Source organism: Solanum tuberosum, unplaced genomic scaffold, assembly GCF_000226075.1.
Source record: "Solanum tuberosum cultivar DM 1-3 516 R44 unplaced genomic scaffold, SolTub_3.0 scf00123, whole genome shotgun sequence".
NCBI lineage: Eukaryota > Viridiplantae > Streptophyta > Magnoliopsida > Solanales > Solanaceae > Solanum > Solanum tuberosum.
In genome coordinates this window covers 163,645-235,733 of record NW_006239048.1, presented here as the reverse complement: position 1 = coordinate 235,733, position 72,089 = coordinate 163,645, and the positions used below count along the sequence as shown (strand labels likewise).

At 36.2% G+C, this 72,089-nt stretch overlaps 2 protein-coding genes across 3 annotated transcripts in view; one reads left to right on the top strand and one right to left on the bottom strand.

Moving 5' to 3' along the window:
- Nucleotides 1-39,789: 39,789 nt before the first annotated feature.
- On the top strand, nucleotides 39,790-44,272 carry LOC102582977 (UPF0481 protein At3g47200-like). The gene is made up of 3 exons (XM_006350354.2): nucleotides 39,790-39,860; nucleotides 41,766-41,861; nucleotides 42,789-44,272. Exons 2-3 carry the CDS (start codon nucleotides 41,790-41,792, stop codon nucleotides 44,220-44,222), a joined length of 1,506 nt encoding a protein of 501 aa, XP_006350416.1. The 5' UTR covers nucleotides 39,790-39,860; nucleotides 41,766-41,789; the 3' UTR covers nucleotides 44,223-44,272.
- Nucleotides 44,273-65,839: 21,567 nt separating this feature from the next.
- Nucleotides 65,840-72,089, bottom strand: part of LOC102600366 (uncharacterized) — a 15,732-nt gene continuing 9,482 nt past the window's right edge. The window contains exons 4-9 of one of the 2 annotated variants that reach the window (XM_006350325.2): nucleotides 70,546-70,667; nucleotides 69,088-69,177; nucleotides 68,771-68,962; nucleotides 68,563-68,661; nucleotides 67,596-67,734; nucleotides 65,840-66,511 (exon numbers count right to left, since the gene is read on the bottom strand). In XM_006350325.2, coding sequence (XP_006350387.1) covers nucleotides 66,333-66,511; nucleotides 67,596-67,734; nucleotides 68,563-68,661; nucleotides 68,771-68,962; nucleotides 69,088-69,177; nucleotides 70,546-70,667 — 821 coding nt within the window. In that variant the 3' untranslated portion in view covers nucleotides 65,840-66,332. The remainder of the gene's footprint in view (nucleotides 66,512-67,595; nucleotides 67,735-68,562; nucleotides 68,662-68,770; nucleotides 68,963-69,087; nucleotides 69,178-70,545; nucleotides 70,668-72,089) is intronic. The other variant, XM_006350326.2, reaches the window with a different exon arrangement.

Below are 72,089 nucleotides of genomic sequence, written 5' to 3'. Positions count from 1 at the left end.
CATGAACGACTCATCTCGAGGGTCTAACTAAAAATATGGAACTCATATTTACAAATCTTCTCATTCTCATACTTACTTCCTCAAAACTTAACTCAAATCAATAGTTGATCTCAAAGGATCTACAATTGAACTCAAAGACTTTCTTGAACTCTACTCTTAATTACTCTCCTTTGAATGTGAATTATGAATTATGAATTCAAGAATTATGGTTCATGATATGAAGGATCTCGGTGATAGTAAAGTAGACTCATGAATTCATTCTCCTCATTCTTATGCTCACTTGCTCGAGTCTTGAAACAAGTTATTTGAATTTGTAGAAGACTCCTCAAAAGATTCAAATGGACTTTCTTGAAAGACTCAAAAGAAATCTCAAGACTTGACTCTTAACTCTACCTTGAATTTGAATTATGAATTCAAGTTATGATTTATGATAGGAAAGGTATCATTATGATTAGGAGTTCTTTTAGATAGTTAAACCTGAGAAACGATCAAGAAATCACTATCTAGAAGCAAGTCCGCGAAACGGAGATGCATTTTATTATTTGGTCGTGAAATAAATTTTGAGGCAGAGGGGTTCGTGACCTATCCTCGACGCAGAGAAAGATTCTGGGCATAGGGAGGGCAGGTCCGCGACGCGGAGTGGAGTGCCAAATTCTGCCAGACTTTTTCCTTCTTCGTTTTCTAACCCAATTCGCCTAAATTCGATTCATTTTTCTCAATTTTTCTTTAGATTCAGATACCCAAGATATGTACACAATAATCTAATTAAACAAAACTCTAAAATCGACACGATTTCCTCAAGAACTCATCAATCTCATCTAAACTCAAGAACGAAAAAGCAAATTTCCAGAACACAATTCAAGAACATCAAACCTTCAACTTTCTAGAATGAATTTAATGTTTAAATTAACATGATTGGCATGTGGGTGAGTAAACCCAACATTATGAGAGCTTACATACCTCTTAGGGATCAAACCCATGATGAAAATCCGTTACAAAACTCAAGAACCTCGATGAACGCTTTGATCCTCTCCTCTTTTCTCTTCTTGAACTCGCAACTAAAACCCTAGGCGTATATTAGGATTATAAAACTGAACCTAATAGGATTAGACCCTTAAACCCTTACTAAAAATGAATTAAATCTGATTGGGTAAGGAAAAGACCAAAATACCCCTTACTATTTTTGCGTAACTTTCCTTAACCGGACAACTTGACTTCAAAAGGGCATATCTCACTTATCTGACCTCGAAACTTAGCAAACGCGGTGGCGTTGGAAAGATAATTCAATGACCTTTCATTAGATATCTTGTAGCCCACCTAACGCATCCTGTAATAAGAGTTATGGTCGTTTGAAGTTGATCCAAAACTCATAACTTAAGCATAACTTGCAAAATTTAAGATTTTGGTATTTCTAGTTTTTAGTTTTTTTGGAACTCAAGGTCCTACATCTAGTGACCTTAACACTTCAGAAATTTTAAATTCCTTGGTAAAAACTTACTGACTACGAAGGATGGTTCGAGTCTTAGTTCAAAAAATATCTGGGGTGTTACATCACATTCATTCCGAAGCATTGACAAAAACATGTTTTTGTTAGGTATTCGAAGCAAGCTAGGGGTAATCGTTCCTCCAATCTCTAGCTTGAGGGGAAGTGTTGAAGATAATGAAAACTGAAGATATGGAACAAGTTAAAGAACCTGATCCAATCATCGCGTACGACAGAGTAAGAGTCACTCTAGGATTAGGTCACTTATATCGACTAGGTTGCTACTTCTTGTACTGGCTAAAGTCGGCTAGGATTATATTACGACTAGGATTAAATTATTTATAATTGCATTATTATTTTATAGCAGTAATAGGTATTGTAGTAGGACTATAAGTATAGTTAACTTAGGACTCTACAATTCTCTCCTTATATAAGGAGCATGTACTCAACAATTTTAATCATCAATACAATCCTTGATTTCTCTAATCCTAGACGTGAGAATTCTACAAAACCATGGAACAAAATGAAGGCAAATTTGATGCACAATTATTTTAGTAGTCCTTGGATAGGATCATACTCCTCATACTCACAACTTTACAAACTATTCTAGGTGATGTTAAGTAGTAATGATCTCAATTGTAGTGTTGATAAGCTTAATTGTGAGTGTTTCATCAATTCTACTGGCATTATAAGTTTTTCATTAATTCAAGAAATGGTTGCTTGAACACACACTTGGTACCAGTGGCGGAGGGAGGATTTTCATCAAGGGGGTTCAAAAAAAATTAATCACGTAAATAATATCCACAAATAAACGGGTCGAATCGGATATAAACGGGTCGGATTAAACAGTCGAATCAAGAAGAAACAGATTTTTAAATATTTGACTTTATAATTTAGGAATAAACTAATAAATCCTAAATTCCCAATCAGCGTTTTAATTTTTTGGAACTAAACATCATTTTCTGATTGCATTATTATTTATTTTAAAAAAATAAAACGCCTGAAATAAGCTGATAAAACAAAATGCCTCTGCCCGGATTCGAACACGCGACCTCGCGTGCAGTAGAGCAAATTCCTGAACCCCCAACGCCACTGAGCTACGCCTATGGTGTATGTTCAGGGGGTTCAATAGTATATATATACACATATATTCAAAATTTAATCTTATATATATAGTGTAATTTTTCGACGAAGGGGGTTCGGATGAACCCCTTCGTTGAACGTAGATCCGCCCCTGCTTGGTACTGCCAAACAGAAGCGCTCCAATATGTTCTACGCTGTTGTTCAATATTGCATGACACACTATATAAAAAATGATCTTTAGTATAATAATTAATGATAATAGCTTAGTTTCTGTTAAATATATTCTTAGAGGAAACTACTAGCCATAATTACATTTTAGCACACTTTGTAAATGTCACTAAAGCCTATAGAGACATTGGATCCAATTAGCTAATGTCGATAAAGAATTTCTCAACGACGCTAGAAATTGTTTTTATTGTTGTGACATGAAAGTCATATGTTAAATTGGTTGCAGTTCTGTTTGCAATCTGGGCAGCATCTCCACAATGTGCGAATAAAATTGCAAACGTGCTTCTTTCTAATCAAATTAAGTTATTTTTTAAAAACTAGTGAAGTAAATTATTAATGGTGTACAGCTTGTAAAATTAATTTTTTTTTCACCCACCATTCTATTTGCACGGAAAGGGGAAGCTTTAATATTCAGTTGACCACTTATAATTCTAAGTCGTCTTGGACTACAATATTATACTATTCCCTCATCTTATATTAATTGCTATATATTTTCTTACATGTCCTTTAAAAATTATAATTATAAATATTTTTTAATTAATTTATCCTTAGTTTTCTCAACTATAATCAATATTAATTTTTTTTATTTCAAAGACAATTAATTATTTTTTTTAAAAGGAAAAACAGAAAAAGTTATTCTCCTTCATATATTTTTACTTGTCCACTATATTAAAAATAGACATAATACATAAATGTGTCCTTTTAACTTAGCTTCAAATCACATTTTGGTGTGCACAAATAGACATTTAAACTTGTATAAAGTTAACCAAATAAACGCACATGCCCTGCATGACATCCTACATGTCATATTTTATCGTCCTACGTGTATTGTGTCACATAGAACTCATGTGTACTATAAGAGTTAGTAACTTCGTGAAGTTATATTTACTTATCGTATTTGATAGTACATTCGGTGTATATATATATATATATTCCTAACATGGTTCATTTTGGGATGATATAAAGCGCCCTCTCACGCTGTTACCATACGATAGGAAAATTAAATTATTTATTTTATTAACTTTAGTCATTTTAACTAAATAACTAAGTTAATATTATTTCAAGAACATATAACATTAAGGGTTAAATGGGACACAAATAACTAATTTAATTTTGATTTTACAAAATAACAAGTAAATTGAAACAAGTGTTTTCAATTATAATGACAGTTGATATAAGATGGTGGAAGTAACGGTAAACAACTTGTAAAATGAATTCTCCACACAACTTCTATTTAAAATATCTAGGAAAGTAAAATACTTTTTCTTATTACTTAAACTTTGAATTTCAACACATTACTTTGATAGTTAAAAAGAACACATGCTTATAGGACTATCCTTTTTTTCTTTTTAATTTATTATGAAATTAAAAATCAAGTCAATTATATAGTTCTATATATTAAATAATTTAAATTATGTTAATGAAAAAAGGCTTAAACCTCATCTATGAGATTTGATATAATATTGCCCTCCATCCACCTTTATCAGCGTGGACCGTTAGAAATAAGAGTGGTTTTTAGCTAAAGGGTTGACATCAAGAGTATTTGGGGGTTGAAATGTGGATGAATTATAATTTTGTACCAATTCAAATAGTTAAGAGACAGTTTAGGCCCTTCTCTGTATTTAAAATTTCTGTGTAAATGCATAATATATATTATTGACATAATATAATATTGAAAAACGAGTATGTTTACACCCATTACGGTTGACCCTGTTAATTATTAGACTGATCAATAGTGTCGTTTGGTGGGAATATGGGGACGTAAGTGATTATTCCCTCGATATTTATATTATTTGATTTATATTGAATTTACATTTTCTTGAAGATTATTAAGGATAGTATGAGAAAAAATATTATTATTTTTAGATTTATTAAAATAAATAATTTATTTTTAATAAATATATACAGATAAATAAAAAAATAAGAGAACAACCAAAGAAGACGTAAGAATTTAAAAACGTTACTTTCTTCCTGGCATGTCGTGCATGAATGGTAAGAGTAATAAATAGTATTAATGATGGACAGCTTGTAAAATTAATTTTTGTACCTAACTTTCTATTTGCTCTGAAAGTAAAATATCTAGAAATATAATACTCCATCCGTTTTATTTTATTGGCATTCTTTGACTTGATATGATATTTAAGAAAAAAAAAACTTTAAATGTGTTCCAAAATAACCATTAGCTATTGTGTGGTTGAGAATAATTTCACTAAGGGTAATTGTTTCGAATTATGGTAAAGTGATTTGTTTAGGACTAAATAGAAAAGGGTGTCAAATAAAATGGGACGAAGAGAGTACTTACTATATAGAGAAACTTTCAAAATGACTATAGTTTGGGCTTAATTAGAGATCTATAACTATAGTTTACTTAATTACAAAATATAGCTACATATTAAGGGGAGAAGAGGGGCGAGAGAGCTAGGAGAAGAAGGAGAGAGGCGAGTGAGATCTAGGAGAGAGGAGAGAAATGACCTAGATGATCATTACAACATCCACTACGAAAAAGGACTTTCGTCCGCGAAGGTAAGAGTCAAGAAGTACCTGAAGGCTCAAACAAGCGAGAAAAATGTTCATGCATCTCGTGTTCGGTCTCTCAAATAGCCTTCTTGACTGGACGATGCGTCCAATGGACCTTAATCATAGAAATGGCTCTTGAACACTACCACTGCACATTAGCAACTAGCTCTTCCACAAAGGTTAGACGGTTATCCAACTCAACTAAATCATACCAGTGCACATAAAACTCATCAGGAACATACCAACGAAGCATTGACATATGGAAAATCAAATGGATAGTTGAAAATGCAGGAGGTAGGGCCAACTCATAAGCAATATCATTAAGAATCGCAAATGGCCTTATATACATGAGGCTAAACTTGCCCTGGCTCCCAAAACGCATCACACCCTTCATGGGCGACATTCAAAGGAATACCCGGTCACCAACCCAAATCTCAAAGGTCGGCGCCTGCGGTTAGCATAACTCTTATGCCTACTTTAAGATGCCTTAATCATATCCAGAATTACCCGCACATGATCTAAGGCCTCCTAAATCAAATCGCTACCACGCGGTCTAGGATCTGAAGACTCAAACTAACCAATTAGAGAGCGACAATGCCTACCATATAAGGCCTCAAACGGGATCATCTAAATACTCGAGTGGTAGCTGTTGTTATACACAAACTCTGTCAAAGACAAAAACTAGCTTTACTAACCTTCAAAGTTTAAAACACAAGCCCACAGCATATCCTCCAAAACCTAAATAGTACACTCCGACTACTCATCATTCTGTGGGTGAAAAGTTGTGTTGAGATCAACACAGTTACCCTACACCTCCTGAAAAGTCCTTCAAAAGTTGGAATTGAATTGAGAACCCCTATATGAAATAATGGATACCGGCACCCCGAGAAGACGAACTACCTCCCGACACTAAAAAAATATTGAACGGATAGAAAGTGTGTTGACTACATCAATAGATCAACAATGACCCAAATGCTCTCAATAGCTCTAGAAGTCCAAGACAACCCCATAACAAAGTCCATAGTGATGCACTTCCATTTCCACTCCGGAATGGGCAATTTCTGAAGCTCACCACCAGGCCTCAAATGTTTGATCTTCACCTATTGGCAACACTAGCAATGTGACATATGACCCGAAGTATCTCTTCTTATGCCACTCCACTAGTAATGCTGCCTAAAATCATGATACATCTTCGTGGTGTCCAATGAACAAAATATCTAGAATCATGGATCTCACAAAGAATCAACGGAATAAAATCTCCAAATCTCAAAACACAAATGCAGCCGTCAAACCTCAAAACCCCATCAACATCTAACATATCATACTCGACGTCACCTCACGAAATAGATCTCAGATGGCCAGCAAGGCCTCAGCCTCAAAATGACGATCATGGATCCGCTCTAACAGAGACAGATGAACTCACACATAGACTAATATTAGCCTATAGTTTGAAATATAAAAAAAGATTCATCATATTGGTTAAAGATTGAATGTCTAAAGCCATTTGTCGCTCCACGGTAGTAAGAAAGGATAGACTACCCATCTCACCGCTTTTCGATTCAAAGTGTCTGCTACTACATTTGCCTTTCTTGAATGGTATATAATAGAGAGGTCATAGTCCTTCAGAAGCTGAATCCACCGGTGTTGCCTTGAATTAAGGTCCTTCTAGCTCATAATGTACTATTGACTCCTATGATCATAGTATATCTCACATCGGACCCCATACAAGTAATGCCTCCAAATTATAAGCATGAAAATTACTACAACCAACTTCAAATCATGTGTGGTGTAGTTTCACTCATGCACCTTAAGCTGCACTAACACATAAGCTATAACACAGCCATACTACATCATGAAACAACCCAAGCCAACATCGGATATGTCACAATACACTATGAAGCCTTCGCCCTCAACTGGAAGAGTCAAAATAGAAGTGCTACTGTCACAACTTGAGTCTACGACCCAGCTGAGTTGTGATACTCAAAACCACGAGTGGCCCCAAGCTAACCCTTAGCATAACATATCAAAACTGTAACACCTCATATTCGAAATCACGTCAAATGATAGATTTTCAGAAGTTGCAGGTGCCACCTATGAACCGTAGGGTGACCTACGGATCGTAGGTGGGGTCCGTGGTTGGCCACCTACATCCCTCTCCCAGAATCCCCAGAAAACTTCAGTCAAGGGTCGACCAACGACAGGACCCACGGACCGTAGGTGGGACCATGCCCGTGATCCAGGGCTGTAGTTCAGACCCCCAGGTAGGAGCCCTCTGAAGCCAAATGATGTCTTGCCAGGACGGACCGTCGGTCTGGCCTGTCGTTGGCCCTAATAGTTTTTAAGTTGGGGTCGTTTTGGTCTTTTCCCTATGTGTTGGACCCCTAAACTACGTCGTTTAACCACTAAACTACATGGTTTTTGTCAGTTTAAGCCTAGTAACTTAATTTGAACTTACCCAAATCAATCATTCACCAAAACTCCTAAGACTTAGAATGCAGAAAGGATCAGAGAAACAATCGACCAAACCCTCTCCAAGAACGCAACAAGGGTTCTTCAGTTCCAGCCCCGAAATTGAAAGTTTTCTTCATGAAATTCGTCACAAGGTATGTGGGATTTCACTAATGGGTTCCTTTCACCCATTTGGTCCTTAGAATTCAATCAAATTCTTGATTCCCTTCATATTACCTAGACTTATGGTTTTCTTGAATGTTAGAAATTGTTGGGTTTTAGCTGTTAGAATGATCAAAATCAAATTATTATATTGTTTCTTAGTTCCTTGCATGATATTTAGAACCCTAGTTATGTAGATTCGTTTAGTTCATTAATTACACTTGCTAGGTCAATTTACACAGATATACATGCACCAGTTTTTAAATGTTTCACTATCAGTACTAAATGTTGCATTTTTAGTTAGCATGTAAGAATCTCGAGTTATCCAGTTTATTTATATTATATTGTAATTTATACATTCTATTGGGAGTATGCTTAACACCAAGTTGGACTAGGGTCAGTCACCCTCATAGTCCCAGAACTACGTGCCCCCGTAGGTTTTATAAGTTCCCTCCGTGGGCATTACATCTAGTGATCACGCCATTCATGTCACTATACCCTTGGCAAGGAATATTAGGTCATCTCGATGGGGTGTATACATCGTACTCCACGTTTAGCTCACGTGGTTTTATGTCGATTATTAGTAGCTCCCACAGTCAGATTCTAGTGCATATGACCAGGTTCCAGTTTCATTCCAATATTCAGTTTCAGCATGTTATGTACTTGGTCATTGCATTCAGTTTAGTTCATGCTTAGTGTATTCTTTATGTTCATCCTATATCATTGATCAGTATGCTTTATTCAGTTATTTGTCTATTATTTAGCTTTATCCTATCCTGCATGCCCAATACCTTTCAAGTACTAACGCATACTCTGCGCTACATCTTCTCGTGATGTAAGTTCATGTACTCAGTATTCAGATCACACATAGATCGACTCTCGATCTCCAGTTCAGCAGCTTCAGTGGTGAGTCCTTATTCTTCGAGGACAATAAACATGTTTTCTTATTCAGTCTTTTACTTTAGTTTCAATTTTTGCTAGAGCTAGCTAGGGACATATCTCAGCATCTCTAGTCAGTTAGAGGCTTATTTCAGACATAGTTTAGATTCAGCTACAGTTTTGAGTTTGATCTTCCAGTATTTATATATTTAGACTTAGATTGGGTATTCCCCATCATCTAGTTTATCTCATATCTTATGCTTCCGCATAGTATTTCTTTTAAGTATGCTTATGATATGTCAGCTCAGGGTTAGCTTGGGGTCACTCGTGATCCTAGGTCTCAAGTTTATGTCAAGGGGGTAGCCTCGGGGCATGAAAAAAATATATCATATGAAAACTGAAGTGAAAGTTATAAACTAAAAGCATAAATAAATTAAAGTTCAAGAATAAGTTCATTACAACTGAATAATAATGTCTGAAGCCTCTAAATTAAATAAAATGATTTGCTGAGATAAGACTCAGGACTGCTTGAAAGATAATGCAAGTGAAGTGAATAAAATCCAGTGACTCATAATTGAAGTCCTTTGAATGAGAGGAGGACTTACCACAATGTTGAAAGTAGAAGACTTAATGGGGCGTCTGGTTGCTAATCTGAATCGTGGTGATGATATCTACATCATAAAATTATTGAGATCAACAATAATACAAGCAACTGAAATCACTATAAATCTGAGCATGAGTTATATACATACAATAAAGGAAGAACCGAGAGGCAAAAATATGACATATGACATAATATTACGGAAAAAATGCTTATATGTGACCATGTTTTTTGAAATTATATTGAAAGAATGCATACCTGAAAAACATGTTATATGAAAATCTTATACTGATAATATCAAGGAAACATAAAATAAATGAAGTAAACATCTTAGGTGGGAGTTTCTCATAATCAGCATACATCGTGTGAGCTCATGATAAACCAACCTACAATCCTAGTTGAGGAGGGCTTCCCTATACCTTGCTAGGGTATATAACTTGTCTGACTAATGTGGATCAACTAATGTGAGCCTCTCAGGGCTAGATGGTCAACCGATAAAGTGGTGAAACATAATCCTATGGTGGCATGTAATTCTAGATGAGCTATCTAAAACACGCATTCACTCAGTGCTAAATACTTCTCCCAAAACATATTATCCATATAGCTCATAACATATCAACTAAGCTTATTTAGAAGGTTATAATGAGTCTTGCTCAAAAATCTTTTTTCTAAAACATATTTTGTGGTGATACTATGCTGTAATCTGTGAGACGAAGCTCAAATCCTTCTTTTAAAAATCGTATGTTGAAATCTCTTTCTAAAACACATCTCTCAAATCATGAGAAAATTTTCTAGAACATGCATAACTTTTAGATTCTCAAAATAGCATTCATCATAACATAAAGACTCTAAAATCATGCCTTGAAATATAAGCTTAAGGAAACATAAATAAAATCATGTCAAGAACTAATAAGGATGACCATGAAAAATCATGCTAAAAATAAAAAGCAAGTACAATAGTCAAAATCCACAAGAGTAAGTAAATTCAAGAAATCATGCAATTGGATCATAAAAATGGTGAATTTGAAATTGAACTTATAAACCCTAACCATAGAACTAAATTCACAAAAATCGAGGAATTTTAGACATGAGTATGAAAGGAATCCCTCAATAGATTCCTACATACCTTGAATCGCTCCGATTGAAACTCTAACTTTGAAGAAGAATCCCAAAAGTCCCTTCTTGAAATTTAGGATGAGTTCTTAGTTTTGCTAGATATGGGTAAAAGATTGATTTTAGAATCTTGTTAAGAATATGTGATTAGAGATTGAGATTGTTTAGAAATACTCTACATGGGAGGAACATAGTTTGATGTTAGACATGGAGAAGAAGAGAGAATTTGAGAGAAAATATGCCCTAATTCATTAAACATGAATTTTATAGTAACCTATACCAACTTAACTTAATATAGAGGCTACTTGAAAAATTGTCAGGCGCGGTGCACCCACGCTACCAGGTGCGTGGAACGCACGACCAAATTTGATAACACTAAAGCTACTAGAAAAATGATATGTGATAATGCTCAAAATACTCACAAAGTAATTAAATGAGTAAACTACGGCTAGCAATATAAATACCCAATAATTGAGTCGGGGTCGAATCCCACAGAGAGTCATCTAATTCAAAGAATTCAATAAGAAAATTAAGATACAAACCAATTTATTATAGCAGTTAGGACAAATGAGTGGACAATTCCACCAAATTTCAAGTAAGATTTTCAAATCAATCATCACAATTCAACTAAAATAGGGTTTAAACTAGTAGAAGAAGATCTAAGGGTGTGGGAGTCGATGTTAACACTAAATATGGGGTATATTAATATATTTCAATCGTTAATAAACGATCTAAATTAGGACTAAGTTTGCAACTGGAAACCCTAGTTTCATTTGCAAAGGAGGGAATATTTCAAAAATGAATTATTTTGGCTAAAATTAATACTCCGTTGTTCAAGAATAAATTAGTAGCTATTAACTTATTGCCATTAAATAATTATCACTAAACATTATTTTTGTTGTAGCGATTCTTCTTATAGTGACTAGCATCATCATTTTCATTTACAGTCATATTTCCACCTTCAAATTGAGCACAACAACAACACCAAGCGAAAATATATTATAGTATAAACAAATAAGTTCACAAATTTACTTCACAGATGGAATTTTTAGCCTCCACTACCTAGCAACAGTGCCATTTTTTATACCACTTAAATTACTGACAAAACAGTTAAATGAGTAAGCGTTCTCTTGCAATATAAATATCTAATAATTGAGTTGAGGTAGAATCTCACAAGGAATGATCTAATTCAAAGACTTCAATAAGGAAATTAAGATGCAAACCAATTCATTGTACTAATTAGGACAAATGGGTGGATGATTCCACCAAATTCCAAATAAGAGTTTGGAATCAATTATCATGAATCAACTAAAACATGGTTTAAAAAAGTAGAAGATGATTTTAGGGGTGTGGGAGTAGGTGTCAACGTCAAAAAGGGGGGTACAAGTTTTTCCTCGAAAATGCTAGATAATCATGGATAGGTTGGGTAATCATAAACGATACAAATCTTCTTTCAATTTTGATGTATCATATCACGAAATCTCCTTTCACTCTTATCCATATGAAAATTCAAATCAACCCAATACCTTACTAAATATCTCTTTCAAGCAGATTTAGCAATTAGAAATGAAACTACAATTTCTCTTTCGAGCAAACTACAACAATCAAATTTAATTTACAAGTATTAAGTTATTTACCCACATTGGCTAAGTTAATTGCTAAATTTGATTGTTGTAGTTAAGTTAAAACAATCAAAGATCTAAAGCAGGACTAAGTTTGCAACCTTAGCTCAAAAAATGAACCTATGATAAATATTTCAAATCCATGAATAAATAGTAGAAAACTGAAACAAGATGCTAGACCCACTAAATTAGTTAACACTCAACTCCATAATCACCGCCTCGAAATGGAGTTTTAGTCAAGCATCATAAAAGTGAAAGAAATTATACCAATTATGCTTTCAACCATCAAAGTGTTGATAATCAACAATAATCTTAAACACCCACTTTGAATTGAAACATCAATTGTTAAATACAAAATTGTTCAAAACCCCAAAACTATAAAGATAAGAAAAAATGAAGTTTCAAGAAAACATATTCAAAAGTATGTTTTCAAATCTAAATTTTTTTTTTTTTTCTCTCTTCTTTCGGATATTTATAATTTCCCCAAAATTTAATCTGAAATCTCATGTACAACCTGGTCTGTGACATTAGTCAGGCTTGCTTACATGATCTGTGGATCGCCATCTTGTTCTTCAGCTCACCCTTTCTTAGCTTCAGGCTTCAGGTATTTAAACATTAGTTGCGAACTCAATTGAGTCAGCCTTTCATGTTCGGTGAAACATCAATGACCACATTGAAAATGAAATGACTCAAGAGTTACTGTCTATCTATCTATGAAGCCTCTACTAACTGAGATGGATGTCGGGACAATACCCACAACATCCTAATAAAAAAACTAGAATTATAAAACATAAATGAGGGATCTCCTGGAAGCAAGGAGACTCACCAAATAACTTTGGAACTCAACTAGATCAACGAAGCGCTGGTTGATGACTCAAGTTACTTGTATCTGCATCATGAAAGATGCAGGTCAAATGGCGTGAGTACATAGAATGTACGAGCATGCAAGGGGAAATCTAAAGCATGACATAAGCTTGAACTGGAACTGAAAAAACAGTTTACCTCGTCTCAAATCAATTAAATATAAAGCAATAACAATAATGTAATATAAAGAAAAGTTTTTAAAACAATAGATAACAACTCAATGTATTGGAAAATACAATATAACTTAGTTTTTATGCAAAAATACAAAATAAACACTATTTGGGAGATTTTCTAACCGACAACCATCACTATGAGTTATGTGATGATACAACGTCTTGCCCACGCTGTCATAATTGGCATATACTTTGTCAAGGTATAGAACTCCTCAACTAAGTGGATCCACTAGTCTATGCTAAAAAGCAATATTTTCTACCCACATTGGCTACATGGTTTATGGGGGCTGTGAGTTGTTAGAACTCTCCCCCATATCGGTGATCAATACTACTCCCAAAATATAACTTAGCTCATATGTTTTAAAGAAAACATTTCCTCATCCTCAATATTGAGATTATTACTCAAAAGGTTTCTCTAAAAAGAGATAGTACTCAAAACTGCTCATGAACTCTTTTGAAAGTCGATGTTTCTTCTCATCATAAATGTAATAACATTTTCTCTTGGGATTACTTAGTTCCCATATATCATTTTAAAGAAAATGAACTCAATTCTACTCTTCCTCAACTCAAGTACTCAAGTCTTAAGACATGTTTTAAAAATGTTTGCAAAAGACTCGAAAGAACTCTCAAGACTTGACTTTTAACTCTACCTTGAATTTGAATTATGAATTCAAGGTTATGATTCATGTTATGAATGATTTCTAGATGTTCAGAAGTAGTTTAGAGTAGTTAGAATCAGTAGGGAGTAAAGGTACCCTTTGAAAGAACTCAGACGGAGCAAAGGACTGAAAACATGTTGGGGCAGGCAACCCTGGCACACAGAGTGGCGCAAGGCGCCATCCCCTGAACTATAGAGTAAAGTTCCTGGCACACTACTGGGGCAGCGCGCCAGCCCCAGGCTCAGAAAACTTCAACAAACTTTCTTTCTCGTTTTCTGACCCTAACTGGCCTAGAATTGAATGGTTTCTTCCCCAATCACTTAGATTTGAATACCCAACATAAGTACCCAATAATCTACTCAAAACAGCCCTCAAATCACTAACATTCATCTCAAGAACTCATCAAAACCCAACAATCAAGATTATAAATGGAATTTAAAGAAAACTCATCAAGAACTTAAATCCTTCAACATGGAGAATGAAATTTCATTTAAAATAGCATGATTGGCGTGTGGGTGAATGAAGCCAACACTATGGAAACTCACATACCTCTTAGGGATCAAAACCACCTTCGATCCACATTAAATTTCGATGAACGCTTTGAATCTTCCCTTTTTTCTCACCCAAAACCCTAAAACGTAATTAGGATTTGTAAAACTGACCCAAATCAGATTTGACCCCAAAGTAAAACTAAAAATTGTTTTAATCTGATTCGTTAAGGAAAAGACCAAAATACTCCTCACTAATTCGGGTAACTTTCCTTAACTGGATAGGCTAACTTCAAATGGGCATATCTCCCTCATACAAGTTATAAATTAAGCGAACTCAGTGGCGTTGGAAGAGGATTCCAAGACCTTTCATTTGAAATCTTATAGGCCACCTAACTCATCCTTTACTGAAAGTTATGATTGTTTGAAGTTGACCCAAAATTCACAACTTAAGCATATCTTGTAAAATTTCAGATTTGGCACTTTCCAAATTAGTTCTTTCTAAATTTAGCTCTTATAAATACTGAGGTGTTACAATATCTCCCCCTTAGGAACATTCGTCCTCGAATGAGATTATTCTAAGTAGACTAATGGTGGAAACATCTAACACCCAGCTCAAACACTCAATATGCAAAGTAACACAACATTTCAACTTAAGAAGTACCAAGTAAAGAATTAGTACCTTGGTTTGGTTCTCCGGACACAAAGAGATGTGGGTATCACTTCTTCATATCCTCCTCGGCCACCCAAGTAGCTTCCTCAACAAACTAATTCCTCCATAACACCTTGACTAATGCTACCTTCTTGGTTCTCAACTTCCGAACCTGACGATCCAGAATCAGAACGGGAATCTCCTCATAAGATAGGTTATCCTTAATACCAATATCTTCAGTAGGTATGATAAGCGAAAGATCGCCCATACACTTCTTCAACATTGAAATATGAAACACCGAATAGACTGTTGTTAACTCTGACGGTAGCTCCAACTCATAGCTACATTGTCAATCCTCTTGGATATCCTGTAAGGACCAATATACTGGGGACTAAGCTTCCCCTTCTTGACAAACCTCATAACACCCTTCATGGGTGAAACCTTCAAGTAAAACCAATCATCCATCTCAAATTCCAAGTCTCTTCTCCTAACATTTGTATAGGATTTCTGATGACTCTACGTTGTTTTCAACCTCTATTGAATAGTCTTCACTTTCTTCATAGCTTCATGAACCAAGTCTGGTCCAATCAACCCAGCTTCACCAACCTCAAGCCATCTAATATGAGATCTACATCTTCTCCCATGAAGGGCCTCATAAGGAGCAATCTGGATGCTAGAGTGATAACTGTTGTTGAAAGCAAACTCAATGAGAGGTAAGTGATCATCCCAATTACCCTTGAAATCAATCACACACGCCCTCAACATATCCTCTAAAGTCTAAATCGTACGCTCTGCTTGACCATCGGTCTATGGAAGAAAAGTATTACTAAGGTTCACTTCCGAACCCAAACCCTTTTGGAAAGACTTCCAAAATTGTGCGGTGAATTGCACACCTCTATCTGAAATAATGGACACTGGAACTCCATGAAGTTTGACTACCTCTTGAATAAATATAACTTGTCATAATCCACTACAGGAAAGGTAGTCTTTACCGGTAAGAAATGGGTTAATTTAGTCATTCGATCTACAATCACCCAAATCAAACCATTTTGTCTGTGGGACCGTGGTAAACCAGTAATAAAATTGATATTGATCATCTCCCACTTCTATTCCGAAAGTTCTATGTTCTTGAGCCATACCACCGGGCCTCTGGTGCTCTACCATGACTTGTTGGCAATTCGAGCACTTAGAAACGAACTCTGTAATGCCCTTTTTATACTACTCCACCAATAGATTTCTCTCAAGTCACGATACATCTTTGTGGAACAATGATGGATAGAATATCTTGAGCTATAAGCATCCTCCATGATCCTCTCTTGGAGTTCATCCACCTTTGGTACACACAATCTACCTTGATAACTCAACACTTCATCTCCCCCTTGTTCAAAAGCCATCACTTTCTGCTTATGAACATTTATCTTTAATTCAAGAAAAATAGGATCTTGGTCTTGTTTATCTTTCACTTCGGACGCTAGTGACGATTCAACCCCATTCAACACCACTACTACTCCTTCATTGGAATCCATTAACTGGACTCCCAATCGTGCAAGTCTGTGCACATCTTTGCCTAAATCTTTCTTGTCTTCCTCAACATGGGAAGTCCTAGTCATAGACAACCTACTCAAGGAATTAGCAACAATATTATCCTTACCTAGGTGATAGAGAATACTCATGTCATAATCCTTGAGTAACTCCAACCACCTCCTCTGTCTGAGATTAAGCACTTTCTGACTGAATACATACTGAAGACTCTTGTGATCGGTGAACACATCAACATGAACACCATAAAGATAGTGACGCCATATTCTTAATGCGAACATTACAGCAGCCAACTCTAGATCATGGGCTGGGTAATTCCTCTCGGGAATCTTAACTTGTCTGGAGGCATAACCTATAATTTTTCCATTCTTCATTAATACAAAACCTAGTCCAACTCTGGACACATCACAATACACAACAAAGCCTTGTGTACCTTCTGGTAAGGTCAATACTAGGGAGTAGTCAACCTAGTTTTCAATTATAGAAAGATTTTCTTACAAGTTTCAAACCATCAAAAATTTGTTGTCTTCTGAGTCAACTTAGCCAAAGGGAATGAAATAGATGAGAACCTCTCGACAAACCTTCTATAATAACCACCCAATCCCAAGAAACTCCTAATATCAGTTGAAGATATAGGTCTAGGCCAGTTCTGCACCACCTCAATCTTTTAACTGTCAACTCGAATCCCATCACTAGAAACAATGTGGCCTAAGAATACCATAGACTCAAGTCAAAACTCACACTTAGAAAATTTGACATACAACTCCTTATCCTTTAAAGTTTGGAGAACAACTCTGAGATGACTAGCATGATCCTCCTCATTCCTCGAATAAATCAGAATGTCATCAATGAAAATGATAACAAACATATCAAGATAAAGCTTAAACACTCTGTTCATAAAGTCCATGAAGGTTGCAGGAGCATTAGTCAAACCAAATGACATGACTAGAAACTCGTAATGACCATAGCGCGTCATGAATGCAATCTTTGGAATATCACTTTCTCTTACTCTCAACTGATGATAGCCAGATCTGAGGTCAAGTGGCACCCTGAAATTTATCGAAGAGATCATCAATTCTTGAAAGAGGATACTTATTCTTAATAGTAACCTTATTAAACTAACGGTAGTCTATACACATTCTAAGAGAACAATCTTTCTTCCTTACAAATAAGACCGGGGGGGCCCAAGGTGAGACACAGGGTAGAATAAAGCCTTTCTCAAGAAGGTCTTTCAACGGGTCTTGTAACTCTTTCAACTCAGCTGGAGCCATTCTATATGGCAGAATAAAGATAAGACGAGTATTAGGAAGAATATCTATACGGAAGTCTATTTCTCTCTCAAGAGGGACTCTAGGAAGATCATCTGGAAAGACCTATGGAAACTCACTCACACCTGGAACTGACTAAATAGATGGTGTCTCAACACTAGAGCATTAACTCTGACTAAGTGATAGATGCATCCCTTGGAAACTAACTTTCTCACCTTAAGGTACGAACTAAAACAACCCTTAGGCACTGCTAAACTACTCCTCCACTCTATAACTGGCTCATTCGGAAAATGAAACTTTACAACTCGAGTTCTAAAATCAACTAGGCTATAATAGGCATGAAGCCAATCCATACCTAGAATAACATCAAAATCTACCATGTCTAACTCGATTAAGTCAGCCATGGTGTCCTTGTGATTGATAGAAATGGTACAATAACTATAAACTCTCTTGTAGAATAAACTCACCAACAGGTGTGGAAACACTGAAGGGCTCAAAAAGTTTCTCAGGAAGGATATCAAAATTTATAGCAACATAAGGAGTCACAAAAGATAGACTCACACTTGGATCTAGCAATGCATATACATAAAAACTTAACACTTTGATCATACTTGTGACAACATCTGGCGAATCCTCTTTTTCTTGGCGACTAATGATAGCATACAGACGATTTTCTCCTCCGCTTGTCCCTGAAGTAGCTCCTCTAGGTGTAGCTCTGTGTGGCCGATCCACTTAAGAAGATTGGGCTTTATTACCCATATTGCCATTACCCTGCGTGCTCTTTGGGCACTCTCTCATGAAATGACCATTCTGACCACACTTGAAGCAACTAGTGGAGACATCATGACACACTCCTAGGTGATTCCTACCACACTTAGAACATGCAGGAGTCTCATTACCTCCTAGTGCCACACTTTCTTAAGATTGTGCAGGTCTAGCTCTGAAGTTCTGAGAGTTCTGACTCTTGAACTCACCTCTCTTTCTTGGTGCAGGTGCACTAGCAAATGATTGAGCACGTCTATTTTGATTTTGTTGAAAAGATGATCGGTTCGCATTGCTCTTTTTCTGCCCGAACTCATTTTATGTTGTCTTTGCCTTCTTATTTCGGAATTCTTCTCTATCTCTCAGCTTATCTTCCTCGACCTACTGCACATGGATCATAAGTCTTGCTATGTCTATGTCTCCTATAAACATAGTTGACTTACCTTTTTTGCTTGACAGACAAGACAACCTAGAAACAAACAAGCTTATCCTGCTCCTCATATTAGCAACTATCTCTGAAGCATAATGGGAAAGTTGGGTGAACTTAAGGCTATACTCATGAACACTCATGGATTCCTGCTTAAGAGTGAGGAATTCCCTTACCTTTTCCTCTCTCAGTTCACGGGGAAAGAAATGCCCCATGAAGGAACCTTCGAACACAACCTAGCTCACAATTGGTGCACCCTCAACTCTATTCTTCTTCCATTGATCGTACCATACTCTAGCAACACCCTTTATTTGGTATGCAGCTAGTTCCACTCGCTCAGCATCCACAACATGCATAATCTCAAACACCTTATGTAGCTCTTCCATAACTTTTTGGATCCTCAGTGACACTTGAACCAATGAAGTATGAAGGATTCATCCTTAAGAACTCACGGATTCTGTACATATCAGCCACATCCTCTTGATTCCCTCTTTGTTGCCCAACTTGGTTGGTCACAATTTGACTCAACATTCGGATACCATCCCAGAACTCAGCATTAATGACCTATCCTTGGGGTTGCACTTCTAGTGCATGGGGTACCCCTTGATCCTGAGGATCAACATTTCTCTAAGCAGGACGACCTCGAACAACTCTTCGTAGAGGCATGATCTGAAAGATACATGAAAGCACAAATTAGAAAGAAACTGTATAGAGTTAAACTTTATCACACGAAAAGAGTATGAAAGAAGTGAGATAGTTCCTAAATGTCGCAGCCTCCTAATTATAGATGTGGTTCACTTCACACTGATAACTAGGACTATACAGACACAGCTTCATAGACACCCTAGGACTCTTGCACTTTGTGCTCTGATACCAAGTTTGTCACACCCTGGGCCTACACCCTGGGCGTGGCCGGTACTCGAGAACCATTGTTGGCCCCAAGCAAATCATTGGCCTAGCTCAACTTTCAGCGGAAGATTTACTCAACATAGAATAATATTAAAAGATAAACTCAAATAATAAACTCAGAATATAATAGAATATTCAACTATCCTTAATAGGCAACTCAAGTTTAGAACATTAAAATCTAAAAATGAAATGACATAAGAACTACTGTCTATCTATCTATGAAGCCTCTACTAACTCAGATGGATGTCGAGACAAGACCCATGACATCCTAATAACAAAACTTGAATGATAAAGCATAAATGAAGGATCCTTCAGAAGCAAAAAGGCTCACCAAATAACTCTAGAACTCAATTCAATCAACGAAGCGTTGATTGATAATCCTAGTTACCTGTATCTACATCATGAAAGATGCAGGTCAAATTGTGTCAGTACACAGAATGTACGAGCATGCAATGGGAAATCTAAAGCATGACATAAGCTTGAACTGGAACTGAAGAAACAACCTAACTTGTCTCAAATAGACTCAACTCAATTCAATATAAAGCAATAACAATAATGCAATATAAAGAAAAGCTATTAAAATAGTAGATAACAACTCAATGTATTGGAAAATACTATATAACTCAGTTTGTATGTAAAAAAAATACAAAATAGACTCTTTGGGAGATTTTTAAACCGACAACAATTACTATGAGCTATGTGATGATACAACATCTCGCCGACACTGCCAAAACTTTCCTATAATTTGTCGGGGAATAAAACACCTCAACTAAGTGGATCCACTAGTCTATGCTAAAAAGCAATATGGAATCATCTAAAAAGTATGACCCTTTCTACCCACGTTGGCTCCATGGTTTATTGGGGCTGTGAGTTGTTAAAACTCTCCCCCATATCGGTGCTCAATACTACTCCCAAAATATAACTTAGCTTATATGTTTTAAAGAAAACATTTCATCATCCTCAACTTTGAGAATATTACTCAAAAGGTTTCTTTAAAAAGAGATAGTACTCAAAACTACTCATGGACTCTATTAGAAAATGGTCTTTCCTCTCATCGTAAATGTAAAAACATTTTCTCTTGGGAATACTTAGTTCACATATATCATTTTAAAGAAAATGAACTCAACTCTACTCTTCCTCAAGTCTTAAGAAAAGTTTTAAATTTTTTTGCAAAAGACTCGAAAGAACACTCAAGACTTGACTCTTAACTCTACCTTGAATTTGAATTATAAATTCAAGGTTATGATTCATGATATGAATGATTTCTAGATGTATAGAAGTAGTTTAAAGTAGTTAGAATCAATAGGGAGTAAAGGTACCCTTTGAAAGAACACAAATAGAGCAAAGGAGTGAAAACAGGTCGGGGCAGGCAACCCTGGCACACTGAGTGGCGCATGGCGCCAGCCCCTGAACTACAAGGGAACGTTTCTGGCGCACTGCTGGGGCGGCACGCTAGCCCCCAACCAAGAAAACCCCGACGAATTTTGTTTTTCTCGTTTTCTGACTCTAACTCGCCTAGAATTGAATGGTTTCTTCCCCAATCACTTAGATTCGAATACCCAACATAAGTACCCTATAATTTACTCAAAAAAACACTCAAATCACTAACATTCCTCGCAAGAACTCCTAAAAATCCCAACAATCAAGATTAGAAATGGAATTTCAAGAAAACTCATCCAGAACTCAAATCTTTCGACTTTGAGAATGAAATTGCATTTAAAATAGCATGACTGGCATGTTGGTGAACGAAGACAACACTATGGGAACTCAAATACCTCTTAGGGATCAAACCCTTGGTGAAACCACCTTCGATCCGCAAGAAATTTCAATGAACACCTTGAATATTCACTCATTTCTCCTCTTTTCTCTTCTTGAACTCTCTTCTAAAACCCTAAGCATAATTAGGATTTGTAAAACTGAACCAAATCATATTTGACCCCAAAGTAATACTAAAAATCATTTTAATCTGATTGGGTTAGGAAAATACCAAAATACCCCTCACTAATTCGGGTAACTTTGCTTAACTGGACAAGCTAACTTCAAATAGGCATATCTCTCTCATACGAGCTCGAAACTTAGCAAACTCGGTGGCGTTGGAAAGAGGATTTCAAGACTTTCATTTGATATCTTATAGTCACCTAATCCATTATGTACTGAAAGTTATTGTCGTTTGAAGTTGACCCAAAATTCACAACTTAAGCATAACTTGTAAAATTTCATATTTGACTCTTTCCAAATTAGTTTGTTCTAAATTTAGCTCTTTCAAATACTGAGGTGTAACAATACTTCTCTCAAGTCATGATACATCTTTGTGGAACCCGGATGAATAGAGTATCTAGAGCTATGAACTTCCTCCATGATCCTCTATTGTAGTTCATCCACCTTTGGTATACAAAATCTACCTTGATACATCAATACACCATCTCCCCCTTGTTCAAAAGCCATCACTTTCTGCTTATGATCATTTGCCTTCAATTCAAGCAAAACAGGGTGTTGGTCTAGTTTCTATTTCACTTCAAACACTAATGAGGATTCAACCCCATTCATCATTACTACTTCTCCTTCATTGGAATCCATTTACCAGACACTCAATCGTGCAAGTTTGTGCATGTTTTTGGCTAACTCTTTCTTGCCTTCCTCAATATTGGAAGTACTTCCCATAGACAACATGCTCAAGGAATCAACAACAACATTAGCCTTATCTAGGTGATATAGAATACTTATGTCATAATCCTTGAGTAACTCCAACCACCTCATCAGTCTGAGATTAAGCTCTTTCTAACCGAATACATACTAAAAACTCTTGTGATCTGTGAACACATCTACATGAACACCATAAAGATAGTGACGCCATATTTTTAAAGTGAATACTACACCAGCCAACTCTAGATAATGGGTTGGGTAAATTTTCTCATGAATCTTAAGTTGTCTGGAGGCATAAGCTATAACTATGTCATTTTGCATCAATACATAACCTAGTCCAGCTCTGGACGCATCACAATACATAACAAAGCCTTGTGTACCCTCCGTTAAGGTCAACACTGAGGCAGTAGTCAACCACAATTTCAATTTCTGAAAGCTTTTCTCCAAAGCTTTAGACTAATTTGAGGTAACGTTCCAAAGACACTTCATCTAATTCTAAGCATCAACTATCGTTAATCAGTATATAACCCAACTAAATGAGTTGGGGACGAAATCCACGACGTGTTTCAGATTCAATTGGCAAGTATGAACATGGTCAATTCAGCCATAGGAATAAAAATTATCGAACAAAGATATCATTCAAATCAAAGGGTCACATGAAAGTTAAGTGGGGGTTTTGGTTTTGATTAACAGCTACAAACAGTCACAAATAACACGAATTAACAATAATGAGACGGGTTCCTAGGATGTGATCGATTATAGGCTAATATAGACATATGGGTAATTGAAACTATTAGAAAAGAGCTAGATATTAGTGAGTAGGCTAGGCAATAGAGGAGGTAAATTTTCTCTCGAACAATAAACCCTGAATCAAGTTGATTTCTCTTGAATATCAACAAGCATGCAAAATAAGAGCAGCCCACACCTTACTCCATTCACTCTCTCGAGCTGAATGTGTGGGATTGAGTTTAGGATTCACTTTCTCGAGCTGAACCCAGGTCAACCCAATACCCACAGACCATCAATCAAAAACCTTAGTCCTAAAACCTCTCTCTCGAGCAAGTCAAGAACACAAAGGTAGAAGTGCATTTGCAACTACAATTCTTAAATTAAACCACAATTAATGATTAAACGCACTTCTAAAGAACAGTTAAACTAACAATTAGCAATATCCATAAGTAAATCAACCCATAATCACATAATCACACCCCAAGAATTGGGGTTTTAGCTAGACATCATAAAAAGTAAAAACCATTACCAAATTGATTATCCATCAACTAGGTAAGAGATATTTCGTCTTTACAATGCTCTAATTCGAAGATTCTCAAAGACCCACTTTCTATTTCTCAAAAGTGAATTTCTTCAAGCCTCCAAAGCTAAGGAAAAACTTAGTAAGATATTGTTCTGAAGAGTAATTAATCTAAAAAAACTAAGATTCAATATACTAATCTAGATGTTTAAAAACGTATTTAAAGTCACCAAAAATGTGGTGCGAAGAGTCACTCGGCGAAGTAAATCGAGCTCGCTGAACCACTCGGCGAGCCACCCTTTTGTTCTTTTCCCTCCCCCTTTTGCCTTGGTACTCAACATCCTAAAGGTCTGTAACTTCGAGCGATCTATCTTAGCTTCGCGGAATCACTCGGCGATCCGCCCATTGCTCATTTTTATTGCCAACTTGGTTCTTTCCTTCAGGGCTTGGCACACTGAAACTTTAGGCGGTCAAATGAGCCACTTGGCGACACGTCAAGTGCTCTTGGATATCCTCAGGCTCACACTTCTTCATTTCTTCGGCTTGTTTTGTTACTTTTTGCCTGCTAGTGTCCTTGCTTAGTTCCTCAATCCATATACCTAAAAATCAAGGATTTACATCAGTTATTCGCACAAATTAAACATTTGAGGACACCAAATCTATGTAAACAAATCCCTAAATGAGCCCAAATCTTGGACTCATCAACACCCCCAACTTAAACTTTTGTTTGTCCTCAAGTAAAACTCAAGTTCAGTAGTTCAAAAAAGATGTCTCAAACAGTGCTACATAAGACTCAATCATGAATACACACAACAAGAGTCAACTTACTCATGCAAGGATCAATTGTGCACTCGAAGATTCAAATTGTGACTCACCATTATCAAAGATACTCAAGTTCACAATACTTGCTTCAAATGCAAGTTCAAGATCAACAAACGTACCCAAATACCCTCAGAACAAAGATGATTCCATATTCACACACTATTCTTCAACAATTCATAGCTCCGAAATCACACAAGATTTTCACACTCACAAAGATGAACACATGCATGACTCCACCCATAGATTTGCCCTTATTTTCCAATCAACAATCGTTTCAACTCACTCAAGATCAAAAAAGTCTTTCCAAGGCTTGTAACGGGGCTAAGTGTAAAGGTATGGTAATTTATGCTCAATGGCTGCTACCCTCATGAAATGTGGTCTGAACATCACTTTTCTTCTTTTTCTTCAGTATTTTCATTCACGCTCAAAATTCACCCCATTATTCAACTTTCTGGCTGCCCCATTTCATTTGCAACTTTCAAAACTTTATTTCACAACTTTTCCATTCTTTTTCTTTCTTATTTTTTTTTAATATGGAGGGATTCCATTTTCATTCATAATAAAGAGTCACAAGCTCAAACATCCACAAGATAGAAACCAAAACATAATTTAAATACAAAAACCCAATATATAAATACAAAATATAGTCACAAGAGGTAGGTATGGAAATTCCTAACCCCACTACAAATGAAAATTTTAGTTGTCCTCAAATGCAACAAAATAATAAACAGTCAATAAAAATGACAGAGAAGGAGGTAAAGAAAAGTCATGTCTACACAGTCGCTCCATCAGTCGGGGCATTAATGCCCGAGGTCACATCTGCACTAGCTCCACTAGACCTAGCCATGGTAGTGTCTCTTAAGGAGGTCTGTCAAGCAGTCTCGAACATCGCATCCTCCAAGTCGGCCAGATCATCATATACAGCGGCATCTCGCTCCCCAAGCTGCTCCTCATCGGTATCAACCTCAGACTCGGCAGCAGCAACATCCTCCATAGGCACATCTTCGATGGTGCCCGGAGGCATCTCAGATTTGGCCGGGGAATCCCTATCCTTAGCTGACTCAAGAGGGAAGTGATGTTTGTGAACTTCAAATAGTCTACGTCGTTTCTAAAATCTACAACTTCAGCTTTCAAAGTCCTCACCTCTGAAGTAACCGAATGTCCTCTCTCACATATCTCAACTCTCACTGTGAGATCACCAATCGACGTCTAGAGAGGTGTCAAAGTAGCTAATATGGCTCGCTCAATCATCCAAGGTACCTTGGCCTCGAATTGGGTAGCCCGCACATCGGTAAAATTGGCTAGGTGCCCATCTTGAGGAGCATGGCCTGAGTGATCCTAGTAGGCTGGAAAGCAGAAGAAGAACCAAGAACCTGAGAAAAATTGGAGACGGGTGTACTTGTAGGCCCGGAGGCCAGAGTAGGCAAAGATGCCTCTGCAGGTATGTACTCGACATCAACCTCCGGGAATGCATCCACCGGAGCCGCTCTCCTCCTATCAGCCTCGTCCCGAGTGTACTCTACCTCAATGCATAGAAGATCTGTGGAAGATTTGGGGGTGACCTTTATGTCCCTCTTCTCATCACGAGGGACTCCAGCACGTCGATATAGCTCTGTAATCAGGACCGGGAAGGGGAGGGATGTTTGTTGTTGTTTGTCCCTCATGGTCATCTCCTGCTTAATAATGAGTCCCAAGTTGAGCCGCTTCTTTGCGATGATGGATCCTAGATAGACCGCCTTTGGATGGCGAAGGGTGGACTCGTTCTACGAAGGCATGATAGAGCTGCTGATGAATCCAAACCAGTACCACGCAGCTATATTCAAATCCTTTTTCTCGATCGGAGCCCCTGCCTCAATAGACCTCGGGGTGCTATCAAAAATTAGGGGAGCAAGCTAGCCCTTCAAATCATCTAGGGCATGTGTTGTAGCTAGCCCCGCATACTCATGCTCATACCCCGTGGCTCTGTCAAGTGTAGCATTGATGTGATCGCTATTGCACCCCAATTCTTTCCCACTGACCAATATGGACTTCACCGATTTGAAGGCACTAGTCTTGTTCTTCCTCTGGGGAACTAGCTCACCAAACGTAGCGTAGAACTCATGAACCCAGGTGGGGATATACGGGCCTCGGTGCCTGGTGAAGATGTCAAAGCGATGGTACCGGAGTGTGTCCCTCACCCCAGAATATCTGCCTTCTAGGTCCTTTGTGGACAACAGTTTCTCCTCGATAATCGTCCTCAATCCCTCGACCTTTAGCCTGTTTGGTAGCCGAGGAGGAGGACCCTGAACTGGTGGCACTGGAACCATCGTCTGTGCCGGGGCTAGCACTGTGTCAGCAGTAGGAGGGGTGGCTTGTGGGATTTTAGACATACCTTGGCAAACTCGAGCACATATCTCAGCCCACCTGGTCTGAAGTGGCTGATCATCCTCAAACTCTGAGAATGAGCAGATTCCCCATCACTGCCGGAGTTGTGCTCCGGTCTTTCTGCCTCAGGCGCAGGTTGCAGAAAGACTCGCCTACCAAATCGGCGAATCGCCAAATCACTTTGGCAAGCTAGATTGGGATCGCCGAAAGGATTGCCTAAAAATTTCCCAGAATAGTGGCATGTCGGTAATGTTCAGGGCCCTTCAGTGAATCGCCGACACCGTTCGGCGAGCTTAGACTAGCCCGCCAAAAGTTACAGTATGTCCTAGGGGTTAGGGCGCAGAAAAGGTGATCAAGAGAGACTTTCGGTGAGTCTCCGAGTGAACTCAGTAATCCCAGGCTTCTCGCCCAAAGTTAGGGAACCAAACTCAACCAATTCATGAAATTAAAGGCGATCTAGGGGGATTTCGGCGAACTGCCGAGTGGTTCGGTGAGCTCGACCCAGCTCGCCAAACTGCCCAACTTGCCCATTTTCAACCCTGACTCCCAAAATCAAACCCGCAGCCCCCGTAAACAAAATCAAATAACGTACATACTTAATTATGCCCAGATCCTTATGACCCATGCCACTGGGGTACTCAGACTTCCCCTGGTTTGGCCAAAAATGGCCATTTGATGACTTTAGCCCTTAAGAATGACGTCCAACGCTCCATGATTGGGCAAAGAACATCATTTAACACACTTGGGGTTACTCGAACTTCACCTGACTAGCCTCAACAACAATTTAACACAACCCACAAGCTTACAATCAATTTTAAAGCATGAAATTCGGGAAATCAACCATTTAGGCAATTTTAGCAAAGTTACGAGAATACGAAAGGCAACTAGCACACATTTATGGTTTCAGAGAGGCCCAGCACACATTAATGAGAATTGAACAATAGAATTGGAGTTTAACCGCTAATTACGAGTTTAGGGTTCGAAAAACCAAACTTTATGCCAAAAAATGAATTTGTAATGCTAGGCGGCAAAGAATTCCCACTCCGAACACAAGATTGATGACCAAAAAGTAATAGAATTCAAAAATATTGAAAAACTAAAGTGCGGGTATGATTGTATGAAGTTAAAAATGAGATAATATGAAAGAGTTTGAAATTTTAAACCTTTGGCCTTTTAAAAACCGTCCAGTTTGCGCCCTTTCGGCGATGTTAGTTGTCCTCGCCAATCCACTCGGTGACACGCCGAGTGGTTACTTACCTCACCGAGTTTTACAGGACCTCTAGTAAATTTGGGGGTCCAAAAGGCGGACAAAGGTGGGATCGCTTACCTGTTCGGCGAGTTACCGACTGGACATTTTGCTCGCCAACCTGCATTTTTTCAAACACATTCCACTTTTCACCTGCACAAACAACACCCGCTATTCAAAATCAAAACACAAAGCAATAAAAACTTGGGTTTCCTCCCAAGAAGCATCTTAGTTAACGTCGTGGCACGATGCAAGTACCCATTTCAAGTTTCATTCTTAGGGTTTGCCATCGTATCACTAGGCAACCCTCTTGTTGTCTTGGGTTAAGATGCGAAGAAATTTGACCCATTTGGGTCTCCAAATGCTTGATAGAGACAGAATGAGAGGTCACTGTCTGGTTGAGAGTCGATACATCTTTCTTCATTTCCTTCAAAATTTTATCGGACCCTTAAATCTTGTTGAGAATATGCAAGAGCATATCCTCAGCCTGGCCACCTTCAGAATCTTTGGGCTTTTGACACTCATGAGAAGGAACATACCTATCTTTCTCCCCTTCTCATTCCTTCCAAGTGACATTACGATCAAGCCACTCTCTATCACGATTTCTCCAGCCCCCGTCTCTATTCCAACCTTAGTTACCACCCGGCCTTTGGTAGTTTGGACGATAACCTCCTCCTTGGTTGGCTAGAAAATTCACTTCCTCATTGTACAATGCTTCAAACTTGGCTTCATCGGGGTTTACGCACCCAACACCCACAGCATTGACAATTCTCGTACCAAAACCCATGATGTTCTTGGCCAAGATCTCCAGCTAGGTCATTCCCTTTGCCATATTTTGGCCTCTCTATTGATCTTTTACAATCTGTTCTTTCGTCAACTTGTAAGTGAGAGGAGAGACCTGATCTTCACGGGTGTACCATGCTCGGTTAATTTTGGTCATGCCATCCAAGAGTTGGGTTGCTATAATGTAAGGTTGTTTCATTAAACCTCCCGGAGAAAGTTGATCAGCCACTCCCTTGTTCACTGAATCAAGGCTTCTATAAAAGTATTACAGCAAAATGTTGTCGGGCAATCCATGAGTTGGGCATTGCAGCACCAACTTCTTAAATCTTAGCCAAGTCTCATGAATTGGCTCACTCTCCAAACATTTGAAGCTTTGAATGTTGTTCTGAAAAGTAATCATCTTCGAAGGAAGAAAGAATCGTACTTGAAATGTAGTAATAAGCTCATCCCATGAAGTGATAGATCTTTTGGCAACTCAGCTAACTACTTACACGCTTCTCCTATTAGATAAAATAGGAACAACCTCAACCGGACCGACTCTTGAGATATGTTCTTAAAGGAGAATGGTCCGCAAACATCAATAAAGTTCCTTATATACTCATGGGGATCCTCATGAGCCAACCCACCAAATAAGCCCTTCAATTGTAAGAGTTACAACATGGTGCTGGAGGCAAGCGAATGGCACCAACTCCACCCACTAGATTTGGGTCATTGACATTCGGTTCATTGACATTATTGAGATTGTCGATGTCATCTTGGTGGCCCACTTGGCTACCATTGCTTCTGTTGACACTCATTTCCTTTGTTTTAGAACAACAACACAAAAACCAAAACTAAAAAATAAGTGGATTCAACTATGACTAAAAAGAACACAATTCAACTTCACCAAAAGAATTACAAACAACACCACTCCCCAGCAACGACACCATTTTGGTTTGAGGTAACGTTCCAAAGGCACTTCATCCAATTCTAAGTGTCAACGGTCATTAATCAGTATATAACCCAACTAATTGAGTTGGGGTCAAATCCCACAAGGAGTGGTACGTATTTCAGATTCAATAGGGAAGTATGAACATGGTCAATTCAGCCATAGGAATAAATATTAACGAACAAAGACATTATTCAAATCAAGGGGTGACACGAATGTCAAATGGGGGTTTTGGTTTTGATTATCAGCTACAAACAGTCACAAATAACACGAATTAACAATAATGAGACGAGTTCTTGGGATGTGATCGATTATAGGCTGATATAGATATATGGGTAATTTCAACTATTAGAAAAGAGCTAGATATTAGTGAGTAGGCTAGGCTATAGATGAGGTAAATTTTCTCTCGAACAATAAACCCCGAATCAACTTGATTTCTCTCGAACATCAACAAGCATGCAAAATAAAAGCAACCCACACCTTACTCCATTCACTCTCTCGAGCTGAATGTGTGGGATTGACTAAGGATTCACTCAATCGAGCTGAACCCAGGTCAACCCAAGACCCACAGACCCATCAATCAAAAACCTTAGTCCTAAAACCTCTCTCTCGAGCAAGTCAAGAACACAAAGGTAGAACTGCATTTGCAACTACAATTCTTAAATTAAACCACGATTAATGATTAAACTCACTTCTAAATAGCAGTTAAACTAACAATTAGCAATACTCATAAGCTAAATCAGCCCATAATCACATAATCATACCCCCAAGAATTGGAGTTTTAGCTAGACATCATAAAAAGGTAAAAACCATTACCAAATTGATTATCCATCAACTAGGTAAGAGAGATTTCTTCTTTACAATGCTCCAATTCGAAGATTCTCAAAGACCCACTTTCAATTTCTCAAAAGTGAATTTCTTCAAGCCTCTAAATCTAAGAAAAAGCCTAGTTAAATATTGTTCTGAAGAGTAATTAATCTAAACAAATAATATTCAAGCTACTAATCTATATGTTCATAAACGTATTTATAGTTGCCAAAAATGTCCTGCGAAGAGTCACTCGTCGAAGTAAGTCGGGCTCGTCGAACCACTCGGCGAGCCGCCCTTTTGTTCTTTTCCCTCACCCTTTTACCTTGGTACTCAGGATCCTCAAGGTCTGTAACTTTGGGCGATATATCTTGGCTTCGCAATATCACTCAGCGATATGCCGACTGATCTTTTTCATTGCAACTTGGTTCTTTCCTCCAGGGCTTGGCACACTGGAACTTTAGGTGGTCTAATGAGCCACTCGGCGACACACTGAGTGCTCTTGGCAATCCTCAGGCTCGCACTTCTTCATTTCTTCGGCTTGTTTTGTTCCTTTTTGCCTGCTAGTGTCCTTTCTTTGTTCCTCAATCCTTATACCTAAAAATTAAGGATTTAACTCAGTTAATATCACTAATTAAGCATTTGAGTACACCAAATCTATGTAAATAAAGCCCTAAATGATCCCAAATATTGGACTCATCATAGACCATTGAAACTTTGTTATCTTCTGAGTTAATTTTGTCAAATGGGATAAAATATATGAGAACCCCTCGACAAACCTTCTATAATAACGAGTCAATCCCAAGAAACTCCTAATATCCGTTGGAGATGTAGGTTTAGGCCAGTTATGTACTGCCTCAATCATTTAAGTGTCAACTCGAATCCCATCACCAGAAACAATGTGACCTAAGAATTCCACAGACTCAAGCCAAAACTCACTCTTGGAAATTTTGGCATACAACTCTCTATATCTGAGAGTTATGAGAACTACTCTGAGATTACTAGCATGATCGTCCTCATTCTTTGAATAAATTAGAATGTCATCAACGAATACGATAACAAACATATCAAGATAAGGCTTAAACATTATGTTCATAAGATCCATGAACATTGCAGGAGCATTAGTCAAGCCAAAAGACATACCAGAAACTCATAGTGACTATAACGGTTCCCGAATACTGTGTTTGGGAAATCACATTCTCCTACTCTCAACTGATGGTAGCCAGATCTAAGGCCTATCTATGTAGTACCCTGAAGTTGATCGAAAAGATCATCAATTTTCAGAAGGGGACACCTATTCTTTATAGTAATCGTGTTCAATTGCGGTAATCAATACACATCCTAAGAGAACCATCTTTCTTCCTCATAAATAAGATCAGAGTGCCCTAAGGTGAGACACTAGGTTGAATAAAACCCTTATCAAGGAGATCCTTCAACTAATCTTTTAACTCTTTCAACTCATTGGGAGCCATTCTATATGGCGGAATAGAAATAGGTCGAGTATCAGGAAGAATATCTATACTGAAGTTTATTTCTCTCTCAGGAGGGACTCCGGAAAGATCATATGGAAAGACCTCTGGAAACTCACTCACAACTGGAATTGACTAAATAGGTGGTGTCTCAATACTAAGTGATAGATGCACCCCTTGGAAACTAAATTCCTGGCCTTAAGGTACAGAATAAAACGACCATTGGGCACTGCTAAACTACTCCTCCACTTTATAACTGGCTCATTAGGAAACTGAAACTTAACTACTCGAGTCCTATAATCAATTGAGGCATAACAAGCATGAAGCCAGTCCATACCTAGAATAACATCAAAGTCCACCATATCTAACTCGACTAAGTCAGCCATAGTGTCCTTGTGATTGACAGAAATGGTACAATCACGATAAACTCTCTCAGCGAGAATAGACTCATCAATAGGTGTAGAAACACCGAAGGGCTCAAGAAGTTGCATAGGAAGAATATCAAAACTCATGGCAATATATGGAGTCACAAAAGATAGACTCATACCTAGATCAAACAATGCATATACATCAAAGTAAAGACTTAGATCATACTAGTGATAACATCAGGTGAATGTTCTTGCTCTTGGTGACTAATAATAGCGTACAGATGGTTTGTTCCTCCACATGTCCCTGAAGTAGCTCCTCTAGGTGCAGCTCTGTCTAGCGGATCCACTAAAGAAAATTGGGATTTATTGCACCCATTACCAATTCCCTGTATGTTCTTAGGGCACTCTCTCATAAAGTGACATGTCTGACCACACTTGAAACAACCAGTGGATCCATCACGACACGCCACTTAGCACATGCAGTAGTCCAGTTGGCCCATTATGCCACACTACCTTGAGAATGAGAAGGTCTAACTCTAAAGTTCTGCGAATTCTGATTCCTAAACTCACCTTTATTCTTTGGTGTTGGTGCACTAGCAGATGATGGAGCAGGTCTAGTTGACTTTTGTTGAAAAGATGACCCTCTTGCATTGCTCTTCTACTGCACGGACTCATTACCTGATGTCTTAGCCTTCTTGTTGCGGAACTCTTCGTATCTCTCAGCTTGTCCTCATCAACCTATTGCACATAGATCATAAGTCTTGCTATGTCCATGTCTCCAATCAACATAGCTGCCTTAACCTCTTTGCTTGATAGAAGAGACGACCCATACACAAACAAGCTCATCCTGCTCCTCATATCAGCAACCATCTCCGGAGCATAGCGGGACAGTTGAGTGAACTTGAGGTTGTACTCATGCACACTCATGGATTCCTGCTTAAGAGTGAGAAACTCTCTTACCTTTGCCTCTCTCAATTCACGGGGAAAGAAATGCCCCATGAAGGCACTTTCGAACTCAACCCAGCTCACAATTGGCGCCCTTCATCTCTACTCTTCTTCTATTGGTCGTACCAGATCCTAGCGACACCCTTGAGTTGGTATGCAGCTAGTTCCACACGCTCAGCATCTGCAACATGCATCACCTCAAATATTTTCAACAACTCTTCCACAAAATTTTACAGATCCTCAGTGACACTTGAACCAGTGAAGTCTGGAGAATTCATCCTTAAGAACTCACAAATCCTGGATGTATCAGCCACATCCTGTCGAACCGCTCTTTGTTGACCAGCTTGATTGGCCACAGCTTGACTCAACATTCGAATAGCATCCCAAAATTCAGCGTTAGTGACCTCTTCTTGGGGTTGCGCTTCTAGTGCATTGGGGACCCCTTGATCCTGGGGATCCACATTTCTCCTAACAAGATGACCTCGAATAGCTCTTCGTGGAGGCATGATCTGAAAGATACGTGCAAGCACGAATTAGAAAGAAACTTTTATAGAGTTGAACTCTATCGCACAAAAAGAGTATGAAAGAAGTGAGATAGTTTCTAAATGTCGCAGCCTCCTAATTTAAGATGTGGCACTCTTCACACCGATAACTAAGACTCTACAGATACGACTTCATAAACACTCTATGACTCTTGAACTATGTGCTCTGATACCAAGTTTGTCATGCCCCGAGCCTACACCCTAGATATGGTCGACACTCAAGAAACATTGTTAGCCCCAAGCGAACCCTTGGCCTCACTCAACTCTCAGCGAAAGACCTATTCAACATCAGAAATCTCAAAACAAGCTCAACTCATAAGATGTCATAAATAAAATAGTTTACTCAGTATACTCAAATGAACATAAGTGTTCAACTCTCAGTCTTTAAAACATCAATAAGGAATGAGAAAAAGACTCTTCAACTACTATTGTCTATCTATGAAGCCTTTAACAACAATGATTGAAGTCAGGACAAGACCCATGACATCCTAACAAAACTGAAAAGTAAAGGTGGGATCCTCCGGAAGCAATGAGGCTCACCAAAACTAACTCGAACTGCAAGTGGTATCAACAAAGCGCCTGTTGATGACACTGATCGATCTCATGTATCTGCATCATGAAACGATGCAAGCCAAATGGCATCAGTACATGGAATGTACAACCATGCAAGGGGAACTCTAAAGCACAGACATAAGCTTGAACTTGATGAAAAGGAAGAACTTACTCACCTCATCTACACTTAACTCAAATCAACTCAACTCAAGGATACTCAATGATACTCAAAGATACTCAAAATACTCAACTCAGAAATACTCAACTCGGTTCAATATAAAAGAAACAATAAAGATACATTATAAAGAAAGCTTTTAAAACAACAGATAATAACTCAATGTATTTAAAAATATAATAATAACTCTTTTACTCTTATTTGAGAGATTCTCTAACCGACAACCATCACTATGAGCTATGTTTTGATACAGTGTCTCGCCCACGCTACCAGAACTGTCATATACCTTGCCGGAGTATAGGACATCCTCAACTAAGTGGATCCACTAAGCTATGCTAAAAATCAATAAGGAATCATCTAAAAAAATATGACATTTTACCCACGTTGGCATACATGGTTTATGAGGACTTTGAGTTGTCTCAACTCGTCCCCATATCGGTGCTCAATACTACTCCCAATAGTATAACTCATGCTCATATATGCTTAAAAACATTACCTCATCCTCAAACTTTTAGATTATTACTCAAAAGGTCCTCTTAAAAGAGATAGTGCTCCAAATTCCTCATAAACTCATTTGGAAATCGAAGCTTCCTCTCATTTTAAATGTAAAAACATTTACCCTTGAGATAACTTAGTTCTCATATATTCATTTTGAAAAGAAAAAAACTCAACTCTCCCCATTCTCATACTCAAGTACTCAAGTCTTAAAACAAGTTTTAAAAGTTTGTAAAAGACTTCTCAGAAAGACTCGAAAGGCTCTCTCAAACTTGACTCTTAATGTTTTCTTGAAATTGAAATGTCAATTCAAGAGTTATGATTCATGATATAAAGGATCTCTTGATGATTAGATATGTTTAGAATAGTTATAATCAGGAAGAGAGTGAAGACATTTTTTAAAAGAACTCAAGCGGGACGAACAACGGAAAAGGATGGGGGCAGGCAACCCTAGCGCATTGAGTGGCGTGGGGTGCCAACCCCTAAACTACAGAGAACCATTTCTGGTGTACTGTTGGCACGGTGCGCCAACCCCCTGGCGCATCGATGAAGTGTCGCCCCAGGCCCCACTCAGAAAACCCGAAGAATTTTCCTCTTCAATTTTTGGCCCTAATTCACTTAGAATCGAATGGTTTCTTCCAAACTCTCTTAGATTAGAATACCCCACATAAGTACACAAAATCTACTAAAACCAACCCTTAAACTCATAACATTCATCTCAAGAACTCATCAAAACCCATTATTAAAGATTTAAGAACGAAACTTCAAGAAACTCATCAAGAACTTCAATACATGGATTGTCATGGACGAAATTAACTCAAGAAACTCATGATTGGAGTGAAGCTGAACGAACTCATCACTTGAAAGCTTACATACCTCGTAAGGATCAAATCCTTGGCGAAATCCCTCGACGATTGCAAGAAAATCTTGAATGCTTGAATATTTTCTCCTTTTTTCTCTCCTTGAACTTCTCTCTAAAACCCTAAGTGTGTTTTAGAATTGTGAAAACTGATCTATGTCAGTTTAGACCCCTAAAATATTACTAAACATGAATTAGGCTAGTGGGGTAAGGAAAATACCAAAATACCCCTCCTCAATTCTAATGAAATTTCTTAATCAGACAGGTTGAACTCAAATGGGCATATCTTCCTCATCTGAACTCGAAATTTAGCAAATTCAATGGTGTTGGAAAGAGGAATCAACGATCTTTCATTTGATACCTTATGGGCCACCCAAATCATCCTGTACTGAAAGTTATGATCGTTTGAAGTTGGCCCAAAACTCACAATTTAAAGCTAACTTGCACAATTCTCAATTTGGCTCTTACCGATTTCGTTCTTGCTAAAATTAGTTCTTTCTAAGACCGAGGTGTTACAGTATGGGTTGGATGAGGTAAGAAAATCTTAAAATTTGAAACATTTTCAAAAATAATTTTTAAATTTTGTTTGAGGGGGTGGTGGTTTCGAGGTAGGGATAAAATATATTTGAAATTAAAAAAAAATAAGAAGATTAAAAAAAATAGAATGAGGAGGGTCAGGTACGGGATATGGATAGGGTAAGAAAAAAGATTAATGGATGAATTAGAGTTTGGAAAATGTTTTCTTTAATTTTGGAAGGGAAGTCATTTTTCTTAGATTTGAGGAAAATGTGTTGATTTGGAAAACATTTTCCAAACATTTAAGTCAACCAAACATGGAAAAATTGGAAAACATTTTCAAGAAAATGATTTCCTCCATACCAAACACACCCTAAGTTCCTTTGGTAATTGTGTGTGACCAAGTAGTGCATTGATTTACCCAAGAGAAGACATAAAAATATTAAATAATACTTCCTCCGTCCAACGTTGTTCACTATACTATTTTGGAATGTCCAACAATAATTGTCCACTTTATAAAATCAATAGATAATTTTGCACTTAGTTCCTAATTTACCGTTATCATTAATTACAGTCACTTTCTTATTACATTTTACAAGACATTGTATTTATTATATTCAAATGACGATATAGTAAAATTATCCTTCTATTTATAGTTTCTTAAATGGGGTAAAAAGTCAATATTGGATAACTATTATTGGACAGATGGAGTATATTTGTACTCTGTTGTGATATTAAAGAACTTACTAAACTACTCCCGTTGTCCCTAATTACTTGTCCACTTTTCCTTTTTTAGTTGTTGCTAATTACTTGTCCATTTTAACATATCAAGAAATGACAAAAAAAATTACCTGTTATATCCTCAATTAATTACTTTGAAAAATGTATAACTTCTTGATAATCGTAAGTTTTTAATTCATTCACTTTATATTTAATAGAGGTAAAATGATAAACTTACTAAGTCAATTATTATTTTCTTAATATGTGTGTTAATTTAAAAGTGGACAAGTAATTAGAGACAAAGAGTGCCTATTTTTGTGATTTTTGTGATATTAAATTTGCGCCTAACTTTCTATTGGTACTCAAAGTAAAATAGTCATTGACTTGACCCAACGGGATTTCTAAAAGAAGTGCTCTGGTCGGCCAATAACATTTTTTTGTTGAAACGACACAAAAAGGACACAAAAGTAAAGCGAATTGTATTCAATAAGTTTGTGTAAAATATGTTTTATATATTAAATTTTAAAATAATAAAATATTATTTATTTTGCGTTGATCTGAGGTGATAAAAATGACTACAAATCGATTGGTAATTAATTTATACCTAAAGTTCAATTTCAAAAAAAAAATTATGCTACTTTTATTAAAACGAAATGAATTCTAATATCTTGAGTTGCAAGGTATTCCATCGATTTGAGTAGTAAGCTACTCCTTCCGTCTAATAATAGTTGTCAACTATATTTCATCTGTTCCTAATTACTTGTCCATTTTTCCTTTTATAGTTGTCCTTAATTACTTGTCCATTTTTCCATTTATAGTTGTCCCTAATTACTTGTCCATTTTGACAAATCAAGAAAAGACAAAAAAAAAATTACTTATTATACCCTCAATTAATTACTTTGAAAAAAGAAGAACTTTTTGAAAATCTTAAATTTTTAATTCATCCACTTCATAATTAATAGGGGTAAGATGGTAAACTGACTATGTCAATAATTGTTTTCTTTAATAAGTGTGTCAATTCAAAAGTGGACAAGTAATTAGGGACAAATGGAGTATTATTTAAGGTTGTCCAACAATCTACTTTATAAAATCAATGAATAATTTTACATTTAGTTTCTAAATAACTTTTATCATTAATTTCAATCATTTTCCTATTTTATTTTTCAAGAGTTATATTTAATATATATAATGGGTGATATAGTATTGTTGGACAGAGAGTACAAGATATTAAATGTCTTTTTTTTTTTTTGCATGATTAATTTTTTTATTAATTTTATCTCAAAAGTGCTTATTATTTTATTTTTAAAAAGTGCTAATAATTTTTAAATGAGGCGTTTTCTCAATTATTTTAGAGAAAATAAATGTTATGGGGGGAGTATCAAGAGTTTATTTACAGAAGCTAAACAAATATATTTCTATTGAAAGTGACGCTTAAAAAACACTTTTTCAAAAGTTCAGTCAAAATACTAATTATTAGTTAAAAGTGTGTTTTATATTTATTGATTGAAAACAAATATTTTCTTATCAAAAATACTTTTAGAAAAACATTTCTAGGAAAAACACTTTTCGAAATAAATTAATTTTAGAAGTTTGGTCGAATATGATATTGATTTTTGAGCTCCATCTTGATTAATATATTTTCGCTCGTGTTTAATATAGATTTATTTTTGTCTTTGTTTAACTTCATTTTACATTACTATAAAATAGTGGAATGAATCTTTATTCTTGTTGTCTTTTCTATTCTTTTTATTCATCACTTTTTAAACAGTAAAGCATCTGGAGAGTTTTTATCCAAATCGTATGAAAGCATGTTTAGTATCATGTTCTAACTTATACTTCCGACTCTTACATAATGTTTTGACAAAAAATATTAAAAGTTAACTAAATCATATCAATATAAAAAAAATTGAGATGCTAGAACGATTTCAAAATATTAATTAATTTGATTATATAAATAAAATAATCAAAAATTAATATGATAGAAATTTTATAAAATAATCAATTAAATCGTAACATGAACACCCAATACCCTACACGTAAGAGTGACAAACGAGCGAATCGAATCAAATATGAGTCAATCGAAAATAAGTTCAATAGAAATGGATAAAATATTCGACCGATTCATATTTTAAATGGATAAAAACAAGTTACCCCATGAATAATATGAGCAAATATATCCATATTATTATTGGGATCATGATAAAAGCTTCAAAACCAAAATTCCTTACCCTACTCTTACCCCCCTCCCATTCCCACCACCACAAAGGTATAATATTTTTAAAATTTGACCTGCCCACCCCACCCACAAACCCCTAACCCCAAATGCCTCAAAATTAATTACTTTTCTTACTACTCTGACCCCACATACTATTTTCAATTATCTATATTTATTCTCTTTTTTTTTTCTTCTTCTATATAATAGATACTTCGTAGCAATGACAAATGCAAAAGCAAGAGTTGCAATAGACACAAAAGAAGAAGAAACAGTCAAACCAAATAGGTAATTTTCTGCATTTCTCGTTCTATAATATCAATTTATTATATTATTTTTCCTTAAAGTCACTTGAGAAACTAACAGCACAATGAAAAGAAACAGCCAAACCAAAGACACAAAGTAACACTACTTCCATTTAAATTTACTTGTCAAATACTTCTTAATTCTGTTTCTATTTAGTTGTCACCATTTTAGATTTTATATCCCTTAAAAACTATGTAAGTTTAATATTTATCTTTATTTAGTGCTCTTAAAATCAAGTTTTCAATCAATAAACATGAATTAATTTATTTTGATTAATTAATTTTACCAATATAATGAACATGAATTAATAACTTAATTTTTATATGTTGGTCAAATACATACTTTCAAGACTAATAACTCTCAAAGATAAAATAGGAAGAATAATGTATTTATGCATTGATTTTGTGAAATAACAAGTATTAAGGAATATCTATTTTTAATAAGGACGACATGTAAATAGGAACAGAGGAAATATTTCCTAATTTGATTTTTATCTTTACTGGTTATTTTTCACAAATCAAAGGAGGACATTTTTATTTTTTTCTATTATATTCTCAATTTATTAATATTGAGTTAATATCTTTAAATAATATAGTAAGTAAATATGTTTGGAACCCTATCAAATAATAAAAATAAAATGATAAACTCACTGTACTAATCATTATATTCTTAATTAGTGTGTTAAGTCAAAATTTAATAAGTAAATTTGAAGTGATGGAGTATCAATTAATTATATTATTTTACGCCTCAAGTAGAAAGACATGACTCAAATGGCTAATACTTTAGCTAAAAGATTCTTCTTACTTTTTTTTTTTTTACTGTCATCAGTGTTTAATTTGATAATTATTCTAAGATTAAATTAATTTAAATTCGTGATATAAAAATCTCATTTTGGAAGGTGAGTCTGTTTTAGGACTTAAATTTGAAGCCTTTAATCAACTAGGAAGTAGTAATTACCACTTAATTAACTACAACTTTTGCCGGTTGCTTATGGTTAATTAGTTGTGTGTTCTTTTTGAAATGGTGTACCACTACAATTTTTAAATATTTTTACGCAATAACTATAGCCACTTTGTAGAAATGATTTCTGTTGTAATTTCTCTAGTAATTTTAAGGAAAATATAAAACTTATAAGGATGTGAAATATTAGGGTATACAATATCCATTTTCTTAAAGAGCGTCTCTTTTCTTCTTGTTTTTTTTATAAAAAATAAATAAAATAAAACTGGCAAAGAAGTGTACAATGCTCCCTCAAATTGCCATTAATTTGGTATGATATAAAAAGCTCATAATACATAAATATACTTTTTAACTTGGTTTAATTTCACATATATGTCCTCCAATTTTTGGTGTGCACAAGTAGACACTTAAACTTGTACAAAATGAAATAAATACACACACGTCCTACGTAACATGCTACATTTATGAGAATTTGTGTCCTACGTGGTGTTCTACGTGTATTATGTCACATAGGACTTATGTGTCTACTTGTTCAACTTTATATAAGTTTAAGTATCTATTTGTGTACACCCAAAATTGAAGAACATAAATGTGAAATAAATGACTAAGTTAAATGACATTTATGTATTGTGACTATTAAAAAAAAGGCAGAATACATACGCAAACCCTTTAAATTTGTCAGTTTGTTTCATTTAAATACTTATACTAATGATTATACCTATTGAATATTTGAATTGTGTCTAAATATTCCTTTTAAACATGTTTTTGACAATCTTTTTATTTTAAAGTTCGATTTCATTATTTTGTGATATTTTATTACTTTATTTTTTCTTTTGAAATCAAATTCCAATGAATATATTGCTTTGGATTAATAATAATAGTCATGATATTTATGAATTAAAATTAAAAAGAATATGTCTTTTGTAGGAATTACAGTTGAAGAAAAAAGGAATGGCACACTCTATTGAGATAACCGTGATAGACGATCAAATTCCACTGCTTCTTAAAACTGCAAAAGATGAGGTTTCTCTCATAAATTTGTTTTTCATTACATTAGCCCACTTTTCTTTTGGAAATTATATATAGAATTTTTTAGACTATTTCCTTTCATATAATTTTAGGCCTACCTCATGCATGGTCCTAACTTATTCACTAACTATGGTTACACATTTTTTAGTCGGGTTTGGTGAGGTAGAAAAAGTGGGCCAGGTGAGATAAATATTTAAAGTCATGTGACATTTCTAAAATTAAAAAACCAGATTGAAGTGTTTTTTTTAAATTAATCTTGTTAAAAGAAATGGTAAATATACATAGTTTGTTAAACAACTAGGGGTGTCAAGATGAACCTAGATATAGGTAATCCGCCTAACCTGTTCAGAATTTTATGGGTTGAGCTCAATATAATTTGAATTGGTCAATCTCAATTCATTCAAGCCTTAACTCATTTAAAAAGAATTTTCAATTGAGTCCAATTTAATCCTCAATTTCAACCCATTTTAATACTCTTTATTTGCATTAGTGTAATGTATGTTCTCATATTAAGTGTATGCATTACTATCTATTTTATATCTTCTAGGATTTATCTATCCATTTATAACTTTTTAAAAAAAAATTATTTTCTTGAGTTGAAATTCAAATTATGGTTATAAAAGGTAAAATTACAATATATTAAGATTAAGCGGCTGATGATCAAACCCTATTTTTAGCCCATTTGTAACCCAAATTAAATTTGAGTACCCGATTTCTATTTCAACCCATTTTAATATTTATAATTTCAGCCGCCCATTTGACACCCTCCTAAAGAAAGAAAGAAAGAAAGAAAGAAGGTATATATACAGCACTATATTTAACGACATAGATAAACTTGATTGTATATAAAAATATGTAATTGCTTGCTTATTAAGTAGTACTACTTGTAATAAACATTCTAAAATTTGTTACTCTTTTTAGTTACGGAAGGAAGAAGGCAAACTAAGCTCATGCCAAATGCAACAGAGTCAAACAACGGAATCAAATGATGAAGATCCACCATCGGGGTCGCAAACAACGGAATGTGTAAATCAAATCTTTCATAAAAAGTTTGAAGATTTGGACAAGTTGTCTATTAAATCGTCTACCATATTCAAAGTAAATGTGGGGCTACGTGAATCAAATCCAGCTGCTTATGTACCAAAGATGGTCTCTATTGGTCCTTATCATAAGGGAAATTCTCAACTGTCTTCAATGGAAAAGTACAAACTATTGTATCTACGACGGTTTCTTGAACGGAATAACCAGCTTGATGTGAAAAGTTGCATCAGTGAATTGGATAAATGGATGGAGAAAGCACTAAACTGTTACGGCGATATAGAAGGCTTTGATACTGATAATGATAGTCATGAATTTTGCCAAATGTTGTTGCTTGATGGTTGTTTTGTGGTTGAGTTTATTCGAGAGCGTTGTCAAATATATCCACAAGGAAAAAGAGAAGGAGAAGGAGAAGACAAAATTATCAATTTTGTTGGTTCCAAATATAATCAAATAGTCCGAGACTTGTTGTTACTAGAAAATCAACTTCCTTTCTTTGTCCTCAACAAGCTTCATTACATGACAAAGCAAGATGATGAATTACCACTAGTAATACTGGTGATGATTTCGTTTACCCATTTTCTTGGTTTGGGATGTGAATTTACCCCTATATTCATTATAGAGACAATATGTAATGAAGAAAATATCAAACATATACTTCAAGCAGTACACATACATTCATGTCATGGGAATCCTATAAAAGACTCAAAACATGGCGGAATGGAAACTAAGGTCATGCCAAATGCAACAGAGCTTTCCGAAGCTGGAATAAGCTTTATTAAAGTTGGACATTTTGATAGATTGTTGGGTGGAGGAGACCTTGAGGATGACATAAGTTTATTTGATATAAAGTTCGAGAAGGGAGTGATGAAAATCCCTTGTTTTGGAGTCGGAGATGGTACGGAAATCCTCCTACGAAATCTCATTGCTTACGAGCAACAATCATCTGATGTAAAACCTAAATATTTTAGTGATTTTGCATTTTTCATGGATCATCTTATCGACTCAGAAAAAGATGTGAATTTGCTTCGCCAGAAAGAAATCATAAAGAATTGGATAGGAGAGGACAAAGAAGTGGCTAGCCTCTTCAACAAAATCGGAAATGGGGTCACCGTTTATTCCGACTTTTATTACGGAGAAGAATTCAAAAAAGCAGTTGAACATTGTGATAAAACATGGAATAAAATGAAGACAAATTTGATGCGCAATTATTTTAGTAGTCCTTGGGCAGGAGCTTCAACTGTGGCAGCCATCATACTCCTCTTACTCACAACTTTACAGACTATTCTAGCTGTCACAGGATCATTACATAAGTAGTGTGTTTACTTACAACTCCATGCATGTAATTTGCTTATGAGTTTTTTTTATTAAATTTTATCTCCCTCTTTTGTATTTGGTTTTACAGTTGAATGATAATTAGGTTATTTCAAGCATCTATATATGTCACATTTCATCAACAACATGTATTAGATAATTCTATCCATTAGGCAAGCCAACACATTAATATCTAAGTAAACAAAGTAATCCCCAAACAATAAGCAATATTTTCAACAAAGCACAAAAACTTGCATAAAATTATAACATTCTCTTCCAATTGATTCATTTTCTGCAATGGCAAGATACGCCAACATTGGATAGTGTATCCAACATAGGATGCATAGCTGTTAAAATATGTCAATGATAAGTCTTAATGCTCCCAGATGTTTTTATGATCTCCTCACAAGTGCAGGGACCCGGTCCTCTGCAGAGTATGCTCGTCCAGGACCTTATGCTATACAGCTGGCAAGCTGTCGCGTCAGAGTTTGGTGAGGTTGTCAGTGTACCACACCAATCAGAAAGGATGAGGTTGTTTGTACATCGGTCAATAACTCTTAATGGTTGATAAATTCAACATTACAAACAACAAATCATTTATTCATGCAAAGAGAGAGATTCAAGCTTCAAAACAGTAATGGACCTAATAGATTGCTTTATTGCTTCCTGAACTAGATGTTACTTTGATTGATTGTATTTGTGCTTATATTGTAAGAATCGTTTTGCTTGTGATAGAAACGTTTCAACCTTGGGTGAATCATTGTAAGAACTTAGTTGAGGACAACTTAGTGTCTTACGTCAAAATCTATATTAATCAGTTGGGTTAGTATAGTGGGCAATGCAGACATTGCTTTGTCTCATTGAGTGATAGTTTATTACTCAGAATAGAGATTAGTAGGTTAATCTCGTGTGTGTTGTAAACTGGGTTTTACTTTGGCTTGTGAAGTTTAGTAGCAGTTTGAAAAATCCTATGAGACAGGTCTTGGTTGTACTCCCTTGAGCAAGGAGGTTTCCACGTAAAGTTGTGTGTGCCATCTTTACTTTCAGTACTTATTTACTTTTCATTATAGTAATCGTGCTAAGGACCTGGTCCTATCGTAACTCGTGGACGCATATATTCCAACAAGTGGTATCAGAGCTTGACTTTTCTAATTGGGTAACACCAAGAAAAGAAAAGATCCTGAAGGAATGGGTGCTCCACCCAACATGGGAGAAGGTTAGTCAACCACCAAACCACCTCGTTTCAACGGACAGTTTTATGGTTGGTGGAAGAATCGAATGCATGACTACATCAATGTTGAAGACACTGAGCTGTGGGATGTGATTCTTGATGGACCGTACATTCCCACAAGAAAGGCAACAAATGGTGAGCTTACTAAGATGGTTCCAAAAACTAGAAAGGAATACAATGAAACGGACAGGAAGAAGACAGAGAAAAACTATAAAGCGAAGAAGATTCTAGTATATGGAATCGGCTCAGACGAGTACAACAAAATTTCTACTTTCGAGACAGCCAAAGAGATATGGGACTGTCTCAAAATAGCCCATGAGGGAACGACACAAGTGAAGGAGTCTAAGGTCGATATGCTTACGACTCAATATGAGAACTTCTGTATAAAGGAAGGTGAAACCATTCACGAGATGAATTCAAGATTCACTTCCATAACCAACAAATTGAGATGTCATGGTGAGCCTATTCCACTAAGCAAACAAGTTCGAAAGATTCTTAAAGTACTTCCCAAGTCATGGGAGAATAAAGTGAATGGCATAACTGAAGCAAAATATCTGAAGGTGCTCACCATGGATGAACTGATTGGAAATCTCCAAACCTACGAGCTGAACAAATAGCATGGGTCAACCATAAATGAGGGAAAGAAGGAGAAATCAGTGGCCTTGAAAACATCTTCAAACGATGGGACTGAGGAGGATGATGAAATGGCATACGTCACTAGAAAGTTCCAGAAGATTATCAAGAAGCACGGAGTCTTTCAAAAGAAGGGCTCGAACAGCAGAGCACCAAATGCAAATGATCTTTGTCATAAATGTGGCAAACCTGGTTATTTTATGAGGGACTGTCTAAGTCAGAAGCAGGAAACTCAAGACTTCAGACCTCGAAGAAGGGACCAGGTCCTAGACCATGCCAAGATAAAGGCTCATGTTGATAAACTAGTGAAGAAAGCCTTGACTATATGGGGAAATACAACCAGCGAATCTGAGAAAGAGGCAGACAACCATGAAGATGTTTCGATGATGGCTATCAAAAATGATGAAACTATGTTCAATTCCATTTTCTCACTCATGGAAAAATCTGACGATGAAGAGGATCTGGATGAGGTAACCCTTTTTGAACTCAAAAATGACCTAGACACTCTTTCCATTAAAAGATTGAGAAAACTTGATGTTGTATTAATTGATTCAGTTGATGAATTAACTTCTGAAAATTTGATGATAAGTGAAAAACTGAGTTTGTGCGAGGATGAAAACTCAGCTCTTAACTCTCAAATGTCTGAAATGAGTGTTAGGATAGGTATCCTAGAGACTAGTAGTTTGCAACCCAACGAGGAACCTGGTACCTCTGAGGGTGGGAAGCGAAAACTCAGTAACTTTGAGTTTGAGCTAGAAGAGAAACTGAAGACCTCTGAGTCTAAGTTAGTTGCCTCTCTTGAAAGGAACTCTTAACTAGTGAAGGATATATGTATGATCAAAGAAGAGTTAAACCACTCCCTCAAATGGACTGATTCGTTTAAGATACTATCCAACTTAGCAAATCAGAAGTTCAACAACAAAAAGGGGTTAGGTTGTAGACATATAGAGCCTCCCTACAATCCCCACAGTAAATATGTGTCTGTCTCTGATAATCTTTTGTGTACCCATTGTGGAAAAAATGATCATCTGAAAGAAAAATGTGAGATTCTGAGAGGAGTAAAAGAAAGGCATGAGAAGTTTCTTAAATCGAGAAAAGTTTTTGTAAAAATGAAAAGGGTACCTGGTCCCAGTTACCATTTTAGCAAGAACACTTTACCCCCCATGGACAAGAAGGTTTCTCATTAAGCCTTTTGACAGTTTTTGGGAACTCCATCTGAAGTGGGTTCCTAAGTCTAATAAGTGATTCTTATGCAGAAGAGAGGAAACAGTCAGTGCTGGTACATGGATAGTGGATGCTCAAGGCAGATGACCGGAGACACTCTAAACTTCCTCTCTTTGGAAGCACACTAGGGCGGTGGTGTGTCATTTGGTGGTGGAAAGAAGGGTTTCATTCTCGGAATTGGCAAGATAGGAAGAATAACTGATCATTTCATAGACAATGTACATTATGTGAATGGTTTGAAATACAATCTTTTGAGTGTATCCCAAATTTTCGACAAGGGAAATGAAGTTAAGTTCATATATGATAGGTGTTTGGTTACAAACTGTGTAACTACCAAGGTTTTTATGTCTGCCAAAAGAGTAAAAAATATGTATGTTGCAGATCTTGACTCGGTAGAAGGGGACAATCTTTCATGCCTAAGTGCTCAAACTGACAATGCAAATCTATGGCATAGGCGAATAGGTTATGTGAGTACATCCTTGCTGAACAAGCTTGCTGCAGGGGACCTGGTCCATGGATTGCCAAAGCTGAAGTTTTCTGATGATAAAGTCTGTGATGCCTGTGTAAAAGGGAAACAGACAAGATCATCTTTTAAAACTAAGAAAGGTGTGAGCACAACCAGACCATTAGAACTTCTCCACATGGATCTATGTGGACCTATTAGAGTTCAAAGCAGAGAAGGTAAGAAGTATATTCTGGTAGTTGTTGATGATTTCTCTAGGTTTACCTGGAACATGTTTCTGTGGACTAAGGACGAGACAACCAGACTTCTGATCACATTTGCCAAAGTAATTCAACTAAAGGTAAACTGCAAGATAGCTAGCATCAGATCTGACCATGGCACAGAGTTTGAAAACTCTCAAATTGAAGGCTTTTGTGCTGAATATAGAATCCATCACAACTTCTTTGCGCCAAGAACTCCCCAGCAAAATGGAGTTGTTGAAAGGAAGAACAAAACATTGGTGGATATTGCTAAAACCATGTTGATTGACTCAGGGCTGGCAATGAATTTTTGGGTAGAAGCAGTCAACAAAGCCTGCTATGTTACAAATAGGTGTCTTATCAAGACCATGATCAAGAAAACACCTTATGAGTTGCTGAATGACAGAAAACCTTCAATTGCTCATCTGAAGCCATTTGGTTGCAAATGTTTTGTATTGAATATTGGAAAGGATGACCTTGGCAAGTTTGATGCCAGGAGTGATGAATGGGTGTTTGTCGGGTACTCTTCTACCAGCAAGGCACACAAAGCTTTTAACAAAAGAACTCTATGTGTTGAAGAGAGCATGCATGTGATATTTGATGAGTCTGATGATAAGGGCAATGATGAACACAAAGAAGACACTGAATTGGAGGAGCTGATTAAGGGAAAACAGGACAAGGCAATCCAAAATTATGGAAGCAAATAGGTTGCAAGGGAAGACGGTGTAGAATTCACAGAAGAACCTGGTCCCTCTGGTTTAGCTCAGGAGGTATTATCTCAAAATCTAGAGTGTGAAGAAGGTGAATCCGTTGTTGATGCTGAAGAAGAGATATCTAGAAAGTCCGAATGGAAACATCAATCTTCACATCCGCTGGACAATCTCATCTCTCCACTTAACTCCGGAATACAAACTAGATCCAAAACAAGAAATCTAGTTGCATATTCAGCTTTCATATCAACCATTGAGCCTAAGAATATCAAAGAGGCCTTACAGGATACAGATTGGGTGACATCAATGCAGGAAGAACTTCATCAGTTTGAGAGAAGCAAAGTATGGCACTTGGTCCCCAGACCACTCAACACAGCCATTATTGGGACTAGGTGGGTCTTTAGAAACAAACTTGATGAGCATGGGATCATTACCAAAAATAAGTCAAGACTTTTGGTACAAGGATATAATTAAGAGGAAGGGATTGACTATGACGAGACCTTTGCTTTTATAGCCAGAATGGAAGCCATTAGAATCTTGATAGCCTTTGCTGCCCACATGAAGTTTAAACTGTTTCAAACGGATGTCAAGAGTACCTTCTTAAATGGGCATTTGAAAGAAGAGGTGTATGTTAAACAACCTCCAGGTTTTGAAGATGTTGATCTCTCAAACCATGTGCTGAAGTTGGATAAAGTTATGTATGGTCTAAAGCAAGTTCCTAGAGCTTGGTATGAGCACCTGTCAAATTTCATCCTTGCAAACGGGTTCAAAAGAGGTAAAATTGATAATACTTTGTTCCTAAAATCCAGAAGTAAGGAGATGTTGATTGTGCATGTATACGTAGATGACATCATCTTTGGATTTAATTCAGAATCTCTATGCAAAGAGTTTGCTGATTTGATGAGTAGTGAATTCGAAATGAGCATAATGGGGGAGCTCACTTTCTTCTTAGGACTGCAGATCAAACAGTCATCTCAGGGCACATCAGTATGTCAAGAAAAGTACATAAAAGAATTGCTCAAGAAGTTCAGCCTGCTTGAGGCAAAAGTCCTTGATACTCTTATGAGCACGAGTGTGAAACTTGACTTGGATAACAAAGGGATTGATGTTAATCAGACCATGTACATGGGAATTATTGGGTCACTTTTGTACCTCACTGCAAGCAGGTCTTCAGTGTAGGGATATGTGCAAGGTTTCAAGCAGCACCAAAGGAATCACACTTGAAGGCAGCCAAGCAAATTCTGAGATATTTGAAGGGAACTCAGGACCTGGTCCTCTTCTATCCTACTGGTGATTCTTTTGATCTAATTGGTTATGCTGACGCTGATTATGCATGTTTTCTTGTTGATCGAAAAAGCACATCAGGCATGGCACACTTCCTAGGATTAGGGCTGGCAAGGAGACAGGGACGGGGACTGGGGGATGGGACGGGGGACGGCGCTGGCGGGATTTGGCCGGGACCGGGATTGGAAGGACAAAAATACGTCCCATCCCATCCCACTATATATACGGGATGGGGGTTTGGCGGGACGGGACGGGACGTGGGAATTTTTATTTTTTATGTACTTATTTATTTATATTGAAATTATATGTTATTGAATAACATTTTTAGTTTATTTGGTTTTCAATAACATTTTTAGCTAATAAATAATGCTTAAGTTTTCAAATTTCAAATTCAACTTTCAAATTTCAAACTTCAAATTTCAAATTTGAGAAGTTCAAATTTGTATTTTAAATATTTTAAAGTAATTTAAACTTGAAATTTCAAATGTCAAATTTCGATTTTTAAATTAAGTATTTTAAAGTTAGTTTAGTATATATGTAAATATGTATGTATCTATTAAAATTAAAATGCAAGACAATAGTTGTATAAAAAAGACTTGAATAAAGCCTTCAAATTTATTCAATAAAATTTAATTGCAACTTAGAACTTAAAAGTTAACAATTTACAAATATTAGTGGAGTAACTAATCTACGCAGCCACCTTCTAGGAAGGGTTCAGTTTTAATAAGTTCTCAAATATTAGATGAGTAGCTAATCTACGCAGCTACCTTCTAGGAAGGGTTCTGTTTCAATTAGTTCTCGGATGTAATCTAATATATGTGTTCTCCTTTAAAATCCAATTATAATTGTCGAATCATATCGATGGTGACATCCTCCGGTGTTGGCAAACTTGCTAGAAACTCTTGTGACTCTAATTCATCGTCACTAGATTCAATTACCACTTTAACCCAAGATTCTTGTCTGGAACTTAACTTTGGCAAATTATAATTCCTCCTCTCGACGTTAACCCAGTCTCTAAATAAAACTGATGTTTCCAAACTTTCTTCCGCCAATGAATGCTATGATCGCCAATTTGAAACCTTGCCGCACTAAAAGCAGCCTCCGATGCAACTGATGAAGCTTGAATAGCTAGAACATCACGAACCATTTTGCTCAAAATTGGAAATGCAACGCTCCGCCTCCTCCACCATACTAATAAATCTTCATTGCCATCTTTGTCTTCCATTGCTTCTAAAGATTGATTAAGATATTCTTCAAAATCATCACAGTTAGTAGAATTAAGACCAAGAAAATCTCGCATATAACTTGAAATTCGAGCTTTACTCTGAGGATTAGAAGTTTGACCAACTTCTCCTTGAGTATTTCCAGTAGTTCTATATTTTTCATACAAAATTTTTGCTTCTACTTTTATACTAGACTTACACATTTCACAAGTTGAAATTTCTTCCGGTAAAATTTTTAAAGTATCATAAAAAGTGTCAAGAAGTCCCTGCACATCTCATAATTTATAGTCAGGATGAAGTAAAGTAGCAATTAAAAAAATTTGAGGAATAGGAAAAAAATATTTTTAAAATTTTTCAATCATACCTTCAATTGCAACTCTAAATTTATCAATATTTTTATATTTAGAAAATTGAATTGAAATACACAAATATTTATTAATACTGATGAAATAGTAGGATAATAAATTCCAGAAAACATGGTTGTAGCATCATAAAAAAGTCTTAAAAATTCTAATAGTTCATTAGTTTCTTCCCAATCTTCTTCACAAATTCTCTCTAATGGGTCAGCATTATAAGCATTAAACACCATTTGTATGGGTCTTCTATATTCGTAAGCAATTGAAAACATTTCGTAAAAAGAATGCCTCCTTGTTTTAATATGTCTTGGAATTTTTCTTGGTGGCAAATCACATAGTACACAACGCTCATTAAATTCCCTAATTCTAGCAGCTCTATTAGCATAAAAAATCCAGGCAACAGCATATTCAATTTTCATACAACCACATTCAAATAATGAAATACCATCTTGTACAACTAAATTTAATACATGTGCAACACATCTAACATGAAAAGAATTAACATCAATTGGACATAATCTAGTTTTTAACATACTAGCAGCGTTTACATTATTAGATGCATTATCTAATGCGACAGACATTACTTTATCTATAAGCATGTAATAATCTATAACACTCAAAATATTTGAAGCTAAATATGCACCAGTTTTTTTCTCTACACATTCTTTATAACTTAAGATTCTTTTTTGCAAATTCCAGTTATGATCAATCCAATGTGCTGTAACAGTTAAATAATCACGTCCATTAACACTACGACCCATGTCCGAAGTTATAGACACTCTACAATCTAATATGCTAAACATACAACGAAGATATTGACAATGTTTACCTTGATATACAAAAACATCAGATTTAACAGTATTTCTTGAAAAACCTCTATAATTAGGATTATAAGTTTGTTGAATATATTCAATAAAACCGGGATGTGAAGGAAAACTATAAGGTAAACCACAAACAGAAACCATTTTAGCTAAATTTTCGCGATCTCTTTCCTTATTATATTTACGTTGTGTTAGTGGACCACCGTGGTTAGAAGGATCTAATGTTCCTTGAACCATGTTAGAAGCCCCTACCGATTTATTAACATTAATATTAAAATCATTAACTGGAATTCCTTTTTTCCTATCGGCTAATGCTTTAGCTTCTTTATATTCAATCGGCACACAAGATAACAAATGTCTATTTAAGCCCCCCGTCCCACCTTGACCCCCACCTTGTCTATGTTTAAAAGGTTGCTTACACTTATTACAAATAGCAATAGAGTTTTCCTTATCTAAAGTCATAAATTGCCACACAAAAGAAGTTTTAGGGCGTTGATACTTCACCTTCTCCCTTGTAGGAGGTATAAGGGGTGGGCGTCCACAATTTTACTCCGTTGGATTTGTAGTTTCAGTTGGAACTTCTGTCACCGGACTAATAGGTGTATCTTCTAAATCTTCTTCTCCCGGATTAACTTCTACTTCTTCACCTGAATATTCATCAAGATTAGGATTAATATCACCATAACGTCGTTCTAGGATCATCACTGATTTCTTGGGTGACTAAGAAGCAAAATTCAGTGGTACTGTCTACAGCAGAAGCAGAATATATGGTTGTTAAATCATGTTGTGCTCAGCTCCTATGGATCAAGCAGCAACTGGAAGACTTTGGTGTTCACACAGACACTATTCCTCTAATATGCGACAACACTAGTGCAATGAACATGGCCAAGAACCCAGTTCAGCATAAGAGGACAAAATACATAGATGTGAGGCATCACTTCCTAAGGGACAATGTTGAGAAGCAAAATGTGGTGATGAGTTTCTACAAGACAGAAGACCAGTTGGATGACATCTTTACAAAGCCATTGAGTAAAGAATGATTTGTCAAAAATAGACTGAGGCTGGGGATGCACAAGATAACCTAATTCCATAACAAGTTTGCACAAAATCTTCTAGTTGATTATGTTAAGGAAGGCAGGTAACTATACTAGTTGTAATGCTTATCATTTGAGAATTCACTTTTGGTACCTTACTTCAGGTATACACACATGGCATGTTGGCTGAACGGAAAATCTAACCATACAGGCAGGGCAATATGTCAAATGGGACCTGGTCCCCGAAAGGTTAGTATCACTTATGCAACACTGTGTGTTTGTCAACGGTCACTACCACATATCCCTTAATTATTCATTGTGTCAGTTTCAAACGTCTTTTCACTTTAAATCCAAGAGTCTCTACTTTTCAGGGACCCGATACCCCTTGTGCTTAAATACAACTGATTTTAGTGAATCTAAACATCCTAATCTCTTCCTAATCTTCTTTTATGATTCACTACTCTTTTTGTAAAAACCGTTCCTTCTTCTTATCAAAATGACTAACTCCTCTTCATCTTCAAAGCTTCCCGTTCCTTTGGAAATTGAAAACCCCCATTTCTTTCAATTTCTCCATTCCTCCCTCAGAAGAATCTCCTTCGACACCAGTCTGTGGAGTTGGCGATACAGGTGAATCCATCACACTTCACACTGAAATGATGGTATCTCCTGCTCATCCATCTGGAGAAAATCTTCTCTTCTCTCATATATTGGTTCTATCCGGTGAGAAATCCCAACACTCAGAGGCCCAATCGGTTATGAAACCCAGTGTTTCCCTTCCTACAGAAGAAGTGGCAGTGGTGTCCAAGGTTGTGTCCTCTACCATGTCCAAATGACTATTTGATAGAGATTTGCCAGAAGGAAAAAGCCCTGAGTCGAATATCCTAGCAGTGGCGGCCAAATTGGTGGTTGTACAAAGTCTGGCTTCCCTTAGAGGCGATGTTCAACCATCTTTGCTGGAACAAGAGTTGAGGTCGCCGGAATAGGTCCCTCACAGTGTTCAACCTGTGTTTGACCAAACTCTTAAGTCTTTTAATGTTGAAAGTGAGCAAGAGGAGGAAGAAAAAGTTCCTTTGGTATGGAGTAGAAAAAGGGTTCAAGGTGCTAACGCCTTGACAGTGGGTGTCCCAGATCTAGAAACAGTTAAGAGTGTTCCTGACACTGATTTTAATAATGAGCCCGCTGAGTCTGCAAAGGAGAGGAAAATAAAAAGGAAAGAAAGATGGTTGAGTCCCACACAAAGGGGGACAAGAAGAAGTATGGCACCAGGAGTGAGATGTAGAAGGTCATGGGAAGTGTCATAGCAGCAAATGTGATTCAAACGGAAAGGGCTAGGAAGAAAAGAAGGGAAGGTCATCTTCCTGAAGAACCTACCTCAACCCCATTGCCTGTTGGGTCCAGTGATACAGAATCAGATGATGTTGCTGTGTATGTGGCAAAAAGAAGGAAGGAAGCGTAGATTGAGAGAGTCAAATCAAAAGGGGTTCAAAAATCAATGAAGAAATCTCATGTAAAAAAAGTGAGTAAAAGGGCTACTGAGCAGTCAAAACCAATCAAGGTACCAGGTCCTCGTATTCAAAAGCGAGTAGAAGAAAAGAAGCTGACGAGGGAAGCACGTATAGCAGAAATGGAAAACTAAAAGGTGCTAAACGGTAGAGTCTTCGACCCTGATATTCTTAAAGAACTTGGAATGTCCACTCTTTTTTATTCAGTTTCCCTGAAAAATTGGGATTATTTATTTGAACCCCCAGCACCTTACTTGCATGAACCTGGTGCGCGAATTTTACTATAAAATGGAGCTTCTAGATGATGGAGGAATCAAGACTACTGTCAAAGATGTCAAAATCTTTCTAGATGAGGAAACCTTGGGGATTATTCTGGGTGTGCCTATGAAGGGGATCCGGTCAATTGAAGGATGCAAACCCTCTAGTGAATTCATTAAACATGCTACAAATAGGGGGAACATAAAGCGAGTAGGTCTGCCAAAGAAGTTTCTAAAGGGGGAATACCAACTATTCTTTGAGTTCGTCAATAAGGTACTGGTACCTAGGACAGAGAAGAGAACTGTAGCATCTGTTGCTGACCTATTTCTCATGGAAAAGCTGGATGAACAGGAGGAAATCAATCTTCCTGCTATAATGCTTGAACATATGCACAGGGTGATGACTTGGAAAACAGCCAAACATGGCATCCCTTATGGCTACTTTCTGAACTATGTGTTCAAACATGTCGAAGTGCCTTTGGGGCGAGGAGTACCTGGTACCACCAAGAAATTGTTTATTGTTGTTACCCTGTTAGAATGTGAATGTGTTGAAGGGAAGGCCAAGGGTAGGTCTCAGGTAGCAGATCTCCTAGAGCAGCAGGCTTCTCTCAAACGAGAACTGACTGATCTAAAAGTGGTCCTTAATGACAAGGAGGTTGAGATTGCACAACTTAAGTCTCAGTTGCATAAGGTTGTCTCGAAGATACCAGGTACCAGTGTTGTGGATGAGCAACTGGTGCAGAAGTTGAGAGCTGAGAATGAGCAGCTGCTGAAGACAAATGCCTCACTCAGTGAGGAAGTCAAAGCTCTCAATAAGCAAGTCATTCAGGCTCACGTTGATGCGAATGAGCGGATGTCTCTGCTGATGCAAAACCTTACCCGTCCTCCCCCTCCGTCCTAAATGAGTCCTGTCTCCCTATCCTCTTCATCTCTGTGTCAAAAATTCTAGTGGCTATGTGTACTAGTTTGGCTGGTTCCTATGGTCAGCTTTTGTGATCTAATAATCTTTTCTATTATGCCCTGTTCAGTATGCTTTGATATTCTCTTTATGCTTACATATACATGTTCTGTGTGGCCCATGGCCCTGGATTCTTAAATGTTTTGCATGCAACTCACATATGTTTACTACCATTCCTTTTCAATGATGTCAAAAGAGGGAATTTTAAGGTGAACTGTTGTGAAATTAGAAGGGAACTGAACTAAGGTTGAAGCACAATGATAGGGGGAACATTGACAGGGGGAATTAATGTATTTTTGAATGAATGCTTAACACTTATGTGAGGCTGCTTGTAAGTTGTTTGTTATCATAAAAAAAAAAGGGAAATTGATAAGTCTTAATGCTCCCAGATGTTTTGATGATCTCCTCACAAGTGTAGGGACCCGATCCTCTGCAGAGTATGCTCGTCCAGGACCATATGCTATACAACTGGTAAGCTGTTGCGTCAGAGTTTGGTGAGGTCGTTAGTGTACCACACCAATCAGAAAGGACGAGGTTGTTTGTACATCGGTCAATAACTCTTAATGGTTGATAAATTCAACATTACAAACAACAAATCATTTATTCATGCAAAGAGAGAGATTCAAGCTTCAAAACAACAAGGACCTAATAGATTGCTTATTGCTTCCTGAACTAGTTGTTACTTTGATTGCTTGTATTTGTGCTTATATTGTAGGAATCGTTTTGCTTGTGGTAGAAACGTTTCAACCTTGGGTGAATCATTGTAAGAACTTAGTTGAGGGCAACTTAGTGTCTTACGTCAAAGCCTATATTAATCAGTTGGGTTAGTATAGTGGGCAATGCAGGCATTACTATGGCTCATTGAGTGATAGTGTATTACTCAGAATAGAGATTAGTAGGTTAATCTCGTGTGTGTTGTAAACTGGGTTTTACTTTGGCGTGTGTAGTTTAGTAAAAGCAGTTTGAAAAAACTTGTGAGACAGGTCGTGGTTTTACTCCCTTGAGCAAGGAGGTTTCCACGTAAAGTTGTGTGTACCATCTTTACTTTCGGTACTTATTTACTTTCCGTTATTATAATCGTGCTAAGGACCTGGTCCTATCGTAACTCGTGGACGCATACATTCCAACAGTCAATATTTGTATTTATGTAGATTTAATTTATTTGTACAAGTGGTTATTTTAATTTTTTTTGAATCTGTACAAGTTTATTCTGAACTCTAACTTATATGTACATAGCTTTTTTAAGTAGATCAAAACTACAATGAAATTCACCAAGTGTAATCACTTCTATTTTCTTCCATAAGAATTAACTGATATTTCTTCTTCCGTAGAAAGATAAATTTCCTAGAATCCTTAGCTTTAATTTGTAGTATTCCAACTTACACAAAATTATCATGTACTTTGATATATAACATTAGAGACGTCAATTCTAATTAAGTTATTGCATAGTTAAATATATTTGACTTGTTATGATATATTCTAATAAAATGATGTTACATCTATCTAACAAAAAATTTCAATTTATTTCTTTGTTATTGTCAAGAAATAATATATAGTTGAAAAAAGATGGAAAGGATATATATTTATGTATGGTTAAAAAACTAAATCAAGAACGATATCAACCAAATCAATAAATATCTATTATTTTTTATTTGATTTTAATAATTGAAAAACCGATTAAATTAGTCTGATTTTGATTTTAACGAGAAATAAATTCAAATTGAACCGTGAGCACTCCTAACCAGGGCATATAGGCGGCAAAAATCTCCCCCCCCCCCCCCCCCACACACACACACAATCGATTAAATTAAGACATTCTCACAAGACTTTGCAGGACTCCTTGCGTCCCTCACTTATTTAGCTAACCCTCTGAATTATTTAAAGTGTAATAAACACATCCTTAACACAGCCTAAAACCTATATTATAGCCACTCACTGACTCACATGATGAGAGGTGTTTTACACTTGTTCCAATTCATCATTATGTCAGCGCCACGTCAATAGATGATCATATCTAAAAAAAATCAAGTCACTTGATTCCTTCTTCTTCATTATCAACACCCACTCCATAACCACTAAACCCACTTATTTTGATCATTAAAACTCATAGCAATCACCATGAAAATTATAACTCACCACCAAATTTATCCCGTCACTACCACCGAATACAATATCTACTATCAATTTCATTTTTTTTGTCAATCCAAATAATCCAAATAAATTTCATAAAACATGGTCCAAAATCTCCATTGAAGAAACTACGTTTTAATGTTAATTAATTATCTCTACTAATTAATTATAAAAATGAACACGTGTCCATATTAATCAAAATAAAATTGATACCTTTTTTCGTATCTCGCATGTCTCTAAGAGAGTGAACATACTCTATGTGCCACCTGGGCACGAAAGGGTGCATTTATCATACTTTAAAATAATTCAGAGGATAATAAGACTCATGTATAGTTAAAGTGTGTCGCTGAGATTTTACGTATAGTTGAGAGGGATATTTGTGTCTTATCCCCTATTTATTAGATATTTTATAATTTCTAATATCCACCATCCAACACCCCCCTCCCCAAACTGCCAAGCAACCCCATAATCCTGATCCCCACCACCACCCTCACATCCCTAGCACCCAAGCTGACCTTAATAGTGCTTTCTTAGATTTTATACAAATATTTTTAAAAATATATTTTCAACTCATTTAGTAATTGTTTATTAAAAAATAAATAAGAAGCTAACTTATTTTTCAAAAAGTATTATGTCTTTCATCATACTAAACACACCCTAAAAGTATTTTTCTTCAACTAAACTTGATATCGAATTTTAGAAGAAATGTGTGGAGGATAGGAATTCTAATTATATATATAGTTTTGATGATTGACTTGTGAACCAGGTTCTCATTGTTGTGAATTAGGTTCTTATAAAATGGGTCAGCGATTTTACTTATCGTTACGTGGCGGATAGGACTCCACAATAACTTATTGAAAAGAAGCTGAAAGCAGAAGAAGTCATAGTTTACTAAAGATCTTTGTTAACTATGATAAAAAGTGTATCTTAAAAGAGTTTGTTTCATACAAGAAAAGGGAGGTTTTAACCTAAGGCACTATTGGAACATCACGAGTCAGTTTAGTTATTTAGTCGTATTAAGTTTGAGCAGTCTCTATCCCTGTTTATTTAGGATTAAGTTTCAGCAATTATTGTCTAGTTAGGTTTTATTACTTCAGTTCGTTTAGGAGTCTTTCCACTGTAATTCTGTTTAAGCCACTATCTATCTTCATTAATAAATCATCGTCTTTCATATTATACTACGTCTTTACATGGTATAGGGCTCTTCACGCTCTAACGAGAATGATCCAATTTTTTTCCTTCCTTCTCCTCACACAGATCAACAACAATGACCAATCCCAATGAGAACAACAATGGCAACAATCCAAGCGGTTGTCACAACCTCGCCACCTGGAAAGCTCAATTCTCTATGCTTATGTATGGCTACAACCTCTTTGTCCATCTCGACGGGACCACTGCGGCCCCCCAATTGCACGATTGCCCTCGGTACGAACATATCTCCTAATCATGCCTTCTTACCTTGGTTCCACCAAGACAAACTCATCCAGAATGCCTTTATGGCTTCTGTCAAACCCACCATTGCTTCTACCGTTGCTACCGCTGACTCGACTAAATCAGCTAGGGATGCTTTGCATACCACTTACGCAAATAGGTCTCAAACTCGGGTCTTCAGTTTGCGTGATCAGCTTTCCCGTGTCACTAAGGACTCTCGCTCCATCACTGAATATCTTCACAATATTCGGTCCCTTTCGAATGAGTTAGCCACTGTTGGTGCTCCTTTGTCCAATCCTAAACTCATAGTCAAAATACTCAGTGGTCTGGGGCCTGAGTTTCGAGAGATATCTGCTGCCATTCGTGCACGTGATACGATTATCTCCTATGAGGAATTGTTTGAAAAACTACTCTACTATGAACTCTTCCTTCGCCACAAGGATGCTAAGAAATTGTCAGGTCCTATCACTGCTGCAGTCGCCACTCCCACCAAATACAACATCAATAATCGCATGCAAACATTCAATTCTTAACAATGGCGTCAGAACTCACGACCAAATACTCCACCACAATGGCAGTCTAACTCAAATCTAAATGATGTTACTCGTTGTCAACTATGTAACATGATAGGCCACAAGGTTGTATCAGTAACTCGCATGGTTGTATCAGTAACTCCAGGCATTGCCCCAACAATCCTGAGGAATTGACAGCCTGAGCTACACTTTTCTGACTCTCATCACTAACCACCATTGGGTATGCTACATTTACTGATGGTAAAGGAATCATTAACAAAATTTGACTTCTTGCTTGAGAATATGTATCATTCAAGCCCATGAGAAACTGATCAAGCTTCTGCCTCTGCAGATACGCCATAAATTCCTTGGACCTCTCACAGTTACAAGCAGGGAATGGAACCATAGACTCAAATTCATCCCATAATTCCTTCAACTTAGTGAAATAAACTGAGACAAACTGAACTCCTTTAGATATGGTAGTTATTTCTTGATGAAGATTAAATGTTCTAGATCCATCTACCTTATCAAATCTTTCTTTTAAATCTTGCCATACACCTTGAGTAGTGGAGGCATACACCACCCCACCAAGAAGACTACTCGACACTGAATTCATAAGCCATGAAAAACTATGGCATTCACTCTCCCCCATTGACTCCAAAGTTTAACTGGAAAACTTTCTTTCTTCCAAGAGCCATCCACTAACCCTACTTTATTTCTTCCTAATAAAGCAATCCTAATAGATTTACTCCAAACCCCTTACTTCCTTTCAACTGAAATGAAATGATAGTCGTACTTGAAACATGAGAATTTGATAGGTATAAGGGTAATATTATTATATTATTCTTTGATTTTATTAAATTTAATACTTTGAAAAATGTGTTAGATGATAAATAATATTTAATAGTAAGGGTAAAATAGACACAAAAGGTAAATTATCTCTTGGTTTTCTAAATTGGACAAGCATTGTTGAACAACTATTTTTAGTATAGTGAACAACTATTGTTGAACAGAAGAAGTAACATCTATTGAACCCGTGCTGGCACGGGCTCCATTATCTAGTAAATAATTATTAAAAACATCTATAGTTTAAAATAATTGTTGAAATTGTCAAAATGTCAATATTTTAGTAAATAAAGTGTATCCTAGTATAATTCATTTACCTTCCTTTTATTTCTAAACTTGGGCCCACATTTGACTTCATTATCGTTGAAAAAGAAGAAAAAAAAGACTCCATTACCCACTTTTCTCTCTCTCAATTTTTTACCCACATTCTCTCCTCTCTATCTCTCTCTCTCTCTCACGATTTTTACCATATTCCCTCCCCTCAATTAACTTAAACCTTTCCTTGTTTAAACCGAAATTCCTCCATTTTTCTAAGAAATCTCAGTAATCATTCAAAAGATTTTCAACCTTTGATATAGGTAAATACATTGTCATGAAGTATTATTTTATTTTATTTTATTTTTGTATTCTATTGTTCTATGTTTTCCTTTGAAGCTATTTCAATTTTTGTGTGTTCTTGTGTTTTCCAATCTCCCCATTTTTAGTTAGGATTTTAGATAAGGGGAAAACACAAAAGTTGCAATTCAATGTCTGATTCAAAGAGGACTATAAGAGGTATCACATATAATCATCAACTTTTTGGGGGTTTTTTTCTCTTTTGATTTATCCATTACTCAAGAATTATTCGAAAATGTAGGCTCTGCAACTAAAATGGCTCAAGAGAAGAGATCTAAGTTGCTTCATGATTCTACCCGCATTCAAGTTCAAGATAGCAATGTCACCAAGGTAAAGACACTATTAATAAAAAGAAAAATAATTTTTTTGGGTAGAGAAGATTTCGAAAAACATGCTGAAGACCAAGTTGAGGAAGAACAATTTCCTACTAGTTTGTTTTGTATGTATTTTTTTTTTTTTGAATTTTGTATTCTTTCTCAATTTGTATTCAAACCAGTATGTATGCTATTAATTTTGGTATTCATTCAAAATCTCATGTTTCATAGTTTATGAATCTTGTATTTGTTCCTAATTTGTATTCATCTCAAAGGTATGTCAACTAGTTATGTATTTTATTTATAGGAAGAACAACTTTCTATTAGTTTGTTTTGTTTTTATAAAAAAAATTCTTCAGAAGTTTGTATCCTTTCTCAATTCGTAATCAAACCAGTATGTATGCTATTAATATTTATATTCATTCAAAATCTCATGTTGCATAGTTTATGAATCTTGTATTTGTTCCTAATTTATATTCATTCCAAAGGTATGCCAACTAGTTATGTATTTTATTTAAGAATGCTTGCAACAAATATTCACTTATTCCTTTTCAGTTTTATATTTCATTCTCACTTTTCAATCATATTAATTTTATATTTTTTATATCATTATACAAAATACAATATAAAACTAGAATGAATACAAATACAAATAATAACTATATTGGAATGAATACGACTTAGGAAAGGAAACAAGATTCTGAAGAGAAAAATAAATACACAGTGAAAAAAATACATGGATACAAATATGTTTCTTAAATAACTACAGATTCATTTGGCATATCTATTGGAATGAATACAAACTAATAAAGAAATACAAGTTTCATTATACAACATACAAAAATTAGAATGAATACAAATACAAATGGTATACATATTGGAATGAATACGATTTAAGAAAGGATACAAAATTATGAAAAATAAAACAAATACACCGTGAGAAAGGTATGCCAAATAATAGATAAAAATATAGGTGTTCAAATTTGTAAATTAAAAAAAATCAAATTTAATAGATAAAACTATAAGGTATTATCATAAAGTTTCATAACAATAATTAGTTTTGAAAGACAAGGCCAAATAATGACATTTAGGAAGAAGGAAGAGATCACCTATTGTAGGTCTCATAATCTTTTGTAATGGAAGTAATGAGGATTTTCAGCAACTTTATCTAATTTGAAATATTATCTTCCTTGATTTTCTCTAATTTGTTATTTCTTAGTTATACTATGTTAAGTTAAATAAAGAAAAAAATACATAAATCAGCCCCATAACAAACTAAAATATTGACATTTTTAATAAATATTGAAAGTGTAGCTAAGAGATCCTATTAAATGCTAAAATATTGTTGTTTTGAAAATTTTCCCATAATATAAAGAACAAAAATATAAGTACATGGGCCACAACTAAATGGTTGTTTCAAGTTGGTATAACTGTATAGAAATAACATTTGTCCTTAAATTTCTTCAGATAAACTCGATTTCTGTTTTTCTCAATAGATTAGTTGGATCTGGGCCTAAATTTTCGGCTGAAGTAACTTCATAACTCGAAAATTCAAACTAATAAACAATTATATTTTCAGTATGATGATTCAACAAATTAAATTATATGAAGTTGACAGAAAATTCATGAAATTATATTCAAGAAGTCAAAAACACAACTTATGAGCATTATAAATTTATTTATATATTTGGAGAGGGAAAATTTCATGTTGAAGTCCAATCGTGAACCGATATTAGGTACTATTGCATAAAAGTACACACATAAAATGTAGCCAGGTAACATATATGTATCCACCATCATTTCGAACACAAATTACAAATTATGTTTTATATTAGAGTTTGATAGATTTCAATTAGTAAAAATTAAAATAATATTAACAACTACATATATAGCTAAATAGTCTCACAAAGTGAGGTCCGGAGAGAGTTGAGTATACCTTATCCTACCTTAGAGATCAAGGATGTTTCCAATACACCTCGACTGGCTAAAAATTTCTTCAAAGATCGAACGCTAAGATTGGACAGTCAGATTTTGCAAATTCTATAACAAATGCCACCTAAGTAGTATCGTATCACTCAACTTTTGATCGAAGGAATTGCGTGTAGTTGATAATTTTGCCAAGCATCACGACTATCTCAGTCACCTATTAAAAAGACAATAATGAACTTATCATATTAGAATTCTGCATATTTACTTGAAAAATATATAGCAAGGAAGTATTTTCTTCAATACTTTATTAAAACCCAGTTGGAGATTCTGTGTCATTCTTTCACTAAATTTTTCTTCCAGGATATTCAATTAAACGAAACCAGACCAAAAAGTATTATAATCTAGTTTAGTTATACGCAATATGTTAATTTGTAGTTAGACACGTTAATATCATGAGATGATAACTGCTCCACTACTGGATCAGATTCCTTAATAGCTGGAAAGTGTTGGAGGTCTCAAGTTCGAAACTCCTTGCCAATGAAAGCAAGGGATTTTCCTTCTAGACCGAGCTCGTTGCATCAAACTTGCCTAGTGCGAGACACCTTTCTTGTGTGGTTGCGAGCTATTGCATAGGAGCGAAGGTTTTACCCTATGCAACCTAAAAAGTAGTGATTGCGGGTTTCCCTTGTCTTTAAAAAAAGTGTCAGCAAATGTGGAGAGTTTGACATATACCTATTGCCTATGTTGTTATATGCTCCACTTGGAAATTATTTGTAATTGACATGACTGAATCTGAGACATGTTGCTGATCTCCACATCTTTGACTCAAATAAATAATTAGAATACAAGAGGAAGTAGCAATTAATTTAAACAAATTAAAAGAAGAGTAAAACTCAAAAAACACAAATTGTTGAGATTAGATTTTATTGTAATTGTTGAAAGAGAGAAACTCGATAATAGAACTAAACCTAGAATTAAAGAGGAACTCAACATGAAAATTAGCCCACAAGTGATTTAAGTTAAACAAATATTTTGAACAACAAAGTTGTAATCATAATGCTGAAATATTAACAAAAGAATTCCAACAACACTTACCAAGTATTTTGTTTACGGCGATAAAGGAAATTGAAAATATGTTCAGCAACTGCGTGACTTGAAGTAAAGAGGGGAGGAAAAATGGTACCAAGTATAAAGGAAAAATATGGAGAAAGAGAGATAGAGGAAGAGAAGAAAGGTTGATATTGCCAATTTCTTCATCGAGTACTTGCATTCCGAAATAGCAATATTAAAAGATTGACAGTAATTTTTAATCATACAGATTGTCTGGGATGAGTCAGTTTATTTCAAGTGGGCTGAGATTTCTGCTCTCAGCGAGTCTCAGTCCATACAGAATGGCTAGAATTTTGGCTTGTATTCCAGTTGTGTGGAAGCATGAAGCCAATGATCCAATTGCAGCCATGGTAAGGCATCTATAAGTTGATATAATTAATATTATTTAAAAAGATTCCGAGAAAACCATAATAAAAAATAATGGTTTGACTCTCCAAATAGTAACCATCTACGCATAAAGAAGTGAAAACCAAGTAATCTTAATCTTGCTCTGGAACTGGCTACTACCGCACAATGTGCCCTTGCTTACTAATCAAATTTAAAAAGAGGATGGATTTCGACTATGCTTTGAGTCGTTAGGCTAATAAAGCATTACTTCTAAAACGCTAAGGTCATTCACTCAATTCTCTTGGTAGCTCTGCTACCGATTGATCAAGTTATGCTGCCTACCTATCATGCCAAAGGCGCTGCTGGTGGACATGCCTAGATGCCCTGGCTCTAATCACCGTGTGCACACACATTCTCACTCTTGAAAAAACAAAATTGAGTAAATTGCAAGTAGTTGAAGAGAAACAAGAATAAGGAATACCAAAATACATTTCTGCAGAACTGTCTTTGGTAGATTTATATGGCATAATAATTACTGTATCCAACGCACACTAATATCATAATCAAATTTCCTTAAATCATTGTCCTAATCCTACATAATGTACATTCAGATGTTTAACTCACTAAGGAACACAATCCTGCTCCCAAAAGAATACTCCACACTAAAATTATACAACAAACAGAAGACATCGGCTTCAGCCGCTCCAACAATCATCAGGTGATAATGCATCTGAATCCGCAATGTACAGCACAGAGGACAGTACTTCATCACCTTGGAGTGTCGCATTCAGTACTTGTTCTAACAAAGTACTATCAACAGCTACTCCACAGAAAGCAAAGTCAGCAACATCTGCACCAGAGCTCTCAGAACATTCAACAGAACAGAATTTTGAATGTTCAGATAAGTAGCAGCTATTTTCTTGCCTTTGTTCATCCACACACCTACAACCTTAATTGAGCATAATCATTCTCTAGTAATAATATCGCCATTATCAGCTGCTAAAGTTGACTCCTTGCTGGCTAATGAATGAAGCATTGATTGGGCAGCAATCAACTTTTCCCTGAGCATCATATTATATTCATAGAGGTTTTGGAGATCTTTCTGGAGATTGGTCATACTTACATGATCAGCAGCCTGCAATTCTGCAGAACAAAAGCAGTGACATCAATTTAGGCAAACACCTCACCACACTTTCTCAAAAAGATTAAAGGGGTAATGTAAAGAGAGATGCTTCTAAGGGACAACACGTATGGAAGCCTTATAAATACTTCATTAGTTCATATGGTGTAGTAGATAATATGCCATCTCGATAAATAAAGTTCAAAACAAATATCCTGAAGTTCCATCATCAAAAAAGTCAGTAATCAGAAACAGTCTCCAGTTACATTTACTACAGCTCTGATTTGGTTTTAAAAAAAAAAGAACTACCCACATGTAGCATAGTTGATTACTCAACTGGAAAGTTATAAAACCAGAAAGGATAGCTTATTGACATAAAGTTTGTTGACAATCTAAGCTATGATCTTCCAATTAGCTTAATAGCAAAACTAAACACCCAAACCTAGACCAACTATCAAGCTCCTTAATTCACTATTTTTTTCTTTTTTTTGATGACAAGGGAAACCTGCAGCCGCTATCCTTTGGGAACACAACTATCAAGCTCCATAATTCACTATTTTACTTATCGCCTATTCACTCCATTCACAATCGATATATCCTGAAACCTCAGAGGTGCTGAGATCTATAAGGCCACCACCACACAAAGAAACAGGACATAGCATATCGTTGCAGAAGTTTCCTACACACCGCCACATTTTCGAACCACACTCCTAGAAACAGGGATAGAATTCAAAGAATCTCCATAAAAAATTCCGAACAAGAAAATGGTTTAAATATCTAACTACCAAGAAGTAACGAGTCACCAACATAATTGGGGTTTCTAATCTTCAAATACGTTATCATAATCAAAGAGATCAATATCATCCATAGTGGGCTCTCATAAACTTGACCTGTAATTTCTTATGCTTGTCACAAAGCATTTAACCCAGAAAGGTTGACCAAATCTATAATGATCTTGATAGCATGGGCAATTTGAATAAAATAGGCTGAAGCATGACATGAAAGAGCAGCTTAAAATCGGATATATGAAATCTAAACAGTTAGCTTGTTAGTTGGCATGGAGGATGGAGAACATAATAAACACTAATCTCGTAATTCTAGACTTACTTAACAGGGGCGGAGGCGGAACAGTTACGTCATTAGCTGCAGGAAAAGCTGGAGCCTGGAGAGCATTCTCTACATCTGGAGCAACTATGTCTTCAGGTTTACTACCTTTTGTGTTTGGAGGTACAGCATTTTCTTGGAACTGAAGTCACATAAATATAAAGTAAGTCTAACAGCTTTCTACGGATAAAGCAAAAGTGAAGTTACCAGTTCTTTGGGAAGATAAACAAAGTGGACATGAAAACTAAGTCGTATTAGCATAGTTGCGGTTTGTATAAGGGAACAAGAAAAATTAAAACTGATCATAAGAGCAGAATATGAAGAAAGAACTGCATATTGTTAAGTAGAGGAAGAACTAACAACAAAAGCAGGAAAATATCTTAACATATAAGTGACCTATAAAAAGATCTAAGACCATGAGGCAACATTTGAAAGATGAAAAAGCTACATGTTAAATCACTAATTTCACAAAAATGGAACACCATTTAGAGGTCTCTTGTCCATATTGTACTGTGTCGGGACTATGACTTCCCTTTCCTCTTTTCAACTCCCAAAATGCTTCTACAAGTCCAAGTCCATATTGTACTGTGTCGGGACTATAACAGGTAGTTCCCAATCGAAGCAAAGATATTTGGAAGTTCTAAAAAGTAAAGCATTCATTTCTAGTACCTCTTATATAACAGCAAAAATCATGAAACCAGAGAAAGTAGCTGTGACACCCTTGGTCTTTTCCTCACATTAAAACAAGAAGGGGTATTGTTAAAAATAGAAGAGCTAAAACATCCATGTCCACCATTTAGATATCTGTTTTGCTATATTGGGTTAAGTCCAAATCATGGTAAAAGAGAGCGCATGATGGGACCAATCATGTGAACAGGTTAATGGGATCGTGTTTAGACAGTAGCCAAAATACAAATATTATTTAAGCAAATTCAAGAAACAAAAATATCAGAGAGAAATAGAAACTGACTCTTTTTTCCTTCAGATGTGTATTCTTTTGGAGATCTGCTGCAGGTTCAGGCAAAAAATGTGTGGCACTTTGAGTATCAATCTTTTCTGGAATGGCTCTCTGAGGAAGGCAAACAAAATTTCAAAAGTTTACGATCTCCATGAAATTTGTAAATAAGCAGTAGATGTAAGCATACTGATATAAAGGAATTGATGCCGCAAGGCTGCACCTTCTCACTAGGTAAGCCAACTCTTCTGCTAAAACTGATGGTATCTAATCTGCTAGACCCTTTTCCTCTAACTGAAGAGCTCTTTCTTTGGAGTGATTCCATCTTGACGCCTGTGCAACAACCATCATTTCTCATGTCATACTCCTCTTCCAATTGGTTAGGAGCGTACGTGTACATCACATATTTCCTCAACTATCAGAAAAATAAAGTGGAAGCAAGGGATAAGGAAGTTAGACAGGGCAGCTGAATTGACAAAGCTAACTTAAAAAGATTGTGTTCAGCAAGACAACACGTGATTTTTTTGTCCATATACTCACTTTATCCCAGCGGTCTTGAGCTCTTCGGCGACTTCTAACCTTTCGCATCACACTATCCTCATTGCGCAATTTCTTTATCCTATATTCACACTGTAACATAGGAGTATCGACAAAAATAAGAAAGCATAGACATAAGGATCAATCACACCCTGCACACAATTACAAGTAAATTTTCCATGAAAAGAAGTAAGACACTCTAAATTTACTTCATAGGTTTTTACAAATTCAAGTATCTTCAGAGTTCCTTTCTTCCATCACTACTAAGTTCAGGACACCAGATCAATCTTAATGCCTAACCCACATTCCAATCTAGAGGTAAATAACTATGCAATTTCGGAACAAAATGTCTTAATCTTGAACGTTTTGGTTGCTAGGAGTAGAAATGATACCCAAAAAATCAGTGTCAGACAAAACACTTTGCCCAACTTTGTTTTTACTTTTCTTAGTTGATGCTTCATAAAGAAATTAGCAGTTAGCAGATTTGAGAGGTATATCGAAAGACAAACTTTCCTCCACAAACATAGAAAACTGAATGGAAATTATCAAGAAATCAAGCTCCAGTAAGTTTCTACATCGAGTAGCTGTAAAATGTAAATCCTACCACCTCACATAAAAGCAGAAACCATAAGAGATCCATGTCCAATATTTAATCAGCGGACATACCTAACTCGAGAAGCCCCGTGCATTACCATCAATACCTAAACTACAAACAACTATTGTTACAGCATATTTCAACAGAAAAATTGTTAATGAAGTCTCTTTTTGGTTTAACGCATTGTTCTCAACCACACAACTATGTTACACAGATACTTCATTTGCCTAGACTATTGTGTCGAATGGGTGTGACAAGAGTATGGGTGCTTTATGCAGATTATTCATAATATACTAAGAATTGACAGAAAATGCACTTTACAGGGTAGTAAACATACACCCCGGTACAGGATGCACACACGTAAACAAGTCCATGTAACAACAACTGAACAACATACACAGTGAAATCCACCAAGTGGGGTCTGGGGAGGGTAGACTGTACACAGACCTTACCACTACCTCGTGGAGGTAGAGAGGTTGTTTGTGTAAGACCCTCAACTCAACCGCATCAAACCCGAATAAAAGAAGAAGAAAATAATGAAGAAAGCATAGCAGTTAATAAGAAACACAGTTGTAAAGTCTACCGGAAAGAACAAAATAGTGAGATAATCGAAACACAATAAACAACATATGGCCAAAACTACAAGGGTACGACTAGTATTACGACAGGCACTAACAACCCTAAACCTCCGCAAGGCAAGACAACAGTGTACCCCTCTAACCTTCTACCCTAATACGCGACCTCAACTCCTTCCTATCTAGAGTCATATCCTCGGTAAGATGAAGTTATGCCATGTAACATAGCTTACAAATGAAAATCCATAAAATACAGTAGTAGTAACAAAAAGAATGAAAAAATGAATGTACCTGCACCAAAATGTAGAAGAAGAGGCCAATACTAACGCAATAGAGGCCACCAACATCTGCAAGGAAGCTTACTGCACTCTTGGGAGAGGAAGATATCATCAAAACATAGCCCAAAAATACTTCTGAAATGAAACAAACCACTTAAAACACTAAATATACACACCAGATTTCTGAAGCACAGCTAAACATCAGACTTCTTTTCTTACTCCCTGAATCCCGATTTATTCGATGCTCTTCTCGTCTAGTCTATCCCAAAAAGAATGATATCTTTCTATGTTTAGAAACACAATTTACCTTTAGGCATCCCAATCTGCCCTTATCTCCTTATAGCCACATAAAATATATATGGCTTATTTCAGACACACGGTTCAAAAGTCAGTCTTTTTTCTTAAACTCGCCAGTCAACGTGCATCATATAAATTGGGACGGAAGGAGTATTATATTGGTGTGGTCCAGTGTCATATCCTAGACAACAGTTAAAGTATGAAATGATGCATCAGACTAGCAAGTTCAATATTCTTTTTAACTAGTTTAGCCTGCAAATCAACAGTGCAATAGTGTGTTCGGATTGGTTTTTTTAAGTAGCTATAAGCTAAAAGCTAAAAGCCATGAGTTGGAAACACCCAACTTTTGGCTTTTTTAGTACTTTCTCAGCCTAAAACAAAGTGCTTAAAAGCACTTTTTGTGTTTCCCAAACACCTCCAAAAATACAAAAGAGCTTAAAAGCCAAAGGTACTTAAAACAAGCCAATCCAAACACCCACTAGTCTTCATCTGATCACCCTATCTTTTTCCCCTTTATTTTTTCAGATAAGGTAAACGTTCCAGTTGATTATCCTATCATTTCCCCACCTTCATTATTTTTGCATCCACACTAAAAGCTTAAATTCCTCTCTTAGCTTGAAGCACATAAAACTATATCAAACAAAAAAATAGGATTCCATAGACACACCAGTGAGAAGGTGCGATAGAGGTTGGTTATAGAGAGTACGAGGAGAGGCAGAGGTAGGACGAAGAAGTATTGGGGAGAGGTGATAAGACAGGATATGGCGTAGCTTCAGGTTATCGAGGACATAACCCCAGATAGGAGGGTGTGAAGGATTCGTATTAGGGTAGAAGGATAGTAGGTAGTGTAGTGTAGTCTTGCTTAGGGTGACTTGTGTTTGTTATGGTTCTAGTTGTATTATTATAGTTCTAGTTTTTTTTTTAAGTTTATCATTATTTATTATTGTTTGTTAATAACAATCTACCCTAGTATATTTTTATTTTATTTTTATGACGAGGGAAACCCGCAGCTGCTACCCTTTGGGTGCGCACAGGGTAAAAACTCTGCTCCTATGCAATAGCTCGCAAACCACATAGGAGAGGTAACCCGCACTAGGCAAGTCCGATGCGACGAGCTCGACCCAGAAGGCAAAACCCCTTGCTTTCACTGGCAAGGGGTTTCGAACTTGAGACCTCCAACATGGAAGTCCCAAGCCCAAACCACTGGGCCACCCCGAATGGTCAATCTACCCTGGTATATAGTTTATGGCATTTCAATTA

Excerpts from the sequence above, each read along its gene's own strand:
- LOC102582977 (XM_006350354.2), top strand. The coding sequence starts at position 41,790 with ATGGCACACTCTATTGAGATAACCGTGATAGACGATCAAATTCCACTG. Across the intron at positions 41,862-42,788 it reads TTAAAACTGCAAAAGATGAG|TTACGGAAGGAAGAAGGCAA; the intron begins GTTTCTCTCATA and ends TACTCTTTTTAG.